This window comes from Biomphalaria glabrata, chromosome 7 (genome assembly GCF_947242115.1).
Source record: "Biomphalaria glabrata chromosome 7, xgBioGlab47.1, whole genome shotgun sequence".
NCBI classification, from domain to species: Eukaryota; Metazoa; Mollusca; class Gastropoda; family Planorbidae; genus Biomphalaria; species Biomphalaria glabrata.
This window is the reverse complement of record NC_074717.1, coordinates 36,295,442-36,367,530: the sequence shown is the minus strand read 5'-3', so window position 1 is coordinate 36,367,530 and position 72,089 is coordinate 36,295,442. Positions and strand designations below refer to the sequence as shown.

At 36.5% G+C, this 72,089-nt stretch overlaps 6 protein-coding genes across 11 annotated transcripts in view; 3 read left to right on the top strand and 3 right to left on the bottom strand.

The window, feature by feature from the left end:
- Positions 1–6,079, bottom strand: part of LOC106057940 (phospholipase A2, minor isoenzyme-like) — a 44,581-nt gene extending 38,502 nt beyond the window's left edge. Inside the window, exon 1 of one of the 2 annotated variants that reach the window (XM_056035656.1) lies at positions 5,828–6,079. In XM_056035656.1, the coding sequence (XP_055891631.1) occupies positions 5,828–5,919 (92 nt within the window). In that variant the 5' untranslated portion in view covers positions 5,920–6,079. The remainder of the gene's footprint in view (positions 1–5,827) is intronic. The other variant, XM_056035655.1, reaches the window with a different exon arrangement.
- The window catches only part of LOC129927280 (uncharacterized), a 19,992-nt gene extending 8,171 nt beyond the window's left edge, over positions 1–11,821 (bottom strand). Inside the window, exons 1-2 of one of the 4 annotated variants that reach the window (XM_056035653.1) lie at positions 11,741–11,820; positions 10,755–11,032 (exon numbers count right to left, since the gene is read on the bottom strand). Coding sequence is in view for 1 of the 4 variants with exons in the window: in XM_056035651.1 (XP_055891626.1) it covers positions 6,056–6,058 (3 nt within the window). In the remaining 3 variants the exon portion in view is untranslated. Of the gene's footprint in view, positions 1–6,055; positions 6,151–6,477; positions 6,578–10,754; positions 11,033–11,740 lie in introns of those variants that run through there. The other 3 variants (XM_056035652.1, XM_056035654.1, XM_056035651.1) reach the window with 3 other exon arrangements.
- A 17,796-nt stretch (positions 11,822–29,617) lies between these two features.
- On the top strand, positions 29,618–38,507 carry LOC129927395 (uncharacterized). 2 transcript variants are annotated; one of them, XM_056036291.1, is made up of 2 exons: positions 29,618–29,848; positions 35,534–38,507. In XM_056036291.1, exon 2 carries the CDS (start codon positions 35,544–35,546, stop codon positions 36,474–36,476), a length of 933 nt encoding a protein of 310 aa, XP_055892266.1. In that variant the 5' UTR covers positions 29,618–29,848; positions 35,534–35,543; the 3' UTR covers positions 36,477–38,507. The 2 variants fall into 2 exon arrangements, with proteins under 2 accessions (XP_055892266.1, XP_055892265.1); XM_056036290.1 differs by lacking the exon at positions 29,618–29,848 and adding an exon at positions 31,809–31,961.
- Positions 38,508–41,643: 3,136 nt separating this feature from the next.
- On the top strand, positions 41,644–46,320 carry LOC106070175 (uncharacterized). The gene is made up of 2 exons (XM_056036218.1): positions 41,644–41,777; positions 43,156–46,320. The coding sequence occupies exon 2, from the start codon at positions 43,165–43,167 to the stop codon at positions 44,047–44,049; it is 885 nt and encodes a 294-aa protein (XP_055892193.1). The 5' UTR covers positions 41,644–41,777; positions 43,156–43,164; the 3' UTR covers positions 44,050–46,320.
- A 1,600-nt stretch (positions 46,321–47,920) lies between these two features.
- Positions 47,921–59,360, bottom strand: LOC106070173 (pancreatic triacylglycerol lipase-like). Its single transcript, XM_056036216.1, has 12 exons — positions 59,245–59,360; positions 59,050–59,158; positions 58,668–58,836; positions 56,472–56,618; positions 55,842–55,950; positions 54,901–55,017; positions 54,491–54,607; positions 54,131–54,246; positions 51,197–51,326; positions 50,179–50,299; positions 49,524–49,724; positions 47,921–48,091 (listed from the first exon to the last, which is right to left on the bottom strand). The coding sequence occupies exons 1-12, from the start codon at positions 59,330–59,332 to the stop codon at positions 48,022–48,024; spliced, it is 1,494 nt and encodes a 497-aa protein (XP_055892191.1). The 5' UTR covers positions 59,333–59,360; the 3' UTR covers positions 47,921–48,021.
- A 5,269-nt stretch (positions 59,361–64,629) lies between these two features.
- Positions 64,630–68,038, top strand: LOC106070174 (uncharacterized). Its single transcript, XM_013230016.2, has 2 exons — positions 64,630–64,778; positions 66,954–68,038. The coding sequence occupies exon 2, from the start codon at positions 66,960–66,962 to the stop codon at positions 67,884–67,886; it is 927 nt and encodes a 308-aa protein (XP_013085470.2). The 5' UTR covers positions 64,630–64,778; positions 66,954–66,959; the 3' UTR covers positions 67,887–68,038.
- Positions 68,039–72,089: the final 4,051 nt, after the last annotated feature.

The window sequence follows — 72,089 nt, the reverse complement described above, 5'->3', positions numbered from 1 at the left end:
GGGTGAAATTAGTATGTCCAGAGACAATATGGTATGAGGGAGGTCAATTATATATATATATTTGGGTTCTTGGGTTCAACAATTGTCAGTAACCTAGACTTAGACATCGAGCTGACAAAAAGGATAGGAAAAGCTACCACAGCTTTGGCAAAACTCTCCAAGCGCGTCTGGGAAAATGGTAAATTGACCACAGCGACCAAAATCCTAGTCTACAACGCCTGTGTTGTGAGCACTCTCCTTTATGGCAGTGAAAGCTGGTCAACATACATGTACCAAGAGCACAGATTGAATAGTTTCCACTTGCGCTGCCTGAGACGCATAATGGGCATCTCTTGGAGGGACCATGTCTCCAATCAGGAAGTTTTGAGATTGGCCAATATGAACAGCATGTATGCTCTCCTGACACAAAGAAGATTACGCTGGCTCGGACATGTCACCCGCATGCCAGATGGTAGAATCCCGAAAGATATCTTATATGCTGAGCTTGTGGAAGGAGTCAGACCCAAGGGCCGCCCAAGACTAACATATAGAGATGTCTGCAAGCGAGACATGAGAGCCTCAGGCATCAGTGAAAGTATGTGGGAAAACATAGCCAAAGACCGGAGTGCATGGAGACAGACTGTGCGTGCTGGGACAACCCTTGCTGAGAACAAAAGAATTGAAGCGGCTTTAATCAAGAGGGAAAAAAAGAAAGTCTGCCGTTCTAGAATTGGCTTGATTAGCCACACCAGATTCTGCTCCGTCTCAAGATTAAGCCAAAACCAGTGACTCACTTGGGCGCATCCATTGCCTTTCGAGACAAAAGGAGCCATATATATATATATATATATATATATATATATATATATATATATATATATATATATATATATATATATATATATATATATATATATATATATATATATATATATATATATATATATAAAGACTTATAAAAATTCTTGCTGTAAACTACTCCTATGTTTAATACACCCAGTCAATTAACGAAATATTAAACTAAATTAAAAACAGAAAATTTAACATGGACTAAATGCATAAGATGTACAGGCGAAAAGCCCGTGAAGAATTTAAAAAAAAATGCAGTTGTTTAAAAAAGGTATAAAAACAAAAAAGAAAATTACACCTTTCACACTAAGCGGTCTATAAGGAGGATGGTGAAAAGGTATTCTTTTTCTGTTAACGAGTTTGTCTTGAGGCCAGCTCAACGAGCAAACACTTTATCTTTCCCCCAATAAATGTCAGGTTGGGTAGACTCAGTGTGTGTGTGTGTGTGGGGGGGGGGGGAAGGTCTTCAAAATCTCGAAATTTCAACCCGAGACTCACCGGTTAGGAAGCCATTAAAATTTACAACTCAATCCGAACACCCCTTACAATAACTCAATCCGAACACCCCTTACAATAACTCAATCCGAATACCCCTTACAATTACTCAATCCGAACACCCCTTACAATAACTCAATCCGAATACCCCTTACAATAACTCAATCCGAACACCCCTTACAATAACTCAATCCGAATACCCCTTACAATTACTCAATCCGAACAGCCCCTACATAGCTCAATCCGAACACCCCTTACAATAACTCAATCCGAATACCCCTTACAATTACTCAATCCGAACAGCCCCTACATAGCTCAATCCGAACACCCCTTACAATAACTCAATCCGAACACCCCTTACAATAACTCAATCCGAACACCCCTTACAATAACTCAATCAGAATACCCCTTACAATAACTCAATCCGAACAGCCCCTTAAAATTACTCAATCCGAACAGCCCCTACATAGCTCAATCCGAACAGCCCTTACAATAACTCAATCCGAACAGCCCCTAAATAGCTCAATCCGAACAGCCCTTACAATAACTCACAAAAACTACACTAGGAACATGCAAACACACTCAGAGGCTCGATGTGATCTGCAGTCCATGGCTGAACTCGTTGAGAAACAAGATGAGCGGACAGATCACGTCTATAAATGCAATTACACTTACTGACATCGGCTAATTTAAGGGAGTAGGTGCGTCCCAAGATCGTGTCCTGTCCGAGGGCGTTACAGCGCTTTCATATCATTCAAATATTTCTTATTGTACTCTTAATAATTATAGCTTTTATATAGCGCTACTTTCAAGCTTACAGCATGCATAGAGCGATACGGTCCATTCAGGGCCGGTCTTAGGCCACTGCAGTGGGCCCCGCACTTTCGATGCGAATTCTAGGTGTAAATTATTAAACTATTTTAACTTATCATGAAAGGGTTCCTGGAATTCTCCTGAAATGATAAAATATAAAAAAATGAAAATGAAAATCTCCTGAAATTATTAAAATCTTCTGAAAACTCATGCAAATCTTAAAACAAAGTTCTCATTTCAGGGTGTCATTCAATATGGAAAACGCCAATCCTACTCGCGATTAAAAGAAATCGGCTTTCATTCTATAAATATGCAATAATAATAAGTTCAAATGCTTAATTTACTTCAATAGTCACTGGCATACAAATATAGTTCTAAATGTATCTCGACTTCTTAGGGAAAAAAACAACAAAAGCAATATTTTGCTAGTCGATAGTAAATCTAAAAGACAGATCTGAATGTTTATCGGCTTTTTGTTGGACAACTACTATCTTCAAAGGTAGCCATGACAAGCCAAGTACAAGCGTACTTAGCCTTTCAACCACTCTCACAACAAATACAACCAATTTTTTGTTTATCTTTTACTGAACCTCGATCCTGGAAACGCCGGGGATTTTGAAAGACGTTTTAAATAACTAAACCAGTACAAATACCAGTATTATTATCAATAATAATGCCAATAATTATATAAAATAAAACGATAATAAGGGGTGGTACTTCTTCAGATCTGTTACATTATCAGAAAATTCATCAATGGATAGTGTTAAGATTTAAAGAATTTCATTCCAAATTTCGATTCTGGCAGTAAAAACACTATTAGTTCTGATTTCTAAAAAAAAAAAAATAATTATACAACAATAATAATAGTGATACCAATGTCAAACAAATGTTTAATAACAAACAAGAAAAATCCAGAATTTTTATGGACATTGCAGTGCCAGTATCTGATATCTTTAAAAGATATGAAAATGATAATAAAACAAAATTGGTAAACCTACTCTCCAAGATGAAGACAAAGGAAGTCTGACAAAATTACAACAGACCCTACAGAGAACTGTGCTATCAGCTGAAAATGTATTGACCTAATACCTGGCAGATATCTCTTAGGGCCTAGGGCTTCTCAAACTTTTCAGCTCGGCGACCCCTTTTTACAATTCCTCACTTATTCGCGACCCCCAACAGTAAATTATTTTCGTTTTTAAGTAAGCCTATGATGTTACAAAATTGCAATTGGAGGACTATTGTAACTATCTGATTTGCATTGTCAAAGCTTAATGTTTAATCACAGTACAGTATGACATTATATTCTTTTAATATATATTTCTCCCTATTATATAATTACAAATAAATGAAATAATTTCTTTATGACGTGAATCTATTAACGTTAGTATTTCATATTCACATTTCACACATGTGACAATTTCTGTATTGAACTTTGATAACTAGCAAGCTGTTTCGAGAAATAAAAATATTATTGCAAATGGAAAAAGAAGGTAATGCAAATTATTAGAAATCTGACGGCTAAAGCTTGATCCAGATTTGTGCAGGCTTAATTAAAGAGAAATGTTTCACTGTTCAACCATTTCTGTCTACCAAAAATCTTTAACTTTCTCAATGGATTTCTGGCAAGTGCAAATGTGATGCTGAGTAAATTTGGAAAGTAGGAGGAAATGTTGTCTACAGACATGTATATATGTTCTTTCACAGAATTTATCATTTGATCTGTGTGTCCGGTTCAAAGTCATTTCCCTCCTAGAGAGCAGATAAGGTTGGAAGCATGTCAATTTTATTTTCGTTACAAAAGACATAACTCATGGGGCAGGCAGAGGAAGCAGTGGTGTATGTCTTACGGCCTCTTTGAATGCCCCTCCCTAATCCACCTTAGGCAGACCCTACTTCCACTACAGCCCAACATAACCAACACCCTGTATGGCAGTGCTGAACAACTGAAGAAAACAGCACACTTTTTTTCCTTGGCACAGTCTGCAAAAGAGCTCACAGCTCAGCAGCAATAAAGCTGGCTAGAAGAAGAAGAATTTCTTACGGAGAGTGTACAAGAGCTGCGGGGAGACACACGAAGTGTCGCTTGAACTGCATGGGGGAGCTATGAGGAACTACGTTCAACAAGAGTTTTTACCAGAGCACTACGGGAGGCCCATGCTTACCTGCCCTGCTACCATTTGAAGTTCATTCATGTTGTCCAATGCGGTTTAAATTTCTAAACAAAATTTACGTATTAAAATTCAAAATTTGTGGATGCTATATTTAACCTATTTTAAAACGTACAATGTTTAATTCATATATTAAGGATGTTCACGTTTTATATTATTTGTAAATTGAATTTTAAATGTATCATTGATCACTGTATATTATTTCTCAATAACCTTGATTGTTCAACAGTCTCAAATGGTCTGGATGTGGATGCGTTAACCTATTAGTCTTGTCTGTTGTTTTAAGTGAATCTGAATAAACCATAAAAAAAAATATTTGACGTATCCTCGTTTAGCACGTAGATAGATCTTGTGGGTTTTAAAATGTCTGTTGATTGTACATCATACAAATACATAAAAATGCTTATATTGACCAGGAAAAAAAATATTTACTAATTCAATAAAGTATGCACACATTATCTATAAATCTGCAATTTTTAAACTTATATTAATATATCTACCGGACATCTAACAAGTTCAAAATCAATTCTGATCAAGTTGTCTTCAACATCTATCATCGAATAATAATATATTTAGTTAATTCCAACGGAAAATCCTTTTATCTGACAAGCCTTACATGTTACAATGAAAAAAAAATCCAAATTTTTGATAAGACATAGCGAGCCCTGACAAATTGTCAATCGACCCCCAAGGAGGTCGCGACCCATAGGCTGAGAACCCCTGTTTTAGGCCATACGAAGATTCACTAAGTTGTCAGATGGCGGCTTTTGCTACGGAGTTGCCACATAATTTAAAAAAATTCGCAGTTTCTTTCTTTTCAATAAACTTCGCTCCTGGCAGTCCCAAAGGTTGTATATTACTGTCACTATGATTTCATTATCATTAGGATAGACTTAAAATCTAGGGGGGCACTACAATCTGACCGTGTACGTGCAAAAAAAATACTACGCCGTAAAGACTGTAGGAGCTCATCTGTTTTCATTTAGTCTAGCACTGTTATCTCTCGAGGTGCACAACAATATACACACACACGGACACACACATATACGTACATACAGAATAATAATAAGGCTTGTTTTCGAATACGAAGATCAGTGAGGATTGCAGTATTTCCCATAGCTGCGCAGCCCCAGCTGTGACCTACACATTTTGCCACATCCAGGGCAAGCATAACTATTGTCCGCAGGTGGTCGATTTAGATTTTCTTTTCGCCGTCTTCGTCCGTCATCGGCAGCGGATTTTCTTTTGGTCTCAAATGTGTATCCCGCGGCCTTTGTGAGTGACATCCAGCTGTCACGTTCTGAGGCCGCAAGTAACCAGGTGCTCTCTTCTATGTCAGCTAAGTACATACATACTACATACCATATATATATATATATAGGGTTTCTTAAGGTTGTTAATGCTAGAGGTGGTATCGAAGATATTGCTATTATTTTTATTATTATTATAAACAGGTATAATAATATAATAATACAATTATTAAGAGTTTGGTTTAGGATAGTGTAATAGGGACGACCAACCTTTTCAGAATAAGCTCCAATGAATAAACGAAAGGACTGTAACTTAACACAAGTACAACAATGGTAAGAGAAGTTTCTAAACAAGAATACATCTACTGCAGAACATAGAATACTTAATCAAATATCCCATTCACAAATTTAATTCCTTACTAGGCCTACAAGCAAAAAAATTATACAAAGTTTTTGAAGAAAAAACTATTAGATTTCTAGCTTCTAGCGTTTACTAACCATTGTGCGCGGCACAGCCACACAACCAACAAGCGGGTCAATGACAAAGGGTGATAACCACTTTTAGTTTCATTTTGTGTTTTTCTTCTTCCAGGAATAGCGTTCGTGTTTAAAAAATATATTATTTTCCATTAGACGAAAACTTTGCAATACGGATATATTAATTGAATATTGAAAAACACACTTTTTTTTTTAAAATTTACAAACGTATCTCCTGCTTGGTGGTTGAAGAAATATAAGCATAGTTTCAAGGACCTTAATTCTCTTATTATTATTGAATATAATTAGTGTTCTTAGTTTACAGAGTAATACAACAGTGGGACTACAACATAAAAATCCTCTACCTTCTTTTTCTTTTAGAAATGTTATTTTAATCACAAAAGAGTGAAAAACAAAATTATAAACTGGAACTAAATACTTACCGAGAATTTATGGTGGAAAATAACAAAAAAAAAAAAAAAAAATTATTCGGTGTCCTCTATATGTGTGTCTCGGAGCTTGTGCATGTGTGTGACGTGAGACGTGCAATTTCAGTGTAAAGTTTGCTAGGGACCTGACCCTCGACCTAGACCTAACATTTTACTTGAAGCATGCGTGCATAAATTACTTTTATGACCATATTGCAATGTTCGTAACATTTACTTTTGACGGGGCTAACTAGTACCTGATGTTCCTGATGTAACTGTTGTTAATGAAAAGTTTGAAAAAAAGACTTATATTGAACGCCAACTCATGTGTGATTTTCTACTGGAATATATACCTTCTCGCCCTTACATAATAAACTCCTCCTTCGTGGTCGAAGAGGATCACCAATCTCATATATTCTATATTTGACTACATTTATGAGTGTATTTTAATTTTTACACGTCAATATCTGGTATCATAAAAATAGTTGCATGTTTTTTCTATAGCTTTGTTTTGATTTCGCCCCTGCGTATTGCAATTCGTTTCATAACCATGGCCACCGCTTCACATATATTTCGAGGAGTCAACAAGTCTTTCAATTTAGTCGAAATACTTGCATCAGGTAACTGTTTATTTCTATCAGTTGCATATTTCTGAAAAAACGTCATCGACGAAACTGTTGCTCTCGAACTATGCAAGATGGCCGTAAGGTTTGTTTGCGAGCATTGGGATAACTATGGTGACTCCCTGTCCGTTGTTCTTACTCACGGAAGCACAGTCATACATTCTGCTCGACAATACGCTGCCTACACAAATACTTTCGGCGTTTATGCTGGCGAGCAGTCGTTTGCCGAAATCCACACCATTTGGAAACTGTGTCTTTCAGGAAGTGTTCATCCGTCACTAAATAGTGGCGTATGCTACGCCGCGGGTCGACTAGTTTCCTACAAACTCGAAGATGGCTATAAAGTGGAATCTCTGCTTTGAAAAGTCCATTACTTTCAAGGCATGTGTAGCGTCTGTTGCATCTTTTCCCAACACTTAATATATTTCATAGCCCATTCTTAAATCTAGTTTATTCTGAACTCCAGGGTGAGCCTTGGGGTGAGGCGAGTGGGGAAAACGCCATAGGTCACTCGCCTTAGGGGGACCCCGCGATAGAAAGAGTTCTTTGTCACCGTCGGCCAATCGTACACATATTCCCCGCGTACTGTTAAGGCTACCTCTGTAAACATGAACTGAAACATGGAAGGAAATGGAAAGAACTGTCAATGGCTTAAATTTCTTAGTCACCCAACCATAGCAAAGATTATTATCACAAATATTTTGAACTTTTTTCCCCCCACAACAGTGCCAGCCAGAATGTTTGAAGCACAGCTTAGCCAGATGTACGTTTTTCGGTAGATACTCCCCAAGTTATTTTGACTAAAATACATGTAACAAAGTGTCACGGATGAATGTCTGTGTGTGTATATATTGTTACAAATGACCAGTGACAGGAAGAGGTTAACGTGTGACCCCGACGAGATAACACAGCAGCGGGTGTTCCCTGGAATGTACATATATAAACAGAGACAGGATGTGACGTGTCCTTACATGTTATTCCAAAAAGTACTAGCAATGTCCAGTGACAGATAGAGGTCACAACTTGTGACCCCGGCAAGATGACACTGCAGCCAATGTTTTCTGGAATCTACATGTATAAACAAAGACAGGATGTGACGTTTCCTCACGTGTTATTCCAGAGGATACTAGCCGTGTTTGTGCAACTTTGGACAAGCGATTAGGGACTCTATATAAGCCAGAGAGTTAATGTGAAAGTCAGTCGTATGGAGTCGTGAGTGAGCCGTTACAGTCGATACAGACGTGTGCGGCTCTGTGGAAGAGAAATGTGTACGACTCGATGCAAGTTAACTAGGGTAGAGTTAACTGGAGTGGACTACTGTCGTTAAAGTCTATACAGCGAACTACAGTGGACTTGAGCCGTTACAGTCGATACAGTCGATGTAAGACGTGTGCGGCTCTGATTCGGTAGACTTGAGTACGACTTGGTTCAGCTTTGGGAGACCTGGAGCGACACTGGGAATTTGTCGGTCTGTTCTGTGGAATACGGCTCGAGGAAAGTTGAGAAAAGATGAATTGCAACGAAGTGAAGAGATGAATTGCAACGAAGTATAGCTAACTGTAAACTGACAGATATTGTACAGTCTTCTACGCTACATGTTACAGTAACGAATTGTTAGAGTTAATAGTCATTAAAGTTATATGAAACTGAAAGTTTAGTCGTCAAGTTCTTTGCTGTGTTTTTATTTGTGTGCCAACTAATACATCTAACCAGAAAATTCAGAAATACGTAACAATATAATCTATTTTTACATATATATGTCAGTTTGAATGTATGCGCTATTGACCGGAAGTGTGTGAGTTTTCAGAGAAAAAGAGAGACCAGCGTGTGATATGTGTCATGAAGTATAATAAAGTTTCTGTGTTTTTATCGAGTTGTTACGTGTTTGATTTAATTACAGTTGAACCCAGGGACACCTAGACATGGAGAGAAACTAAGGTAGTTTCTAGAGAGCTATTCAAATATAGAGATACTAGTCGACCGGCGGCGTAGCATACGCCGCTATTTTCAGTGGCGGCCTTAGGGCACTGCAACCTATGCGACCGCAGTGGGTCCCGCACTTTCGTAGTACCCGCGCTAATTCTAGGTGTATAAATTATTAAATTTTGGAAATAGAATTTTTATGATAAACTGTATGACTTTGCAACACACAAGGCTCGTGTAGTAATTCTATGCGTAGTAAAGAATGAATAAAATGCAAAGAAGAATATATTTTCTAATACAAACTCTTGATTTTCACTTATTATCCGTATCCCTACCCAAACTGGGCCCCGCTAAATCCGTTTCGCATTAAGCCCCACAATGGTTAAGTCCTGCCCTGCTATTTAGTGACGGGTGAATACAGAGTAGATTACTTGTTCTCTTTCCATGACTTCTTGGTCACAATGGTTAAGTCCGGCCCTGCAATTTATTGACGAGGGAATACTACTTATTCTCCCCCCCCCCCTCTCTTTTTTTTTTCGCCTCTAAAATTACATGGGGTAAGTCTAACCCGTCCGACATGCTGAAATAAAAGAGTGATCTTTCCTTTACTTAGTGTTAAAACTCTTGAGCCATGAAGAGAATTTTATATTTATAGATAGTAGAAGTAGAAAGCTGTAACACAAAGATAGGATTGAGTAAAACAAGATCACAAAGAGAGTTTGTGTTACGCAAAGTAAAACTCGACGGATCCACCCATGGGTCCGCAATACAGTTCAACAGATAAGCTTAGACATTTTCTGCGCGAATATCAGGAAGTAATGAGCTACAAGCTAACAATAATTACAATCTTAATTCCCTCCAAAACAACCAAAGCACAAGTTGTTTCTGCTTGTTGACTGTTTGGTTTCGTCCAAACTGAACGTTGACTTTCTACGTAAACAAAGAGATTTATGGCTACATTGAGAGTGTACCCCATTTGAAAGTAGTGGAGTGTCAATATAGCTGGTAATGGTCCATTTTGTAATGATTGGCGAAACTTGTTTTCAAAATGGTGTATTTTTATGAAATTAAAAAAGGCTTGCATAGTTAATAAAAAATAAAATAAAAGATTAAACTGTTTACTTTAAGACGACAACAAAAACAACAACAACCGTTGCACCTAAACTTAGGAAGTCAAACAATATGATGGAATCAGAGTTCAATAACTTTTATATCGAAACGTTACAAGCGGAGAGACATCACTTCGAGGCGACACACAGAATCAGCCAAGTTATCACAACTCAATCGATATCTAACCCTAACCCTAACTCTAACAAATTTCATCGATTATGGGTAGTATTTTATGTTACCTTTTATCTTCTAGATATTGTCGGGAGTTTCTCGGGTTTATAATTTAATCATGTTATTATTATGTTTAATCTAATAATCCTATGTCCAGTCTTTACTTTTACTTGTAGTTTGTCACATCAAGCGCAGACACAGTGATCTTATTTATATGTGACTCGTGAGGATTTTATTATTCAATGGTTTGATAAACTCCAAGGCGAAGTTTATGTTGTATCTCCCGATCACACATTCAAAGGTACAGAACCAGAATAGAATAGAATAATAAGAATAGACTAGTCGATTTAATTGAAAATAGTTTGAGGTACAAGTTATACAAGAATATCTGTTGAATGAAATAAAATAGTGTGATGAAACAAATGTATTAATTGGTAGAACTAATTTCTATCATTGATTGCTTACGACTGAATGATTGAGTGTGTTCCTATCGTCTTTTCTACTTATTTGAGTAGCTGCTGGCACCTTTGTGTTGTCGTCTGCGTATTATAGCGGTCACTCAGAAGGATAAGTCACTCGATGTCTATATGGCGTCAGCTCGGGATGTCTTCACGCTATCGTGCAATCTGGTACAAGAGTTATGCCGCTGTTTGTTTAGCAGTAGAGAAACTTGGTGATGCAGTCTACGTTGATGATATTTACCAACAATCAGGTTGATGAGATGATGGATGATCAGGAACCTCCTAAAAAAGTTTTGAGTACGCCTTGCGATCATTCAGAGGCAGGCATTGGCATCAATCCAAATAAGAGATTTAATTTCATTAGGCATAAAAGTTTAGGGTACACATAATTCAATGATAGGAAACAGCGAGGAAGGTACAGCAATAAATGTAATAACATACAATCTAGGATGATGCCAGTCACAATTAATCATCTGAATGTGATTGCGTTGATAGGCAAAAGTTATAGTAAAATGGGGAATGATAATGTATTAAGGATAAAGGGAAAATAAAATACTAGTGATAAAGTTACCATGATTAAGGCTTGATAGATTAATCAAACCAATATGCAACTAAGGAACCATAAATTCACACATGTGTATGAGGCATATAAATAAATAATAAGCTAACTAATCTCACATGCTCTCTTTGAGCTTAGAGCACGGTGAATCAAGTTCTTAGATTCCGCAAAGTTAATGTTTACAATAATTACTAAGATTCAGAAATGGCTAAACTATAACCCAAACAAAATATAACAAGGGAGTAGATAATTAGCATTTCAAATAAAGACATGCATAGTTATATTAATAAAATAATATATAAAGATATGGTATCGGTTTAAAATGATACGATTCTCGGGTATAATAAAGTAATAATGTTATAGCGGGGAAGATGGTTGTGTATACATACATATTCCTATAAAACTAAAATAAGTAAAGTATTTACACTCACCGTTTGTCCTATAGGAAACCTCACGAGTTTTGCCCCCTAGAGAGGGGACTGCTTGTTTATGAATTCTATCGGGCCTTAAATAGTTCGAATGTTTTGGGTTCTCTCTTTTATAGATCTGACTTAGTTAATTAATCTGTTTTGGTCGACAGGTGGGCAAGAAAGTTCATTTCAGAAAATTAGTTTTCACACATTTATTTACATACCGGAAGATGTCATCCGTCAGGGGAGATTTCGTGTTTATAATTGCCCCCCTATCGTATGAACACGGAAGTAGCAGGTCCAGAACTTTTAAGGGGAGGGGGGAGGCGATTTTTCCCCCCTTTGCATTATAAATGCCCAAATGCATTCTCCTGATGTCTACAGTTCACTAAAATTATGTCATGTTTTTTACAAAAATAAAAACAAAACAAAAACATAAACAAAACTCATTTTAGTAGATGTACTCTAAACGGCCTAGGGTCTTAAAAAATGTTTACACTTTTCAAAAATGTATTTAACATTAAACATTAAACTCATAACTACAAATAAAGTTATTTTACATTTTTAACAAATGAAAAAAAGTATTGAAATTATTCCGTTCCCTTAACTTATTATGCAATAAGTCATATGCACCGTTGTAGCCGATGGCTTAATGAGGGGAGATAAATCATAAAAGATTTAAATTTGGGTTACGTTGGGTGGACAAGAAAAAAATAGACAATCAAAAATAACTTTTTCTTTCGACCGCTAGGTAAACTGAAATAAACTTTTGTACGCAAGCGTTTGTATTGGCACAGCCTGTCTTCGATACTATATATCCTTTGTGTATCTTATGAACTCCAGTTGTTTCTTTACCAGCCCATTTAAAAAAACAAGGTTACAAAGACAGAGACACAAACTCAAAATGTGTCCCCGAAGTGGTCCACCCTGGCAGGTTTCAATATTTTCAGAAAGAACATCATAATGAAATTCTATCAAAGAAAAATGACAGAGAAGAATGGAGAAAGAAGGTTGATAGATGTTGTGTGGTGCCCCATCCGTCCAGCAGACCAAACGATAGGTGAAAGTGAATGTTAAGTTCGATGTGAACCTGGCCTAACTAATGTCTTATAATGAATATCTAATTATTTTATAAAGGGTCAATCTCTTATTCGAATCCTCAAGAAAAGAACAGTGTCGTAAAAAAATAAATTCCTTTAGTTTAGTGTGTAACTGTTACACTGTAAGTCTGCAGTTCAACGATTATATGGAAAACTACTTATTAATTGTTGTTTTGGATTATGTCCAACTTATATGCAAACTAAACAGATCTTTTCTCTTTAGAGAAAGCTAAACATTTTGTGTGTGTGTGTAAATGTAGTAGTTAGTATGACAGAACTTAACTTAGAAATACATTTGTAAAAACAATTTTTTTTTGACAAAAAATCTAAAATCATTTGTATATATGTGTTACAAATTTGGTAAATTATAATCTCCTCTACTAAAGAGCCTCCCGTGTTTAATACTATTAATAGTGAATAGTTGTAAAAGTGGCGTATTTTTAATGAAAAAACTGCTTGCATGAGTAATTAAAAAAATTAGATTTTTCGCTTTCAGAAAAGAAAAAAATAGCCGTTGCATCAGAACTTTGAATGGACTAAAATATTGTGATGTCGGTATTTCACTATCTTTTCTAGTTTACGAGATCTAAACGGGACGTACGGAGGGACGGACGGACATTCCACACAAAACTAATAGCGTCTTTTCACCTTTCGGGGGCCGTTAAAAATTGCTATCAGGGGTTGACACTGCAAGTTTGACCTCTGACCTGGTCTTTCTCATAGGTTTTTTCCTGCGACGACTATGTAATGGCGTCTTCCTATAAACATTTTCATAGCTCATATATACATGTAAATATCTTTAAAAAAATATTAAATATTGAAATTTGAATCATTTATTATGTTAAATATTTATTGCTAAGCACAATATATGCTGTTAACGTCAAGACAATTCTAAGAATTGACTCGTTTAGTTTGACTTCTCATTAATAGTCATTTTATGATTCTGACATAGTTGCAATTACTATATTACACATGTCACACTGATCATATACCAGACTATCGATTTCTAGGGATACATGACAATACTTGAAATGAATTGGCTTAATGAGTGAAGTGAGACCTCAACCATGGATTTGTTATTAGTTTGGGCTATGGCGTAGATCTGTAGACTACCAAGCTAAAGGTTTAGTCTCAGTGACCCAGTAAATTGTTTTTAATGTTAATACTCATGAACATGTGTTTTTAGGTTGTTTTTTTTTTTTTTGCCAGAAGCATTCAGAAAGTGAATAAAGTGCCCATTTGTTACTCTGCTTAGAATGTCAATGAGAACTTATTCAATGTAAAGAGTTTAGTGGTAAGAACTTTGTTTCCTTAAAAAAGATTTTTTAAAATATTATGCTTGTTTAGGATTGGGTTTACCTCTGTGGTTTTATGATTTGGTACTACTGTTTTTAGGATCAAGTGTACCTCTTTTTACAATTCTCATATAAACTCGATCTGCAACATTCTTGTATGTTCGAATTTTGGCAATCGAATTTTCGACCTTTTTTAGTCATCCAATTGTTATAAATGTGTGCATACAAACTCATGATTAATAAGAACACATTAAACAATAAAAAATCAAGCAGCTAATCAATCAATTAGTCGCAATTAATTAATTGTGTTCTTATATAGAATATATAGAAACAAAAACCCTCCTTGCTAAGGGGAGATAAACCTAGTGTAAAGAATAGGAATTCTTAGCAGAGGGCAGATAAGCCTAGAGCTATAGTAAAATGGAACAATTAAATGAAACTAGACAGGGTTCAAGCACAGGGGCATCCTGGCGGTATGACAGTCCAAAGCACAAACCAAACAAGGCAGCCATCCAGCAAGTTAGCCATCTAGCAAGGCAGCCATCCAGCAAGGCAGCTATCAATCAAGGAATCCACCCAACAAGGTAGCCACCCAGCAAGGCAGCCATCCAGCAAGGCAGCCATCCAGCAAGGCCGCAACCCAGCAAGGCAGCCACCCTGCAAGGCAGCCATCCAGCAAGGCAGCCATCCAGCAAGGCCGCAACCCAGCAAGGCAGCCACCCTGCAAGGCATCCATCCAGCAAGGCATCCATCCAGCAAGGCAGCCACCTAACAAGGCAGCCATCCAACAAGGCAGCCATCCAGCAAGACAGCCATCTAACAAGGCAGCCATCCAACAAGGCAGCCATCCAGCAAGGCAGCCATCCAGCAAGGCCGCCACCCAGCAAGGCATCCATCCAGCAAGGCAGCCACCTAACAAGGCATCCATCCAACAAGGCAGCCATCCAGCAAAGCAGTCATCCAGCAAGGCAGTCATCCAGCAAGGCAGCCACCTAACAAGGCAGCCATCCAGCAAGGCAGCCACCTAACAAGGCAGCCATCCAGCAAGGCAGCCATCCAGCAAGGCAGCCATCCAGCAAGGTAGTAATCCAGTCTTTGTGAAAATATGTAGATCTATATTATGTCCTCCAGCACAGAACAATATTAACATCAAATTAACTGAAGTAATTTTTTCAGTTTAAATTTATTTTAAAAATACCTTAACGGCCTGCCAACGTTTAGAATCATTTCATTGCGGCCCGAGGACCAAAATTTATCAGAAACTTAGTTTAAACTTTAAACTATTCTTTTTTTTTTTTACTATTCATTTTTTTTTCACAGATCGTTGGTTATTCAAGGTCTTAAAAAGGTATTGAAATGTACAGAGAAGGAGCGTATAAAATGGTAAACGCGAGAGAGGAAGTAGTGGCTTCTATTTAGTGAAGGCGCAGCCAGGCATGACAGGAGAATGACATGATTACACTAAAGCTACTGCTTTTTTGCAAGACAGCAAGTAGAAACTAGTGCACAGGTCAAGTTATGAAGCTTTACAAAAAAAAGTTCAATATCGAATCTGCCATCTATGTAGCCAATAAACATAAAGGTCATCTGTTTCTGCGGTTAACGTTTTACAAGGGTGTCATGTGGCCAGCACAACGAGCAACCGCACTTACTTTCCCAACGTATGTCAGGAACCAATGGAAGACTAGGATTTTGAGCTTTGGGAGCGCACCCAACTTATGAAACTCATTCACCAATCGTAAACAAACATTTTGCCTCTTGGTTCTCTATCTCCTCTATACAAATTACGCAATCCATAAAGGCTGTCACGTGATACGTAATTTTCATTGTTTTATCAATATTATCACCTGGCTAAATGCTGTTCGACCCCTCGATTCTGGAGTCAAATGCTTTACCAATTAGCCACCTCGCCCCTTAATCTAAATAGGATTACAATAGAAACTTCAAGAAGATGACAGCTTTGAAATGTATAAAATGTAACAATTTTTGTGGAATTAAAAAGAAATAGTGACAGATTGAAAAAAAAAATTGCAAGCAAATTTTCGTTTACATTTCAAGCTGAAAACAATCGTTCGTACATTATATCAAAGACAAAAATTCCAAAGCTGCAACTCAGAACAACGCCGCACGTAGAGTCCTAAGAAAAACAAGACGAGATTCTGCTTCTACGCCCCTGCACACACTCCATTGGCTTCCCGTGAAAGCGAGAATCGACTACAAGGTGGCTACACTTTGTCACCAGTTTATCTACAACAACAAAAAATGCCTTTGTACCTTAGCGAACTGATCACTCCATACGTCCTTCAGAGAGCCCTGCTCTCAATGGACTCAACGCTTCTAGTGGTTCCACGTTTCTCCCTCAAAAGCTTATGTCTGAGGGATTTTTTTGTTAGTGCACTGACTAAAGGTTTGAAACTCTCTCCCCATTTATCTCAGATTTATCTCAGAAGAACATTAACACTTATATGTTTAAAAATTTTATTAGCTTAGTTTGTCATTTAGCTCTCGTGTTTATGTTTGTAATGTTATCACAGCGCCTTGAGACTACATGTTGTTTGTTAACAGCGCTTTATAAATAAAATTATGATTATTATTGTACTGCAATGTACAAGACGAGCTATTGGGCCCCATGATCACCTGCTGATCACAGTCAATAAACGCAAACTTAAACTGTATGGCCATCTCACTTCTTCAGGCTAGCAATGACCTTCCTGCAAGGAACAGTACCGAAGAAAAGAAGAAGAGGCAGACAGTATCTGAAAGACATCAAAGGATGGACGGGCATGTCATTGAAAGAGATTCTAGTCAAGTCGAAAGACACGGAGGAATGGAGGAAGACAGTAGACAGATCACGTGTGGTGCCGACAGATTAAGGGATAGGTAAAAGTAAAGGTAAAGAAGACCAGCGAGTCAGTTGGTATTCACCTGGAAAACATGAACGTTTTATTAGCGGTCCCCGAAAGGGGAAAAGACGCTATTAATTTTGTGTGAAATGTTTGTCCGTCTGTCCGTCCGTCCCATTTAGATCTCGTAAACTAGAAAAGATAGTAAAAATCCGACATCATAATATTTTAGTCCTTTCAAAGTTATGCAACTGCTACTTTTTTCTTTTCTAAAAGCGAAATATCTAATTTTTTAAATTACTTATACTAAGCAGTTTTTTCATAAAAATACACCACTTTTACAACAATTCACTATTAATAGTAACACACACGAGAGACTCGTTTGTAGGAGAAAGATACAACAATCATATTTCCAACATATTTATGCAAATGGTTGTAGACTTTTTGTTAAAAAGTATATTGTTTTTACATTTGTATTGCTAGTATGCATATAAGTTGGACATAATTTAAAACAACAATTAATACGAAGGTTTTCATATTATCGCTTGAACTGCAGTAGTATGAGGCAGCCATAGAACACCTAACGAAAGGAATTTTTTTAATGGAAATTTGTTTTCTTTTTTTTTTTTTTTTGATGCTTTGAATAAGAGACAGACGCTTTACAAAACAATTAGATCAAATAGATAATCATTATAAGACATCACTAAGCCAGGTTCACTTTTAACTTAACATTCACTTTCACCTATCCCTTGGTCTGCTGGACCGATGGGGCACCACACAAGATCTGTCAACCTTCTTTTTCCATTCTTATTTGTCATTTGTCTTTGATATAATTTAATTCTGATATTCTTTCTGAAAATATTGATACCTGCCTGGGTCGACCACTTCGGGGGCCGAGTTTGTGTTTCCACATAAATTGTGTTTGTAACCTTGTTTTCATTATAAATAATTTTCATTAAAAAAATTCTGACAGCTAAACCGGAATATGTACGGCTATACATGTTATTTCATTATTAATGCTAAACCAGAAGACAACTAGAGTTTAAAAATAATATTTAAACGTTTTTTTTTTCAAAAGTTTAATCATTTTATTTCACAAATTTTAATCTAAATGGGAGTTAACTTTAAAATAAACTCTATTACATAAAAAATACTGTGTTACTTCCTTTGAAAGAAAAAATTGTTTTCGATAGACTCTATACTCTATATTCTATATCAACTCTGTCTGTCTGTGTGGTAAAAAGTTGTAACATTCTTCGCACAATTATACATTGTACCTGACAAGACATGAATCAATAAAAAAAAATTAGTTAATTAATTGTTGGTAATTAATTATTTTGTTTGATATCGACATAAGGGGAACTAATACAACTGAATGAGAGATGTGGAGGTAATAAATATATACAGATTTAAATCCCTTATTACATTCTCACGCAACATATATTCACTTCCCACTCTCGGGGATCCAGTTGACATTTTGCATAAATATCTATAGACAATGAAAATACACAAATCAATCAAAAAAAATTAACAAATCAGTTAATCAATTAATAGTCAACAAATAACTTTGTTTTACATTGCAGAAATTTCGTCAATTTTTTTCTTTATTTTTTGCTAGACAACAGAAACATCAATTTGAAAAAATTATTAAACAAACGTTGTATAACTATACAATCTTCTTTTTCATAAGCCAATCGCTAGCAGAGTGGTCAGTATGTTGGCTTCGAGTTCATAGGAGTGAGTATGGTAAAAATTCACCCAGGCAGGGCCGGTCCCAGGGGCGTAACTAGGGATTTGGGGGCCCGGGGGGATTGACCTCTTTGGGGGCCCCTTGCATTTTGACATTCTACATATGACATGAGATCATGTACGCAAAAATATATAAGCTCCAAATCAAATTGGTTCAGTAAATCAGTAAACTTAACAAAAAGTAATCATCAAGACTCTTTTAATGAATAATACCGTTGTTTATTAGTTAAATAATGCACAAGTGACAAATTTCAATTGATATCGCTTCACGTCGTGCAATCTGTGCAGCAAAGAAATCTATAACATCATCTACATCGATACTTTGAGCACACGTAATTCCCATATGAAGCCTGTTTCCTCAATATGTCTATTGGTGATTGTATTACTGGTTTGTTGATGAAATGTGCTCGTGCATCAATGACATCATTGAAAAGGCGATTTTCCATTTATTTCATCATACAAACAGGAAAAATAGCACAGTTTGTCATAAGCGTGTCTTCATCTAACAGGTGTCTTGGTTGAAGAAGAAACCCAAAGGTATCAATTTTCTTTCCAGCCTTTGGAATCTGCCCTTCATCTCCATATGAAATCTGTCCATTTTGGGGTGCCAATAAATAAAAAGTGGCATAGCGAGCTTTCATTTGATAAAAATTTATTGCAAAGACGAAAGTAGGCCTATTTTCTAATTCAAAAAAAAAATAAATTATTTTCACATTATGCTTATCCCTACCCAGACTAGGCCCCGCGCGATCCGTTTCGCATAGGGCCCCGCAAATGCTAGGGCCGGCCCTGCTAGTAGATATCACTCTTAAGAACTTTAAAAGGAAGGGTGTGATAATAACTTCAAAAGGAAGAATGTGCTAATAGTATATGATATTACGTCATTGTTTTTGTTTATGTTTTGTGCGAAATCAAAAGGATTAGATGGAAATAAAAAGAGAGTTTCCATTGGATTGAGGAAAGATGAATAGAGGGGTAATAACTCGAGTGTGAAGTTTAATTCTGAAATTATAGACGCCACACCCGAATAATGGACTATTATAGCATTATTAAGAATAACTTTTAGATCTGTTATACTAGATTCTGTAAATTTTGCTTCAATGTTAATTAGTGTAGCCATAAAATACTCGTCATTTAGATCTATTATTAGTAAAGGTAACAAGATACCTGGAATTTGCTGTATATCAATAATATCATGCAGTTTTATTCGTGGCAACAAGGTTTAAAATGGAAGACTAACTTTTAAAAAAACTTTGATCTCTGTGGGAAAAAATATTTTTAAAATGTCAACAAAGTCAACGTACTGATAGACCTAGATCTAGGTTTAGTCTTTGTGATAAATTTAATCCATAAATGTTGAAAAAAAAAAGACACCCGTTTACACTATTTGTCAATCAAATATATTAATTTATGTATTTACAAATAAATTTCGGACACCCACTTTTAAAATTCTCCCCCCCCCACCCCCCATCCCTTAGTTACACCACTGGCCGGTCCTACAGATTGCGGGGCCCTATGCGAAACGGATTGCGCGGGGCCTAGTCTGGGTAGGGATAAGGATAAGTGAAAATTAAGATTTGGTATGAGGAACTAAATTTGTCTTTGCATTTTTTCCATACTTTAATAAGTAAAAAATCAATGTCAAATTGATTGCCATTTACAATAGATGGTAGTTTCCCAACAAAAAGCCAATAAACTTTCAGATCTGCTTTTTAGATTTACTATCGGCTAGTAAATTATCGATTTTGTTAAAGAGGTTGAGATAGATATAGATCTACATTTATATGTCAGTGACTATTGAAGTAAACTAGTCGACCGGCGGCGTAGCATACGCCGCTTTTTTGCAGGACCATTACCTTAGGCCACTGCAACCTATGCGACAGCAGTGGGCCCCGCAATTTTATAGGACCCGCGCTAATTTTAGGTGTATAAATTATTAAATTAAACCATTTTATAACTTATAACAGATTTCCCACTGCCTCCTATCGATTTAACAGGAGGTCCTGGAAATCTCCTGAAATTGCAAAATATACGAAAAAGTCCAGGAAATATCCGGAAATTATTAAAATATTTTGAAAACTCATACAAATCTCCTGTAATATATAGACGAAAATTGTTATTTTGGGATGTCATTCAATATGGAAAACGCCAATCCTACGCGCGATTAAAAAAACGGCATTATGCAATACCAGCAATTGTGGAATCTAGTGAAAGAAGCTTCTCGCACCTCAAACTATTGAAGAATTACATGAGATCAACAATTCTCGTAGATAAATTGAAACATTTGGTAATTCTTGCTATTGAGCGTGATCTTTGTAGGAAATAGATTTGACTTCGCTACACACAAGGCTCGTAAAGTAATTCTGTGCGTAGTAAAGAATGAATAAAATGCAAAGACGAATTTATTTTCTAATACAAACTCTTAATTTTCAACTATTATCCGTATCCCTACCCAAACTTGGCCCCGCGAAATCCGTTTCGCATAGGGCTCTACAATGCTTAAGTCCGGCTATTTAGTGGCGGATGAATACTACTTCCTCCCTCCCCCCCCCACCCGCCCCTTTTTTTTTTCGCCTCCGTCCGACTTGCAAAAATAAAAGAGTGATCTTTCCATGATGTCCAAACTCTTGAGCGTGCTCTGTGTCGCCTCGATAGTTACTACAGAGTAGGTTACTCCCCCTCCCCTTTTTTTTTTAACGTGAGATAGAAATTAATAAAAAAAAGTGAAATTTCTTGGTTACAACTGTCCTGCCCTGCTATTTTGTGACTATGTCTTCCCCCCCCCCTCTTGTTTTCTCGTGGACTATCCACAGAAATAAGAGAGTGATCTTTCCATTACTTCTTCTCGTTTAAACTGTTGAGGGAAGAAGAGAATTATATATATAGATTAAGTATTTGAACCTCTTGTTTTGGTTAAAATTAGCCTTATTATTACATTTTTATTAAATGAAAGCTGACAAAGCCGTTTTTTTTTTAAATCGCGAGTAGGATTGACGTTTTCCATATTGAATGACACCCCGTGTGGGCGTGAACAAAAAAAAATAAAAGGTGTGAATATAAAAGTAATCTAACGCTCACTTGTATCGTGTATCACAAAGTTACGCTTGTGTTAGAAGTCGTTCGTTATTTCCAATCAAAGCTAGATGTAAAGACGTAAAGCTATAACTAACTTCTCAAAAAGAGATTTGGTTTTTAACGGTTTCTTTTGTGTTTGTATCCTGGTCATAGCCCCATAACAACATAACCAAAGTTTGTTTTTCTACAATCATCTGAGAATAGACGCGTCCAACGACCAGCTCTAATCACATGCTTAATGTGCATTCTTGCGAAATAGGACAGCCCAACCACATATGAAATACTGGTAAACAAAATTGTGAAATATCTTTTAGCGCTTTTATTTTGGGCTTTCATTTACCTACGTCAAAACACCCTGATGACGTTGCGGGCATATTTTCTTGCGCAATCTTCTGAAGGTTCACTTGCCGTTTGGCCACTCGCCGAGTTGATCTACAGACTTTACATTCTGTGGTGGGTAAGCTGAGACAAGCGTGACGGGGTTACCTAGATTGAAGGCTACACAGAAACTATTGCGAAACGCACTCGCAAAACCTAATGCTATTGTAAGACTACTTCTGTTATACTAAAAGCTTCGGTCATGTATCTAGTCGTAAAACTGCTTTTGTTATTTCAAAACTGTATTGCCAAGTTACTATAGGATGGCAACCTGGTCGTGTTGTATGCGCACTGGACTGTCATATCGATGGACCTGGTATCAAAGCTTGCCCGACGCCCTGCTGGAGATTTCGGCCTAGGATGTAATAATTTTCTTTTTTTTAAGAAACGTTCGAAACATTAAAAAAAAATGAAAATTAAAAAATACGTTAAAAAAATAAAATGCCCCCGTTATACAATTTAAAATAAAATTAAAAAAAAATTATGAAAAAAAAAATATTTGTATAGGCTGGGTATCGAATTCTTTCTTTGGCTTCTTCAGCTCAATGTACAAACGAAGTTATACATTCAGTCAGGGCTACATTATGTAAATGTGTAATTATTTATTGGTAATTGGTACAAAAACTGTTGTCCGCCAGCGGTCTATTTAAGTTTTCATATCGTCTTCGGCGCATGTCTTCGATAAGAGCTTTCCTTTGGGTCTCAGGTTGTGTGTTCAACGGCTTTTGTGAGAGCTCTCCAAATTTTAGGGGGCCGTCTGCCACCACCTACTTTCCTCTATACCAGGGGTCGGCAACCTTTTGAGTCGGAAGAGCCAAAAAATAGAATTTACACAATTTTAAAGTTTTAAAGAGCCACAACATTTAAGCACAATAAGCACTCACACAACAACAACTATACTTTTTATTCCTTTATAATTAGTGTTTTTGCAACAAATTAGATAATATATATATATATATATATATATATATATATATATATATACATATATATATATATATATATATATATATATATATAAATGGCATTATTAGATAATTATTTATAAATTTAAAAAAAACAACTAAAGCAGTTAAACATTTACTTACAATACTAACTTGTACTTCAATAAACAAAATTTAGTAAACAAAGTCAATGGGAGCGATGGCTTTGGTTTTAGAAAGTTTGGATACATTTCGGTCATAACGAGTTTTTTAGTTTCAAACACGACTATTCAACTCATCAACTCTCGGCATTCCTTTTAAAGCTGTCCACTTTTGTTGTGTTACGTACAAAAATGTCTGGAACTCCAATTCTTCCAACTTGATTTTCAAGTCTGTACATTTTTTATCCCACAAAACTTTACTTTTTAAATCGATCAATTACATTTCTAGAGATCCAGTATCAATTCTAAATGAATCAATGTGGATTTCGTTACTATTTGAGTTGAGATCGTGTACCAGGAATGCCCTAATAGTTTTGTTGGTTTTGAACTGCTCAAATCTGTCAAGAAATTCATCTAAGATTTTTTTTATAACTGTGCTGAAGTAATTCGTGTCAAAAGTTGCACTGATTTTATCGTGATACTACTTTAGACATTGAAAATGAAGTAACTAGCCGCTCTAAATATCTTCTGCAAAAAGATTTTTTTTTCTTCAAACCAAAACAATTCTTCCACCAAAACATCAGCTGGATTTTTACTTTCCTTGCAGTTTTAGATTCAGCTCATTTAATTTCTTTGATATATCCACCATAAAGTAGAATCCTAGCAACCATTTATCGTTCTCTAATTTAGGGAGATTAATGCCTTTGTCATTTAGAAATGTATTTATTTCATTCAAGCACAAAGAAAAACGTTTCAACCTATGGAAAGCCCTCGCACTTTATTGGAAAGAATGAAGTCGGAATACTGAGTCTACATTTCCTTTAAGAATTCATTTAACTGATGATGGTGCTTTTGACAAGATGCTGTTAACAATCTTGATTACCAAATTTATGAACTCAACTATTTCGGCCAAAATGTTTGGACACAGCGCTTAGTGATGTATTATTCAGTGAAACGTAAGAATTTTGTGGTGTATTTTGCTCCGAAGAATCGTTGTTGCCCCTTTATTTTTTCCTATCATACTTCCGGCTCTATCTGTTACTTTTGAAAAGATTTTATTTAAATCTAGCTTAATGTATGCAAGGTATTTTTGCACGGCATGCGCTACATCATCTCCTTTAGTTTGCCATGAGAGCAGTAGCAATCCTAGAAGCTCTTCTCTTGGGCCTTTTAGAAGACATATCTGACAAAATGGGCAACTTGTGCCGTGTCTTTTATGTCGTAAGACTCATGTATAGCAAGTGATAAGAAAGAAGAATGTTGAATTTTCCCACCTGCAAATATGTTACATTTGAAGACAATTGAGCTATTCTATCTTGTACTGTTTTAGTGGGTAGTGGCAAACCTTTCGATTTTTTTTTCAAGATATCTGGTTCGTTATTGAAATCACGATACAGTTCTTCAGATGCACGTAGGAAGCAGTCTTTGACATACTCATTATCTGTATATGGTTTGCCTTTTTGTGCAATTTCTAGTGGTACCGCAAAGCTCGCCATATTAGCATTACTTGTACATTGCTTCTATCTTTGAGAAGATAATCGCTTCTAACTCATTGACTTAAAACAACAAACTATACGTCTCACCCAAAGCGAGTGGTGAAGATACCAATTCGTCTGGCGTAGAAAGCGAATTAAAACCTACATAGGAAAATCCGACGGACTGTCGAAGGTGACGAAGGTGGAAGCTTGTGTGGTGAAAAGCGAGTACAAGTGGTTGAGAGATAGAATCAGTGCCTAATCTTCGTTAAACGATTCATAACTTAACAAAAAATATTTTCGATAAAATAAATAATATTTGCGCATAGAACTAAAGAGCCGCAGCTTCACATCCAAAGAGCCGCATGTGGCTCGCGAGCCGCAGGTTGCCGACCCCGGCTCTATACCAGTGAGGGCGAAAGGGCGCATGAGTTTATTTTTTATGGCGCTTACGGGCAACTCTGTTACGCCGTCCTCTTTTAAGGTCGCCAAAGAAGATCGCTTTTGGCATGCTGTCGTCTCCCTTGCGGGAGAAGTGTCCGAGCCAGAGTATCTGTCACATAGTAATTAGTACTTCTAAGTGTCCGAGCCAGATTATCTGTCACATAGTAATTGGTGCTTCTATACCGTCCACACCGGCCTCCAGCAGAAAGTAGTTATTTGTAATGTAGTTTTGTTTGAGTATGAGAGTTAAGGAGCGAAGGCACTTTTGGTGGAAGGTTCTAGTATTAAAACTTGTATTTTTAAATAAAGAAAGTAGTACTTGTAAATGTTATGTTATTTTCATACTTTTGAAAAAAAACAAACTATTTAATAAACATATTGTAGTAAAAAAAAAATCAAATTTTTTTAGTTTTGTAGTCCAGCCGACCCTTTTGATGGTGAGGCCTTGAACTATGGCCTTTCATGTCAAAAGTCTGGCATTTATGCACTCACAGTTCGCACCGCCCTAAATTAGGATATACATATATATACAGATACACACATTTTAGCGTCTACTATAAGAAGTAATCTTACACCAAATATTTATATTTAAATTTAAAGTCACATCATTTTAATTATTATAATAAGTAACTTCTAGTGACGCAGTGTTCTCATTGCGAGTCTACCAAACAAAACTTGATACCATCGGAATCTAGGTAACGATTTTAAGGTGGGCCCGATAAGCCTAGACCACGTGCTCCAAAAAACACCTAAAAATGTTGACACCTAAGAAGGTTACAGTGTCCCGCGGGCAAGAGATTATCAATAGTGTGGTAGGTGACCTACTCTGAAAGATATGTTGCAGAACTGACTTTAATTATTAAAGAATACTACTTCTCTCTCTCTCTCTCTATCTAGTACAAGGTGACCGAGCCTCGCTCTATTACACAAGGGAGACGAGAGAGTTGATACCTTCCTGAGCTCGTTCCGGAATCGTTGGTGTGTGTCTATTTATTGATTTCAAAATTCGCTTTAAGTACGAGAGAGGCAACTCCGTTTTGACTTCATTTATAGAAGCACCTTATGGTCTATCAGAACGGTAAAGCCAAAATTAATTTTACGATAATGAAATATTTTTAAACCTATATGACAGTCAACCTAACCTAACGTCATGTTAAGAGTTTAAAAGACACGTGGAATTCCTGATGTAGAAAACAGGAAGTAGAATGAACACATTTGACTTTGAGTTCAGTCAAGTTAGTAAAGTCAAGTGGTATACTTTGGACCGGGTGGTCAAGTCAAGTGTTATTCTCTGTACGAGGCAGTCCAGTATATTTTGGTCCGGGATGGACAGTAGCGACTTAGAAAAGTCGAGCAGTATTTACAGTTAGAAAGTAACTTGTGGCCAGTTGTTGCCAGTGCTCCTTTTGAGATATGTATTATAATTAAGGATTATTCTGTACAGTGTTACCCGCTGAGATGCGGACGTGATTTGTAATCTAGAGACTCTAACATGGTACCCCGTCAAAATAGCGCGGACAAACTAGCGCCGACAAAATAGCGCGAACAAAATAGCGCGGACAAAATAGCGCGAACAAAATAGCGCGGACAAAATAGCGCCGACAAAATAGCGCGAACAAAATAGCGCCGACAAAATAGCGCAGAAAAAAATATATTTTAGTCATTTTGAAAGAAATAATTTAGATATCGTAAAATAGCAATGGAATTGAGATGCTACAGAAGGATCCTAGGCATCACATCCAAAGACCGCATCACAAACCAAGAAATCAGAGATCGGAGCCCATGACGACCTGCTAACTATTGTAAAAAGACGAAAGCTTAAAACCTTTGGCCACATTACAAGATCTACGGGGCTCGCAAAGACCTTCCTTCAGGGAACAGTGCCAGGAAAAGAAGAAGAGGCAGACAGAAAAAGCGATGGGAGGACAACATTAAAGAATGGACGGGCCTGCCATTGAGAGAGGTTCTAAACAAGGCAAAAAAAAAGGGAGGAATGGAGAAAGACGGTCGACAAATCTTGCCTGGTGCCCCAACGGTCCAACAGACTAAGGGATAGGTAAAGGTAAAGGGTAAAGATATTAATAGAGCCTAGAGCCAATATTTTTGTTTTGTTTTAAAGGTATAATAATTTTTCAGTCCTTTTGCAGGAAGCACTTTAGATATCTTAAAACATAAATAAGCAAAAATAAAAAAAAAGGTAAAATGAATAATTTCAAAATATAGCATTTATTTACATTATAAAAGTGTACTTAGAAAACACGCAAAGATACTTGTCAAATACACACACACACATACACACAAACTTTCACAAAGTTAAATTGTAGGAAATGTCACGTAGAAATTCCATCACTGACTTGTTTCTGTACAATGGCAATATAGCTTCAAGTCGTCTGTTAAGTTGGAGGTACTTTGTCTTGCTTGCAGCTTTACTTCGTTCTCCAGCATTGTACCTCAGAATCTTGTTCTCAGTGTTCTCCTGTTCTCTGAGAAAGTGAGAGAGTAACTTGTACACATTAGTACACATGTCAATAGACTGTTGAAATGTATGGTGCCATCCCTCCACTAAATTGTTTGTTCGTGGTAGATTGTCCTGCACACGATCTCTAACATTCAATTATGCCAGGGGTGGGCAAATTACGTCCCGCGGGTCACATGCGGCCCGTCGGAGTGTTTTATGCGGCCCGCCGACACCTACAAAAATCATGTGTGCCCACAGAATATACATATAAAAATGCAAATATATTTAAAATAATATCTTTATATATTATTGAAACTGTATTATAATAAAACGTTTAAAGTAAACGAAGATTATGCTTATTGGCTAAACATCAATATACTCAATAGATGTCCAATCTCTGATCAGTATGAAGAACTGTGTTAAGTGTTGGATACGCTTGGGAAAAAAAAAGGAAATGTAACAACTGGCTGAGAAATTTTTTTTTTTTTTTTTTTTATTAAACCATAAACTCTAAACAGGAAAGTTTGCACAAAACTGCATAAAGTGTCCTCGTATTGAGAATGAAAAAACACCTATACTTAATAAAGTAAGAAATGTTTACCACGGTTAGTTTCAAATTAGCAACAATATAGCATGTACAAGGCTAATGAGAGTATTTAATCATTAAAGAAGAAATTGTTATGTTACTCGAAGGACATTGACTGTGACTTTGTTACCAATATTTCTAACGAAGAGTGAAAGACAGATTTCTTATTCTCCACAATATATGTCGCAATGCATTTCTACAAGCAAGCTAAAGAAAACAAGTTTTGTCATTTTCCTTTGCTGAAAGATGAAACTATTTCTAGTGAAATGATTAAAAGTACAACACTTACTAAGATGCCTTAATTATGCAAGTTATAAAAGCAAATTTTAAGACGTCATGAGCCAGTTTTCAATACCTTCAGTTCACCACTTAGTGAAGAAGCTGATTCAGCTCCAGAGGACAAACCTCCAAACAAAGAGACGTTTCAGTCAGTACTTCCACAGGAGTCTTATGGGTGCCAGAAACTGTTCATACTATTTATGTACACATACATCTGTTCTTCTAATTTTACATGTTGGAAGGTTAACTGAGATTTCCAGATCAGGCAGTTCTCCGAATAGTTTTGTTCTATAGGAGGGCTTTGTGGCCTGCGTCTTTTTCGGGTCTCTTTATTTAGTATGCACTATTAAAGGACATGATCAGCATTCTCTGTTGATGCTCCACAAGGGCAAGTTTCGCTCGTTCCAACATTTAACTTCGGAAAATATATTGTCTCATTCACTGAACAAGCATTTTTTTGTGTGGAAACTAAACAAGTTTAATCACTGGTCGACGTTGACTGACTGTAATTTGACAGTAGCCACAAGCGTAACAGCTAGTAAGCTAGTTCTACACTTCGGAGCATTATGCACGAGTGTAAATGTAAAATACTGTACATTAAGTACAACTGTATATTTGTGATATAAAAGACAACAACAATTTGTTATAAAATCGTAAAATTGGCTTCAAAAATTAAATGCTAACTCTTGTTGTAATTCCTCAAGTGGTGTGGAAACAAAAAAAAGAAACGTGAAAATAATAAAGCGTAAATTTAAAAGGCATTCTACACAGTTAGCAAACATATCTTTCTAAGTTGTGTGTGTATATATATATATATATATATATATATATATATATATATATATGCGGCCCGCCATTCCCATTTTTTTTTTAATGCGGCCCTCGATACAAAAAGGTTGCCCACCCCTGCATTATGCTATCAGAAATCTTGGATTCACTCTGCGGTCTCGTCTCTCGCGACCAATATAGTTGTCCTCTCAATAGTCATACAAATTCCTTACGCCCTGTTTTGAAAGATGCCGCAGATTTCTGATTATAGTATAACACACTTTCGTATTTCCTATCCTATTTTGTTGGGTCACCACATTTCAAGATCCTATTTTTATATTGGATACTTTTAATACCGCTGTTATGCGGATAGGGTTGTTTATTATATCTTGACTCGTAGCACTAACAAGGCGTGCAGTATTATTAATATTGTAGTAAAATAAACTCTATATTTGTCTGCTGAAACGGACTTAAGTCAGTTTATAGTATTTGTCTTGTCACGTGTCAAGAGTACTTCAGGAAGCAAGAGCCCAGCTTTACACGACATTCGCATTCTTCAACATCACATTTAACTTCGTTTACATGATCGTGTCACGTGAGTAAACTTTTGAGACATATGTTACTTATCTTATTTGATATGATACAGACGTTACTTCAAAAAAGAAGATCTTTACTTCCTACGCGTCATGCAATATATCTATATCTATATCTATATATATACACACAATGACATACATACATACCAGTATATGAGAATACAACTCATTTTGAAATACACTTGCACATTCAAACTCTTCATTGGTTTACGAGTTATTGACGTTACATTTTTTTCAATCAAAACATAATTATATAAACAAACTAGCATTACCCATTTTTTTTCCTGGCTAAATACTATTTGTTTGGTCATGAACCCCTTTACTTTTTATTACAATTTAATCGCATAGTAAACGCTCCTCAATGCATTGCATTAGCTTCAATATAAAAATGTTTTGAATTGGATCTACTCTTAAATTCATATATCACTTCCCCCTATCACGGCCTAAAAATAGTATAATTTACACTCTTCTGCTTGTTAGTACACCATGGGACTACTTGTTAGACTATATGACACTATTTGCTGCACTTTCTTATTACATCCTAAAATCGTGACGCTCTCATTATATTTTGCCGCACCTCCCCCCCCCCCATCCGATAAAGCTGCCCACATTTCAATAACCCCCTCTTTGGCCTGTGAAATCTAGTATCTGTTATGTTAAATTGGAATGGCACTCTTTAAAACGCCCTTACAAATACACTCACTTCTGGTCTGTGAAATCTAGTATCACTTCCCCCCCCCCTTTTACCTTCCCATAAAAAAACATGAATTTTAGTAAATATGTGCTTCAGATAGGATCGGCTGGTTTTATAATGCCCCCCCCTCCTAAACATATACTTTTGGCTGGTAAATTCGATTCTCACTCATTTCCCTTAACCTTACGCCTTAGAAAATAGTCCTACTTATAATCTCTAAGAATTTTTCTACGTTTCAGCTCTTTCTCGAAATATTTGAAAGGCTCCATGATACTTTTTGGCCGGAATCCTTTTTTAAATTATAGCATCCTGCGCATTGAACGTTCACCTAATATTTTAGACAAGCCCCCCCCCCCACCCCCCGCCCCCCGCAATTCACGCTGTTAACATAAAATTGGCCCATGAATTACATTACGTCACGTTGACTTAGAACCTCCCACACACACACAGGTACGTCTGTACTTCTGGCTTGACAATTCTAGTATCATTCCCACGACCCCCCACCCCCACCCAAACCCCCAAAACACTCTTAAACAAACTACATACAATAGTTGACTTTTTGTGGATACTTAATTCAATATTAAAATATTTCATAAGATATTTGCCTATTTTTGGGCGAAAACCTTTCTTTCAAATCACTCTTCCGTCGTAATGCTCTCTCGGCTGGGGGCTCTATAGCCTTTTTTTTTTTCTTAAACCCTTCAACGGAGAATAGAGTAACACTTACATCTCGCTTTGTTTCGAGAACTTTTTTGTCCCAGTTTTGACCGACACACACACACACACACAGAGGATTGTTTGTACACATTGACTACAACAACAAAGTTACTCACTTGTTTAGCCACCCCTCCACGTCTGCCACTTATATTTAAGAGTGTGTGTCTGTTTTCATGTGCAGCTATTAATATATGTGTATACTTGTTTGTGTATATGTGTGTACGTATGTATTTTTATGCGTGAGAGAGAGAGAGAAAGAGAGAGAGAGAAAGAGAGAGAGAGAGAAAGAAAAAGAGAGAGAGAGAGAGAAAGAAAAAGAGAGAGAGAGAGAGAGAGAGAGAGAAAGAGAGAGAGAAAGAGAAAGAAAGAAATAGAACGTGACGATAAATGTAACAACCAAAGCATTGTACTGTCAGTGACATCAGACTACTAAATGATCGGGTGCATCAAGGTAACACTGTGTCTGTGTCGTTCAACTCCCCCCACCCCCTCCTCTTTTAACAGGGCTCCCACCTGACGAAAAATAAATCTATTCAGTATACACACACGTAGATTCATGAATTTTTCGTCATAAAAAATTGGATTTCACAATATCTCCCCAGTTCACGGAACACTTATTTTGGTCCTGAGACTAAGTATAAATGAACCTCTCACTTATTTTATAGCCCTGGAGACACTGCTCGCTAAATAAAGAAGAAATAGTAAGTAATATAAATCTACTGTGGCAATCTAATTATATCAATAGGCGTTCGTAATCTATGTATTTTATACAAACATATTTAGTTTGATACTTGAAGCACTCGAAGTCGTAACTACATTTTAATAATGAAAATATAATGTATGAACTTCAAGAAAAATAAATATAGATAATGTTCAATATTAACTTTATACACATTTTTTCTCTCTATTATATAGTGCACCTAAATAAATATTTTAAAGAAAATATAATGTGTTTTCTTTTATTCTGCTTCAGACACTGTGGCATTTAGAACATTCTCAAAATGAAACCAATAATTTCGTGGAATATACATTTTTATTAGCGGCCCCCAAAAGTGAACTAGCCCTTAATGTTTTGTGTGGTCTTTATTGATTAAAGAGTTCAATAAATGAATGTTCAGGACAAATGTGCGCCATGTCTTCTAGGTCTAGATGTAAAGGTCTAGCATTGGAAGTATTCAATCATTAAAAAAACAAACAAAACAAAAAAACAATAAGGTTCTTGAAAGATTATCTAAGCTTTATTTATATTTTTACGTAGGCTACATTTCATCTAAATATCTATAATCTAGATATAGAAGTAGACTAGACTAGATCTTAAGCGTTCTAATTCAGAGGCCTAGTGTTAGATGTGGATGCTCATAAAATGAACATACCAATAGATAATCGAACACATATACATGGCCAAATCAGAAACATCGTACGTTGGAGCAGCTGATGGTTTGAACCAAATATTTAAATTATTTTAAAAAATTATTTTATTACATTTTAAGTTTTATAATAGTGGTATAGGATTAAAAAATGTATTTTTATTAAGTGTGTGTTCTTTAAATTCAACATTCACAAGTTTTTAAGATCAAAATAATCGCTCTAAAAGAGGTGCTGTCTTTTTTATTAATTTTTTTTTTAGTTTTTCTTGTTTAACTCGTCATTACGTCATTTGTATTTGTGCCGACCTCTGGCTCTAAAGACACGAAAGTTGCAGACAGCTTGAATCACACGATTAAATGGTTTAAAAGCGGTCTTGTGTAATGAAAGACACAGGCTACGTGTAAGATGTGTCAGAAGATTTTGTTCTACATATTATTATTGACATATAGACAAAAGGCTTTTGTCATTAATAGATAGATGCATTACACACAAATAAAAAAAAACATATGCATATAAAAAGAAGATTGCAAAGCAAGTTTGTGTAGAATAACAAACTCAGAATCGACCCCCAGAAGTGGTCAACTCATGGATTTAAAACATCAGGTTTCAATATTTTCATTGTGAATACCAGAAGTTATGAACTACAAACAATCAATAATGACATCCCCCAACTCCGTCCATACAAAAATAAGTGACAGGTTCTTGTCTACAGTGTTTCCGATATTATTATATTGTTAGGTCGACTGATGACATGATACCGCAGGGTACGGAGATATATGAATGTTATTATTATTATTCGATTATTACAATGTTACATTGTTAATGTTCATATGTATTCATTCAAATGATTGTTAAGATGATATGATGCTATGCCTATCTAATACTATTAAATTGATGGTATTGTAAAGGGCACAATCTCCATTCGAAGCCTCAAGGAAGAAGCATTGCCACTTGCTTTGTCCAAATTGAACTCGACTGAACGCTGTTTATTAAATGTTGTATTTAAGTACATTGGGCTTACATAATACCAAATGCATTCTTTCTATTTAAAAACTAAAGTAAACATTTTCTTGAAGATTTTTGTAGCTTGTAGAACATAATTTTTTTTTAATGATATTATTTTAGAAAAAAAACAAATTCATTTCCATATATGTTTTAAAAATCAGAGAAAACAGAATTCCCTATTACTTTATGTTTATTTTTTTTTACTATTGATAATAAATAGTTGTATATTTTGTATATTATGGAAAAATTGCTTGTATGTTTAATTTTTAAAAATCAAATAGTTAGCTTTAAGAAAATAAAAAGGTAGCCGTTACGATATCAGGTTTTCAATAACTTTGTGATCTAAACGGGGCGAGCGAACAAGAAGGAACATACAGCTAATAGCGGCCATTCTTCTTTCGAGGGCCGCTTAAATTGTTCGGTTAAGTTTGCTTAGGTATGAGAATGAGTGTGTAGGAAAAGGGAGATAAACAATACAAAGATTGGATTTTGAAAGATTTCTGCATTAGCCTCCCTTTGTTTCCTCAGAACGGATATATGTGTACGAATGTATGTATACTGTCTGTCTATCTATCTATCTATCTATCTATCTATCTATCTATCTCTATCTAGATCTATATTTCTTTAGGACGTTTCAGAGAGTGGTATCTGAAAGAAAAAAAACAAAAAAAAAATAAATTTATAATTTCGAATTTAATCTCACAAACTTCTTAGTGCCAAGCGATAGTAACTATCAATAATTTAATGTTTGCATCTTTACATTTTTTGTTTGTTTTAGTTGATTTTCTAGCAGTGACATGTTTAGCCCGGCTTTTCATATCCTATTAACTTTGTTTTCCTTTAAAGAACGATATCAGTAGGTCGTGTGGTATACTTTAGACTGCCATCACAATAGTCCCAAGTTCGAATCCTCTCTGTAAGAGGTTTGGGATAGGACGTAATAACCAAAACATATTTTACGTCCAAAACATATTTCATATTCAAAAACATATCTTATGTCCGAAAAAAGTATCTCATGTAAAACATATTTTACGTCCAAAACATATTTCATATTCAAAAACATATCTTATGTCGGAAAAAAGTATCTCATGTAAAACATATTTCATGTCAAAACATATCTCATGTCCTAAAAAACATATTTTATGCCAAATACATATCTCATGTAAAACATATTTCATGTCATATCCCTTTTCCTAAAAACAAATTTCATGTCAAAAACATATCTCATGTCCTAAAAACATATTTCATGCCAAATACATATCTCATATCCTGAAACATATTTCATACCAAATACATATTTCATGTAAACATATTTCATGTCCAAAAAACATATCTTATGTCCTAAAACATATTTTATGTCAAAAAACATATCTCATGTGAAACATATTTAATGTCAAAAAACATATCTCATGTGAAACATATTTAATGTCAAAAAACATATCTCATGTCCTAAAAACATATTTCATGCCAAATACATATCTCATGTCCAAAACATGTTTTATGTTCAAAACATATAATGTCCAAAACATTATGTTCAAAACATATAATGTCCAAAACATATCTCATGTCCAAAAACATATTTCATGTCCAAAACATATTTCTGTTTCCAAAACATATTTCATGCCGAAAAAGCATATATCATGCACATAAACATATTTCATTCCAAAACATATCTCATGTCTAAAAAAAATAATATTTACTTCACTTCCAAAACATATTTCATGGCAAAACATATTCCATGTAAATTAAAAAAAAACATTTGACGTCCAAAACATATTTCATGTAAAAAACGTATAAAAGAAAGAAAGAAATCTATATTTTGAACTCCATTCTTATTTCTCTTGTTTTACAGAGGCTTGTATGAGTAATGTAATCATTTTATTTCTTAATTATTCCACAGTAGCCAAAAGATGAATTCAATAACCGGATTTGTGATAGCTGTTACTGTCAGTTACTTGACCACGGTGAATGCCGGAACATCTGACCTGGGTCCTGTTGTAGCCACTTACACACCAGCATGCCAGTTGGTAGTTGCTTATAACTCCTCAGAAGTCTTAAACTTAACTGTATCTTGCAATTATATAAGTATATATGCTGGGTATTTTGACAGAGTGAAGCTTGGTTTCTGCACAGAAAATGAATACAACAACCTAACAGTGACGGTGTGTGGGGGTAACGTCACGGACACTAAAGTCAGTCCGGCTAGGACTAATTTCTATGCCGCCGTGAACAATGTATCCCACAGCTGTCAGTCCAACATTTACACCTGCATTAAGTCATCCGTGATTTCCATGGCAGTGAGGCAGCAGGAGCAGTTCTGTTCCCTCATGAGCCTTAACGTCGGCGGCACAACTTCTGAGCAATGCTTGACTACAGGAGACCACAACTGTACCCAGGACGAGTTCAACCAGCTGAAGACAGCTGCATGCAGTGTCAACAGCACAACTGTGGATCAGAACTTTACCACGGCCTTACTGAGCACGACCTCAAAATGTCAGTCTATGATCTCTTATTGTGCTGGAAATAGCAAGGACGCCTGGTACTATGTGTTTGTTCTTCAGTACTGCCAGGCTTTAAAGGTCGATAACGCCGAGGCCTGCTTTAAATTTGACGGAGCCTGCACTAATGCAGAGTTTGATATGCTGAAGCTTGAAGCTTGCGGCCCGGAGACGACGACAATGTCAGTCAGCAGCCCAACCACCACCCTATCCACACCTCCAATTGGTGCTACGAATCTCACCCTAACCACACCTCCAAATATTGCTACGAACATTTCTGGGACTCTGATGGTTATTGTGCTGAGCTGGGCGACAGCTTTCTCCAGCACACTGCCAGAGTTGTAATGACACTGTGACATTTTTGTTATTTACTCGAGTATTTTTTTATGACATGTTCCTTCACTGTGTGCCCTATAGTTTGTTACTCAAGAAATTAAAAAAAAAAATATCTATCATTTAGACTTCATTGGTCAATGGACATCCAAAATAACTGAAAAGCTAAAGACGTCTTCTGACAAATGCACCAGACGTTTTCATATTTCTTTTCAATATTCGAATACATGACGAAAATTAATGTGTAATTCACAAGTTGAAAGACAAATTTCCGTAAGGCCAGAGTGTTCCAAAATTATACGATAACTAAATTTTAAGTTGCTTCAATTTGATTGAAAGAATATATAAGCTTTACTAATTTTTTTTTACGTAAATCTAATATGATAGCATCCCTATTTTAGATCGAGAATGAGATATAGATCTAGACTAAATCCTAAGAGCTCTACATGTGTAGAAGTATTAGATTTAGATGGCCATTTAATAATAATAATAAATCACCAAATTATGAATTCTCGCTGGCTGACTTGGTGAATAGATAGACAAACTTCCAGGCATCTGACGGTCTCAAAATCACGCGCTCGATCCACGTTTTAAACCAAATATCATTTTTAATTACTTTTTTTTTGTTTTATATTTTAATAGTATTACAAGTTCTAAATTGAAGTTATTGTCTTTTTTTTTAAATATATTTATAAATGTTTTTCTTGTTTAATACTAACATGTGTTATTGCGTGAGTGTAACTAACAAATTGATATATTCTTCTTTATAATTTAGCCCTGGTCTTAACAAATGAAAAAGCTGGACTGGAAAGGAGTGGGAACCTTTTGTGATACCAAAATAAATCAAATTTTAGATTGGCTCATCTCTATTATCTTCAACTATATATAGTTGGAGAGTTGTCGAGGGTAGATGTAGCTTGTTGATTGTTACAATGTCCGATATTCTGTTTCTTTATTTTAATAAAACGCATGGGAGCCTTATGTTGGTTTATTCACTTGCATTCTTACTCTGTGTCCCTAATCATTGTATATCTTACTGGTAAAACTCTGACAACTATAAAAAATCACAAGCACCTTGTATATTGTACATCGGAATACTATTGTAATTTACTGATATTTAACATGCCTCTTATGAGAGAGTGTTTTCGGACACTAATGAGAGATTCTCTTATATTTGTAAAACATTTCAAATAAGGTAAATGAATTCTATAGGAGGTGCTGTGGCTGAGCGGTAAAGCGCTTGGCTTCTGAACCGGCGGTCCCGGGGTCGGATCCTGGTGAAGACTGGGATTTTTTATTTCGAGATCTTTGGGCACCTCTGAGTCCGCCCTGACATTAGATGGGGAAAAGTAAAGTCGGTTGGTCGTTGTTCTGGCCACATCATATAAGTTCCTCATAGAACATAGGGCCTCGACAAAAACACGCCACTCTCCACGGTCTCTTGCTAGTTTTTTGATGGCTTCCCAGCTCTTTCCTGTCCTCTCGGCTTCATCTAGTACACTGCGTCGCCAGGTTCTTTTTGGTCTTCCTCTGCGTCTTGTTCCTTGGGGTTTCCACTCTAAGACCTGCCTAGCTCTGTTGCTGGTATCTTTTCTAAGGGTGTGACCAATCCATCTCCACTTCCTCTCTAAGATCTGCACTTCTATATTTTTCTGTCCACTCATCTCCCACAGTTTGGTGTTTTCTACTTTGTCATACAAGTGGGGTTTTTTTAGGATATTTCTCAGGAATCTGTTGATTAATGTCTGTACTTTTTTTTTGTTGTCGCTTCAGTTGTTCTCCATGTTTCAGAACCATACAGTAGGACAGCCTTGACATTAGAGTTAAAGATGGCCACATGACACCCTCTTAAACCGTAGGCCACAGAATCAGATGACCTTTACATCTGCCCTATAGACCACAAGGTCTGAAAAGGGAACTTTACAATTTTTTTTACTAAATGAATTCTATGCTCTAGCTTTTGGCTTATCAATGAGGATAGTAAGATTAGTAAGAAACAGTCCCACTGTAGAAAATTGAAATAAAAATGTATTTAAATACATGTTCACTATTGTTTGTTTGATTACTTTGAAATGATGCTTCTCTTGTTGCCTACTAATGCATACGGATAATGGACTAGGGAAGATACTGTGTGATGATGTTACCTTGGAGAATCTAGGTTTACGTTCTGGCTGTCCACTTTAAAGATGTTGAGCAATAACACTACTCCTACACTACTCCTACACTACTGCTACCCAAACGATTTGTTCAACTATTTTTTTTTTTACATCATGTTTTGAATCGCTAACATACTTTTGTAACAACTAAATACAGCCATCTGGCTTATGTAGTGGTCAATGCGGACGGATTACGATTTAGTGAGGTATTTAGCAGTCCATGTATGTATCATTGTTTCCATATTTTAATGTATAACGTCTTTTTCTTATTACGTTTAGATTTCATGAAATAAAATAGCTTTCGATTTGATACTAAAATTAAAAAGTTTTCCTTTTCGATTTTGCGATTTACAGGCCAGATGATGTAAAGGGCACGTGTTTCTATTGCAAAGGGTAAACCAAGGTCTCATTTGGCCAGCACAAAGACCAACCGATTTTTCTTTCCCCACCTATGGTCAGGAGTTTGGTTGGCTCAAGGGCGTCCTAAATTCAAAATCCCCCTTTTCACCAAGATCGGTAGTCGAGATTCGAACCCCGGGCCCTTCGGTTCAGAAGCCAAGCTCTTAACCACTTACCCACTAGTCCTCCGATTTCTTAATATTTCACTTTAAAAAACGAAACTTGCCATTTTATCTGCATTGTTTACCAAACTACGGTCTCGTAGAGGTCGCCTCAGAGTTGATGTAACAACACAGTCTCTTTATTTTCGTTTAAATTCAATATTCTTCTTCATGCTACAACAATTTGTTCTTACATTTATTTTGATTGTTAGTTTAACATCTGGAAACTAGGTTTAAATATATACACTTGGGAGACAAAAAGTACTATGTTAGCTTCTACTTTCTCACTACAGTCAGTCTTGAAACTTATCTGTTACGGCTCAGTGCTTTGGTCTGACCTCGCTCTTAATAATAAGCGTCGCATACATTTCATGTCAAGAACTGTAGAAGTCAGTGACTTTATGTATGTGTTAAGAAATGGTTACTTAAACATGAAAGGCTTGGCTGAGTGGTAAAGTGTTTGGCTTCCGAATTGAGCGTCTTGAGTTCGAATCCCGTCTTTGTGATTTTTAAAACCCTCCTGTGTCAACCTGACCCTAGTGTGTTCCTGACACGTGGGGGACGTTTAGTGTTCTCATTAATTAAGCATTGCTATTTGGCAAAGAATCGATTTTTACAAAAAGATGATACATGTGGATGTCGCGTGCTTTCTCGCAGGAAAACTATAGATAATTTTATCAAAATCATTATTCTCCACTTGGTCTTGTTCAATAGACGAAATTGCCATATTAGTAAATCGTAAATTCGTATTTTAGATCGTCAATTATTCTTAATCAAAGTAAATTTGGAAAAACTTCGCTTGCTTGCCACACTTACCACAATAGTAAAAAAAAAATAAATGTGAATCAAGTGGGCAATATTTGGGGGGTTTTATTCGGGGGATGGCTGCCTGGTCGTGCGGTTTGCGCGCTGGACTGTCGTTCGGATTTATCGACGTTCAAGGGTTCAAACCCTGCCCGCTCCCATCCCCCGTCGTCCTGCGGGAGGTTTGGACTAGGAAGTAAACTATCTTCAACTCTGAAGGAACATCCGAAACATGAAAACATTTTACAAACAAACATTTTATGCTCAACAGATTCTTGTTTTGAAAGTTCGGAGACTCTTTGCCCATTTTACAAGATGGCTTGAGTTCGAATCCCGATTGTAGCGGAGTTTTTTTTTTGCTGAGCGGTTGGAAAACCTTCTTCCAGATACCCCTCCGCCACTGGTCCACAAAAGAGATTAGACCATTACTAATTAGTAATTAAAAAACAACAACACCATTATAAACTTGTCCATAACCAGCGCATTGAAAATGAAATAACATTATGTAAGTTGCCTTCAGAGATTGAAACAAATCTGATAAATTTTGATTCCAGCTGGTCTACAGTTTACATTTAATTTAATTTTAAGAAAGAATATAGGACACAACAAATGACCAAAACAAATAATTGTGTTTTTTTTATGTAATTATAATGTGTAGTTTTACTGAGAAAGTTTGTCCTCTGATGCCCCGACCACTCAAGCCCCGTGCGGCCCGCAGCACCAGCACATTGCTAGCTAAGCAACTGGTAGTATGTGTGGTGTTTTTGTGCGTGTGTGTTGTAGGCCCTATGTCTAGTGTATATGTGTGTGTGTTGTATGTGTTGTGTGTGTGTTTGTTTTATCTGTGGTGTCTGTGTTTGGGTGTTGGAAGAAATTATACATATTATTTTAACATAAAGTATAACAACTTAATTCTATACTAATTAATTAGCTCCTCCTACGTGTCACGTTCTCAGTCATAAAGAAGTCGATGAATTGGCGAGAGTCCAATCTTCACATTGAATTAAACGAATACATTCAAGCATGGGCAAGTTTGTTGTATTCTCTGAGATCACATTGTGAAGTATTATATCTCTTCAGTTTAACGACATTTCATGTCATTTGTATGACGACATTTCATGTCATTGTATGACGACATTTCTGTACCAATAAGACAGTAATCAAACGTTTATTTTGTCTTACATCTGTTGTTTAAAGTTCTAATGTAAATATCTTTTCTTTCTTCAATTGTTAGGACAACGAGCTAGTACTACTGACCTAGTTTAATGTCTCATAGTTTATTATTATAATCTACTGTGTCACGCGACCCTGTTTCCAAAAACGACACTTGATACCCCAGGAGTCTTGGTGGTGACTTTAAGGGGAATTCTTTAATGTGACCAATTCTGAAATTCTACTCAAAAGTTCTGCTAATAGTTTGTTGCAATCTTCCATGAGTATTCTCGTGTGTGTGTGTGTGTTTGTGTGTGTGTGAGTCAGAGAATAAAAGAGGGATAGGGAGATAATATAAGTTTTATAAAAAAAAAAAAAAAAGCGTAGTCTCTGACAATGTACATTCCACCACCTCCCCCTGTAGCCCACCCTGCCCCTGCAGACATACACGCATGAAGTTATTTAAAAAAGAAGGCTTTAGCGCTGTAATCAGATCTCCCATGGTCACGCATCACAACTTTTGGTTCCGACTCCAACTATAAATATGACCCCAGTGTTAAAAGGTCTGGAGACAGTGCAAGTAAACGAACGTTTAGAAAACTATTTATTTCTTGAGTTGAATTGGTCTTTAAGAAACCATCGTAAGTAACAATTACATTTATATTTATTGACATCTACAAATTTAATTTGATTCATAACTAGTCTAGAGTTAATTATAGTAATTAAACTATAAAATATTACTTTAAAAAAAACGAATATAGACAATATTAATGCCATGGCTTCTGTGAGTCTAATTATATTTATATATTTTCAATGCTTATTTTTATTTTTAAGAATTACATTATTGAATGACAATTAGATTTAAAGCGAGCGATGCAAAGTCAGGATTTAAAAATACAAGTACTTATATGTAAAAGTGGAGGCGCGGTGGCTGAGTGGTGAAGTGCATGGCTTCTGAACTGGGTCCCCGGGCTGGCTCGAATCTGGGGAAGACTGGGGGTTTTACTTTCGGGATCCTTGTGTGCCCATGAGTCCATCCAGCTCTAAAGGATACCTGATATTCGTTGGATGTCAAGATGTCAGCAGTAAAAGCGGTTGATTGTTGTGCTGGCCACAGGACACACTCGTAAACTGTGGACCACAGAAACAGATGACTTTTGCATCGTCTGCCCCTTAGATCGCCAGGTCTGAAACGGGAAATTTACTTATACGGTATGTAACAGTCTTGAACTCAATACCTTGCAAGAATTCTTTCAGCCTCATTTTATTTTTATTAAGGGGAGGAGTGATTTTCAAACCTCCTTCCTGAAGTTTAGTGACTATAGTTTTGCTTAAGTTTTATTTTTATTGTAACCTCACCCCCCCCCCCTTGAAATTGTGTCATTGTAGTTTAGTTTCGATTTATGTTTGCGGGCTTTTGCTTGAATTCATGTTAATTTAATTTTTTAATGGAGCCCAAGGTGAGGTCATTGTGTCAGTCATGTTACTGGAGAGGTTGTATAGCCCACCTTTATAGGTTGGTATCCTCGTCTGACTAGAGACAATAGATGCATTGTTATGGCACGTTTACGAATGAGTTATTTGTTTTGTAATGAAAGAAAGAGTTGACTAAGAGACAATGACGCGACTAGTAAAAACAAGAAAAAGATTCTATGAAGATTAGCGAATAGCAGACCACTTTAGAGAGAGACATCCTTTTATGAGGGTAGAGATTTAGCTTGACGACATTCGACGGTTCCTTTTGTTATTATTAAACGTATTCGACATTCACCCTCAGCGTCGACTAACTTCTATTGTTGGCCTTTCGCCTGTTGTTGGATTTCGTCATTTCAGTGTTACCTCCGTTTGACTTAGCTGCATTGGACACAGCGCGGTAACGCCTAACAACGTCCACCTCACATAGATGTAATAGTTTGCGGGATAATCAAATCATTATTTAAAACAGAATCATTATGATATTTGTTTTTGGAGATTATTTTTTCACATAATGTAAAAACTTTTATTCTAACTATTTCACAGTTGTAAAACATGAATAGATTCATTAGATTTGTAATAGCTGTCAGCTACTTGACCACGGTGAATGCCGAAACATCTGACCTGGGTCCTGTTGTAGCCACTTACACACCAGCATGCCAGTTGGTAGTTGATTATAACTCCTCCGAAGTCCTAAACTTAACTGTATCATGCAATTATATAAGTATATATGCTGGGTATTTATACAGTGTGAAGCTTGGTTTCTGTACGGAAAATGAGTACAACAACTTAACAGTGACGGTGTGTGGTGGTAACGTCACGGACACTGAAGTCAGTCCGGCTAGGACTAATTTCTATGCCGCCGTGAACAATGTATCCCACAGCTGTCAGTCCAACATTTACACCTGCATTAAGTCATCCGTCATCCCCATTGTAATGAGGCAGCAGGAGCAGTTCTGTTCCCTTATGAGCCTTAACGTCAACGGCACAACTTCTGAGCTATGCTTGACTACAGGAGACTACAACTGTACCCAGGACGAGTTTAACCAGCTGAAGACTGCTGCATGTAGTGTCAACAGCACAACTGTGGATCAGAACTTCTCCAGGGCATTACTGAACACGACCTCAAAATGTCAGTCCATGATCTCCCATTGCGCTGGAACTAGCACAGAAGCTTGGATAGATGTGCTTGTTCAAAAGTACTGCGACTCTTTAAAGATCAACAGCGACGCTGGATCAGCCGAAGAATGCTTTAAACAAGACGGTGCCTGCACTAGTGCGGAGTTTGATATGCTGAAGCTTGCAGCGTGTGGCCAGGAGACGACAACGTCAACGGTCATCAGCCCAACCTCACCTCGAAATACTGCCACCAACATTTCTGTGGCTTCGATTATTTTTGTTCTCAGCTTGTCCGCAGCCTTCTGCGGAGGATTCTTTTAGGTGTGATTATTATCGCACATGTTATATATATATATATTTAAATTATATGTTTTTAGTGTGCCCAATAGTTTATTATTCGGGAAAAAATCAACTAACTTGTATGGTTGATTGGTTATTAGATCTTCATAAATATGTGATGAAACGTTAGAAGCCTTTAGGAAAATACACTAAATGGTTTTGTGTTCTCAGAGTGTTTGTAAGTAACAATGTTTGTTTATTAAAGTGTTTACTTAATTTAAAAAAAAATTATCATCATCATCTTTCCTTTGAGTTCCTCGTGGAACATAAGGCCTCAGCAAAAACACTCACTCTCCACGGTCTCTTGCTAGTTTTTTGATGGCTTCCCAGCTCTTTCCTGTCCTCTCGGCTTCATCTAGTATACTGCGTCGTCAAGTTCTTTTTGGTCTTCCTCAATGTCTTGTTTCCTGGGGGTTCATTCTAAGGCCTGTCTAGCTCTGTTGTTGGTATCTTTTCTAAGGGTATGACCAATCCATCTCCACTTCCTCTCTAAGATCTGCACCTCTATTTTTTTCTGTCCACTCATCTCCCACAGTTTGGTGTTTTCTACTTTGTCATACCAGTGTATTTTTAGGATATTTCTCAGAGATCTGTTGATTTTTTGTCTGTATTTTTTTTTGTTGTAGTTGCTTCAGTTGTTCTCCATTTTTCTGAACCGTAGGACCGCCTTGATTCTTTTTTTAGTCTTGTTAGAGACGTGGGGAGATTTCCAGGTTGGTTTCAGGTATGTAAATGTCTGATTTATACGACGTTTAATGTCTTCACCTGTTACACCTGTTACACCGACTACACGTCTAAGGTATATAAAATTATCTTCTTGGTCTATGGTCTGAGAATCCAGTTCTATGTCTCCAGTTTTTTTTTTTGTTTTAAAGATTTTCTCATTCGAATTCATTGAAGGTGTACTCGTTTTAATTATATGATTACGATTATATTTAATGTATAAGGAAATCAGAAAACAGTAATGGAAGTTACAGATATATGAAAAAATTAAGAATCGACATCCTAATGTATTGAGGAGTGCCTCATTAAGGCAAGGATCTAAATTGTAGTCTTGATAGGGTTTCCGGTGTACAGAATACAGAACTATTAAGCGAACCTTTTTAATCAACCATAGGATACATTTGGTGCTATTTTTCATCAGCACATAAGAAGCAAATGTCTAAGTTGGTACACGTGTAGTCCATTATAATGTTTAATTTAGTTGTGGCGTCCTTGACATTGTTCATTTTGTCAATTTAGTTCATAATCTCTCCAGGTCTTCTCTTTTCATTTCCTTATTTTTTTTTTTACTAGGCTCTATTTTATCGACATCATTCACATTTGTTTAGTTTGAGTTCGCTTCTTTCTTTTTTAGCGACATCACATTGGTTTAGTTTGAGTTCGCTTCTTTCTTTTTTAGCGACATCACATTGGTTTAGTTTGAGTTCGCTTCTTTCTTTTTTAGCGACATCACATTGGTTTAGTTTGAGTTCGCTTCTTTCTTTTTCTTTCCTAACGTTTTTTATTGCTTCAATGTTTAGAGAACAAACACAGGCTCTGAACGAGAAAATATAAAAAATAAAATACTTTAAAAAAAACAAAGCTTCTATTAAGCATAAGCTGTATCAATTCGTCTGTATTAGTCATGTGATTCAAATTGTAATGAATATAGACAAATAATAAAAAAGCATTTATATATATAAAAAAAAAAAAGGAACGACATGACTTACGAACTCGAGCCGATGTGCTAACCACTCTGCTAGCCAGGTACTTATGACTAGAGAAGAGTATATAGTCTTATATTGTTAATTACAATTTAGAGCGGCGACCTATAAAAAGGGAATAATTCAGCTTTTACCACCACTTCAACTTCAGTCAAGTAAAATTTCTTTCCTTATTTCGAGATATCAAATAAAATAATTAATTACCAAAAGTTAATTAACTAATTGGCTATTTTTTTTTTAGATTGATTCTTGTGTTGTTAAATAAATGGAATAATTTTAGCTTAATTAGAGATTTGGGTGTTTGAGAAATAACATACACAAACTTTTTATCAGTCAGACAGACAGAGTTGATTTAAGCTTTGTAAAATTGTTTTAAATTCATTTGTAATTTTGGACGAATTTTTTTCTTGTTTTTTTTTTCTTTATTTACCAAGAAATTGAGTTAGATAAAAATGACTTGTTACTATTTTAAGAAACCCAACATCTTCGAGTTTCTTCAATGGTGGAGTTTATGTTTTTATTATTGATTAAAATAGCGAATGTTGTTCATGTCTTGTTGACTTGTTACATTTTGTCGATTGAAACATCGTTAAGAGTGTGCGTGTCTGTGTGTTGGATTATAATAAATCAAACCCTAACCCTAAAGACATAAAACTAAAATGTTATTTAACCTTGGCTAGGCCAATATTAGAATATGCATCCTCTGTTTGGTACCCCTCAACTAAAGAAAATATTAAGAAACTGGAACAGACACAAAATAGAGCAGTGAGATTCATAACAAACGAATATTCCCATTTGACTAGAGTAACATTTAGTAAAATCACTAAATTTAGAAAGCCTTCAGGACAGAAGACTCAAAAGTATAGTAGCAATTATACATAAAACACTGAAAAATAATCTTCAAATACAAACACAAAATCTAATAAAATACTCAGAAAGACACAAAGATAAAGGCACATTTCTCGTTCCATATGTTATGACAAATTTGTACAAATACTCCTTCTTCCCTAGTGCTATTAGAGCATGGAATGGGTTGCCTGAACCAGCCATGAAAACAAGTAACTTGGCAGAATTTAAATCGTTGGTTAACATGCATGACTAAATGCATGACGCGTAGGACGTAATCATTTTCTTTTTTTAAGTAACGTCTGTATTATAAAAGATAAGATAGCTGATGTTTTCAACTCTGCTGAGATCTGATTAAACAAATAACGATATGACTTAATTGATTTGGCCCTTTTGAATTCCACTGGAGCTGAAGTCAGCAACAGTACTTCGCCAATGGACTTCGTTCTGATGCAGCTCCCCTCTGATGGGTTCATGTCTATCCTGCCGTCTAACAAACAGCAAAGCAGCGCTAAAATAAGGACGCGAGAGGAGATTGGGATCTATTGTGGAGCCAGTATCAAATGTCAAATAGGCTCAATGCTATAAGCTTTCCTCTCTTCTTTCGAGTAGATGTCATGTGTAGATGTCACGTGGAGCTGAAGTGCTTAGTGTAGGATCTGGTGAAGTTTGCTGTTTGTCTGTACTTTTTTATTTTGTTTTTATTTTACCCCCCCCCTTTTCCCGAAGTCTGTGTTTGTGGTGTTAGATACAAAGGCATTCTTACTTAGTGATCCAAAACAGAGTCAAATCTTATTAACCATACATTTACTAAGTGGTATGATACCAAATATCTGATATCACATTTTTAGTTTATAATTAGAAAAAAACAAAATGCTAAGTACCTTAAATATACTTTAGATCAGACTTCACGCCGTTGAAACATTTGGAGTCAGCAGCAGTAAAAAAATAAACAACAAACACAAACTAAGCAACGGATTAATAACATGTCTCTTCTATTGTCTGAAACTGGTCCGAGATTGTTTTATATTTGTAAAATCTCTCCTATAAATGAATTCAGTGCTCCAGCTATTTAGCTTATAGTAAAAAAAAATCATTTTTATTGTAAAACAAACTAAAAATGTATTAAAGACATGTGCACAAGTATTGTTCTCTTGTTGTTATTTCATTTTCTTTTAAATTTTGCATCAGTTTTATTGGTTACTTATAAAAATGTGAATGGACCAGAGATTTCAATTGGAAGATGATAAACTGAAGGATCTACCGTCTAGTCCTGGTCAGACACAATGTAGGCATTGAGTAATAACAATGACACTTTTGTTAAATTCAATTTTTTTTTATATTTCCCACTAAAGACACCTGGTCTAGATATTCTAGCTTCGACTACAATGTTTTGAAATCACTAACATAACTTATTCACAACTAGAGACTTGTCACTTTCAACACTGACCCCACCTGCACATAGGCGTGTCCTGAAACAATAAACAAAGACACAAAGATAAAGGCACATTCCTCGTCCCATATGCTAGGACAAATTTGTACAAATACTCCTTCTTCCCTAGTGCTATTAGAGCATGGAATGGGTTGCCTGAGCTAGCCAGGAAAACCAGTGACTTGGCAGAATTTAAGTCATTGGTTAATATGCATGACTAAATGCATGATGCGTAGGACGTAATCATCTTCTTTTTTGAAGTAACGTCTGTATTATATAAGATAAACACAGCTATTTGATGTGCACTGTATTAATGCCACATATATATTTACTATAAACTATACAGACATTTTATATCAAGGCTGACAAAGCTTTAGTGAAAGTCAAAGTGCATGCATCGTATGAAGAGATAGGGCAGATTCGTCATTACTGTAAAATTTTATGTATTATAATTTTATAGTTTACTCTAAACTTTTAGGTTGTTACAACTATTATTTTTCAGGTTAAATGAATGTATACATCTACTCGCGTACAAACACAATTCAAATAATAGACTTATAGAAGACTGTGCGCAAAATGTTCCTGAACGTCTTTAAATTAATGTAACTCTTAAATGAATGCATGCGGGAATACCCGCTGAAATACGTGGGTTCAATTTCTTGAATGTTAAGTCCTCTAGGCCAAGTTTAATTTTGAAAATTATTATATTTTTAACAAATTCGTAATGGTCCAAAATAGAGTCATCACAGTATGACCAATACGCTAGTTTTTTTTTCCCAAAGATACACATAAACTTTCAGTAGAACTGTCAAGATTCATGTCCACCTAGGTTGTTTTTTTTTAACCAATGAACAATTCGCTAGCTGATAAGGGATTGTAAAACAAAAATGTATTAACTAGCTAGGTTTTGTTAAGAATATGAGAACTGGTAGCTTCAGTGTTTAAAAAAACAACTTTACTTTCTTATATCTTTAGAGTAATTTATGAAACAGCGGAGCTGTAAGCAGAGTTAGCTACTTGTCCATAGTACAGCAACTATAAAACTGCATCTCAGTAGCCAACAAAATAAAAATCTGGTCAGAAGTAATAATAATAATGAGAATGTCTTCCATTCCAAAGATTAGGAATGAGTGCAATGTTTCATATAACTACGCAAACCCAGTTTGACCTGCATATTTTTCCACAACTGATGCTGACAAAGCCGTTGTCTACAGAGGGTCTATTTAGGTTTTCATTACTTTTTTTGCACCTGTCCTCTACAATAGCTTTTATCTGGGCCTCAAATGTGTGTCCCGCGACTTTTGTGAGAGTTCTCCAACTGCCTCTTTCTGAGGACATCTGCTGCCATTCTGCTTCTGGTGAAATGGCGTTAGAAGAAGCAAAATAATAACTAGGATATCTCTAAACGTGTCCTTCTGTTGGTCAAGTACTTACCTGGAATTTACGTGTCCATCTGTTGGTCAAGTACTTACCTGGAGTTTGATTCTTTGTTGTCTATATCAACTTCTGCGATGTAAATTTTAGGGTTCCGTAGTCCGAGTACGTCCCACTGGGATGGGTTCAAGATGGGGGCTACATGAGTAAATGAGATGGTCACTGAGTGGAGGACCCCGACGTCCTTGTCTGTGCCGACTTTAAATGTATGCGTCGTACCAACACGTAGCTCCATTGGACTGTAACAATGAAACATTTTGAGTAAAAAAAAAACAATAATCATCAATCAGAAGCAGGGGCGGACTTGGTGTCGAAATCGGCCCGGGCATTTCTATTTCATCCGGCCCATAAATTGTATATGTTATGATGGACATCCAATTCTAGGTCTACCTATCCTCAGAATCATTATGTTAAGTTTGATCATGTATCGATAGCTGTACACATGCATGCAGTGCATACGTCACTCACAGGAAAACTAGAAAACATTTAACAATTTAATACGTGTCTTAGTAACATCCATGCGGCCATTATTATATAAAATAAAGACGTGATTTCAAAAAAAGATGGTAACTGTCTTCCTACCGGCATTAGCCCGAATGCCCATATAACCGTCCGCCCCTGATCAAAATGGAACAATATGTATTGAATATTAATTGTAAATATTTCTTTAACAAGCCATGGATCGATACTTACTCTTTATTCAACTGGATCTTTTCGGTGTTGCCTTTATCTCCCGTGAAGATAGCAAACAGTTTACCTCGCTCAGTCTGACCTGTTCCAGAGGAGAGTTTCACAGCGACATCTAGGTGATACTCTGTAGACACGAACAAGAGATCAAATAGTTTTTTTTAACTCTAAATATTTTATTGTCAATATCACAAGAACATAATGACTTTACTTTGAAGTCATTAAATAAGGCGCGGTGGCTGAGTGGTAAAGCGATTGGCCTCCGATCCGAGGGTTCTGAGTTCGAATCCTGATGAAGACTGGGATTTTAAATTTCCGGATCTTTAGGGCGCCTCTGAGTCCACCCAGCTCTATTGGTTACCTGGCATTAGTTCCGGAAGAGTAAAGGCGGTTGGTCGTTGTTCTGGCCACGTGACATCCTCGTTAACATTAAGCCACAGAAACAGATGCCCCATAGATCGCAAGGTCTGAAAAGGGTAATTTACTTTTTTTTTTATTTACTATAGAACATTACAGATTTCTAATATCCACTGTTAGTCTACGTCAGTGATGCCTAACCTAATTTGACCTGCTGGCCATTTTAATTTCCTGTCGCGGGCCACATGAAGGAACAGGTACGAACACGAAATGAAATTGACCTGAAACTATTTGATTAGAATAGAAACCTGCGGTTCTAGTACTTCATTAATGGTATATTTGAAGTTAATCTTCTTTTAAGAAAAGCTTCTTTTGTCTACTTAAAACGTGAGCAATATTCTATCTAGCTTCACCACTGACTCATTTTCTTGTCTCTTTTTGGTGACTATTCCCATCTATCTTCCAATCTCTAGCTGTAGTTGAGCGAATCAAGAATGGCGTTATATATATATTTTTTTATCCGTTTATATATTGTTTGTTTTTAAAACAGACACACTTTCTTCTTAGCTTTCGTTCCTTTAATGTTTATGGCCGGATTATGGGAAAGAAAAAAAACAACACAACATCTACGTCTTAGCCCACAACATTCTGTTGAGTCGCAACTTACGACAGAAAGGTTTACGTGTGGATGTAGTCAAGTAAATCTTTCTTGTCTGTCCTCTGGGCGGGACATGTCTGTCAGCATGAAAACCCATGTACGCACAGCCAGCAGCTCCACAGGAGTTACATCGTCCGCTCTGCTCGTAGAGAAGGTAAGGATGCAATCAACGTGACTACGTGACGTGGATAGAGATGGAGTAAAGGTGTGCAGTGGACGACAGACATTGCGTGTATTAAGTGGACTTTCTCTTAGTGAACTAGTCTAGGGAGAGAAGAGAGAGAGAAAAGAGAGAGAAGAGAGAGAGAAAAGAGAGAGAAGAGAGAGAGAAAAGAGAGAGAAGAGAGAGAGAAAAGAGAGAGAGAAGAGAGAGAGAAAAGAGAGAGAAAGAGATAGAAAAGACATAGAAGAGAGAGAAAAAAAGAGAGAGAAGAGAGAGAAAAAAAGAGAAAAGAGAGAGAAAAGAGAGAGAGAAAAGAGAGAGAAAAGAGAGAGAAAAGAGAAAGAAGAGAGAGAAAAGAGAGAGAAGGGAGAGTGAAGGGAGAGAGAAGAGAGAGAAAAGAGAGAGAAAAAGAGAGAAAAGAGAGAGAAGAGAGAGAGAAAAGAGAGAGGAGAAAAGATAGAGAAGAGAAAGAGAAAAGAGAAAGAAGAGAGAGAGAGAAAAAAGAGAGAAGAGAGAGAGAAGAAAGAGAGAAGAGAAAGAAGAGAAAGAGAAAAGAGAGAGAAGAGAGAGAGAAGAAAGAGAGAAGAGAGACAGAGAAGAGATAGAGAGAAAAGAGAGAGAAAGAGAGAGAGAGAAAGAAGAGATAGAGAGAAAAGAGAGAGAAAGAAGAGAAAAAAGAGAGAGATGACGGAGGAAAAGAGGGAGGGAAAAGTGGAGGGAAAAGTGGCGGGAATGAGTGGAGTATTAGAGTGGCATGGACTTCAGATCGATGAGAGTTTGGAAAGTTTTAGTTGAAGTTAACTTCATATCATGGGCGTAGCCAGGGGGGGTTCTTGGGGTTCAAACCCCCCCCCCCCCGAAATGAAATCCCCCCCCTGCGGACGGAATTAAGTGACTGATTTTTGCTTTCATTTTGTTTATTTTAGGTGAGATTTTAATACTAAATCATCACTTACCACAGCACAGCCGAGGCAGTTTTGAGTTAAAAACCCTCTACCAGGGGGTTTTGAGATTAAATCCCCCTACCAGGGGGTTTTGAGATTTTAAAAACTCCTATCAGGGGGTTTTGAGATTTTAAAAACCCCTATCAAGGGGTTTTGAGATACAAATCCCTCTACCAGGGGGCTTTGAGTTACCCCCTACAGGGTTTTGAATTTTAAACCCCCTACCAGTGGTTTTTGCAGTTAAATCCCCCTCTTCTATAAAACAAAAAAAATACAAACAACAATCCCAAATTCCAACAGCACAGTTGAGAAAAATTTTGATTTTAAAACCCCATCCAAAATTTACGACAACCCCATCTTCAATATCAAAAAAGCAAATTACACACTCAAAATTCTATGAGCGTAGCCAAAGGGGTTTTGAATTTAACCCCCCTTCCCCTTCCAGTTGGGGTTTGAAGCTAAAAAGTACCTCTTCAATATAAAAAAAAAGCAAATTACACACTATAAAATCTATGAGCGTAGCCAAAGGGGTTTTGAGTTTAAATCCCTCTCCTCCAGATGGCTTTTTCTTTAAAGTTTAAAACCCCTCCAGATGGTTTTGAGTTTAAAATTCCCCTACAGAGCGTTTAGAGTTGAAAACCTCTCTCTTCAATATTATTTTAAAGCAAACTACAGTCACCAAATTCTATGATCGTAGCTAAATGGGGTTTTGAATTAAAAACAAAACAAACAAAAAACCAGAGATTTTTAGTTTAAAACCCCTCAACAGATGATTTGACGAAAAAACTTTCCTTTTCGATATAAAATCTAAAGCGAAATACAGGCATGTAATTCCGAGAGCGTAGTCAAGAAAGGTTACAAATTTCTACCAGTGGCTTGGGTTCCATTAATTAAGTGTGAATAGTCTTCTGCAGAAATTGAAAATCATTAAATGTGTCTCAACAAAGATGGCTAAGACAGATTTTAGGAGTCAGTCATAGAGATCGGGTCTAAATCAAAGAAATCATATGCCGAACTGGGAGTCGAATCCTTAGTAAGGTTGTGACAGAGCGTCGCATGAGGTTTTGCGGGACATGTTTTCCGTCAAAATGAATTACGCAAAATAAGAGTTGCGGAAACAGCTTGCCGGAAAATGCACCGAACGGCGCGAGAGGGTCTAAGTCAGTAAGAATAGCACATTAGGTTTTTGAAATAAAACTTTTTAATAGCAAGATAATGCACTGTAGATACCTCAGAATATGCATTTTGTTAACTTTCAATACCAGAAATAGTGCTCGGCGGCGGGGCTTCGCCCCGCTCTGGGGGAGCGCTCCGAACTCCCCCAGACCCCCTTGCTAGCAAGGGCGGGGAGTCTACAATAAACAATAAAAGTCTTCCGAAAGGGTCAGAATGTAATAAAGATTAATTATGTACACACACACACACACACACACACACACATATATATATATATATATATATAATTTTTTTTCGCAAAGGGGGGGGGGAGATCGGGGGGGGGGGAACACCCCCCCCTCAAAACCCTCCCCGAAAAAAAATCCTGGCTACGCCCATGCTTCATATGATTATATAGTTGGTGACCCCTTCGGACAAAATGATCGGTGAAGGAATAATCTTCTGTTCCTGGTCAAGTACAACTATCTATGGGTCATAGAACACAAGGACCTTTGTTCGATTCTTTTGGACACTGAAAAACTGGGCATCTTTTCTTCCTCCACACTAAACACATAAGAGATGGAGTGAAGTTTAAACATACTAGAGACTTTCTTATCTGATTAGTCTTCTAGTTCATGTAACAGATACTGTTTTTTTCAATCAGACTAAATGTATATTTACAGTGAAGTCCTCTTCAGAGTTACATGCATAGCCCATAAATGGGCACCGTGTATTGATACTCTCTGTGAAGAAGTGGATTGCCCTAAAGTGATTACAGGCAACAACTTCAGAAGTCCCTGACGACAGAGAAAAATTTATACAATTATAGTGTGCAGTCTACATAGAAAATATAAGTTATTCATAAGTATACAAGTAGAAATTGTTACTCTCTTAAAGAATTAAACTTTTGTGAAATAAATCCTTATTGGGTTTCAGACTTTCTCTTCTCTCCGCCCCACTTCCCCTGCTCTAATGAGGCTAGTGTGTCGAGAACCACTGATCCAAATCATTCCGTTTCAAGCACAGAAACTAATGCAGTACCTTGGATCAATCCCCAGTCAGATATTTGAGTGAAAGGATTCCGCGTACACCCTGGCTGATCACGTCCTAAATTAGGAAAGAAGTCCAGGTCTGCTATTGGCTGTTTTAATCCCAGACCTGAAACGAAATTAGTAATTTAAGCATAAATGCAATACCATTCCAAAGTTATAAATGTCGGGTACCTTTACTTGACTCAGTGACAGCAACAGCAAATGTGACACTGTAAACGCAACTGGAGAAACCAGAGAGGACAGGCAGAAATGGAAGACATTGCTGATATGATATTCCGTCCATCCTTCAATCCCGAATATCAAATAACATTTTCAAAAATATCTCTCCACACCTTGCGGCCCCTACTCTTGCAGAGTGATAGCCCTTCTTTCGCCTGCGCGTTGGGGTATTGGACTTACCGAATTGTATTAATGATTCACTGTCAGTGTGTATCGCGTCCACGAAGACTGCATCCGTTGGGTCAAGTCGTACGGTGTGGTCAGTGTTTTCAAAGTAAGGTCCAGCAGGGTCCAAACCTGATGATATTAATTCAGTTGAATAAGGGTACAAAAACATCAATATTCTAATTATATAATTATAAACTGTAGTATAAAACTTTAAACATAATCTTCAAAGCATACCAAATACAGATGACTTGAGACGATTTAGAAGCATGCCAAACATAGATATCAATTAGAGTTTCTCATTCAGACCTTGCAATCTAAAGGGCAGATGATGTTGAGGTCATCTGTTTCTTTGGCCAACCTTTAACGAACAGAGTGTCATGTGGCCAGCACAACGACACACTGCCTATACTTTCCCCAACTTTAGTTTGGTACCCATTAGAAATGGGTCGACTCAGGGGTATCCTAAAAATCCTGAAACTCAAAATCCCAGTCTTTAACGAAATTCTAAGCCAGGACCCCAGCTTCGGAAGCCAAGCGCTTAACCACTCAGCCACTGCAGCCCCAACCCAGGTTAAATTACTTGGGACGATAAAGAAATACGCCAAATATAGACCACTAAAGAAGGTATAGAAACATCCTAGGGAAAGATGATTAGTTTCGAGAAAGATACATGAGAAGTAATTTCTGATTTAAGAGTTAATTAATCCAGTAAATGTGTGCACTATTTTTTTTTTGTTGGCCAATATGGCAGAACAGTCCAATGCAGCCTTCTTGCAGATACATCACTGGCGGTAGGACCTTCCGATTGTCGACACGACGGTCCAGAGTTCAAAACCTGCCATGCTAAAGGAGTTATTATATCAGATAATGTCCTCTTGGTCATTAGTAAACTCTCTACTGTGTTGTTTGCAGGTGTACGTGAAAGTGTTTGAATTAGAGAGTTCAAATCTTACCAGTAATTCTTCCAAGACCAGGAACTCTCTCCCCAGCATAGCCACTGATGTGTGACCCCAGGCTGTGTCCAATGAGATGAAAGTCTGCTGCGGTAACACCTTTAGTTTTCTGATCAAATTAAATGTCAGATAAATCATAGTATTTAAATACAGAACGCAGGCAACCTTAGTGGCCTGTGTAAGTCTTACAGAAGTGGATGGGAGATTATGTACATGGCAATCCTTCTTTATCAATCTTTAAATAGTGTAATGAATTGATTTCGATACAAGGAGATCAGAGAATGGTGAGTATTCAGTAAACACTACATCGAATTAATGCTAAAAAGTTACAATGTGAAGATTTATTGCTGATGTTTAGCTGAGAGCCACAAACCGCTTATCTACCTACCAAGGGGGCTAGAGTTCAAAACCACATGCGAGTTGTGTTTCTTGCGCGTCTCAAGGAGGCAAGGAAACTTTCTCCCAGATATTCACATGATGGCCTACTAGTTAATTATTCCAGTAGTTCGTGGAACACCTATTCAGTCCTAGCGGAACACTTGGGTTCCGCGGAGCACATTTTGGGAAACCCTAATCTAGGTAATAAAACAAACTGTAGAAATAAAATTTTAGAAATTGTATAAACCTAACTATTAACTGCTTGATCAGTTCTGCTATCTGGGCTCCGACTACTCGAGTGTTGGCAGTGGCCTGGGTGTAAGGGGGCAAGTTGCCCTTTGACCAGTCCACTAGGATAACGTTGTAGTCTCCTTGTTTTAGTAGTTCATCTTTTAAATTCTGTAGTAATAAAAGAACAACAACAATAACAAAGCGAATAATAAAAAAAAATACATCTAAATAGTTTCATTATGATAAGGTATTATGACTATGCTATTTTAATGATAAGATAATATAGCATAATTTAATTGAAGCAGTATAGGAAGTTTGTTTCTATCAATGATATATAAGAAAAAAATTAAAATAACAGAAAAATCTTCACACATTTGAAACAGTTCTATAAAATAACAATGCAAACAACAAAACTTAAATGCAAATGTTCTTATGTAAAACTGGCCGGATATGACCCGCGGCCTACGGGCCTTAGTATAAGTATCACAGATCCACTTCATTGAATTTATATCTAAGTTAAACATGGAGAATGTTCCATTCACACTTTTTGTATTTAGCCACGAAAATAAAAGTAGAGTATGAAAATGGGTTTACCCTGCTTAGCCGACATACTCATATCCAATATAAATTACTGTGAAAACGGGTTTACCCGATTTATTAAAACCTTTCGTTATTCAATAGAGATACAGTTAGGTATTTTGTCTATTTTTAGGGCTCTCCGGTTGTGGAAGAGACATTAAACATACATTACGGTCTCCGCCAAGATCTAAGGATTGGTCAAACGGTTTGGATTTTTATTTGGGACATACATACATTCGCCTTCCTTTCTTCTTTATATATTAGCTAAGAAATGTCTGGAAAATAACCAAGAGGCGCAATAAATAAATTTCGCAGTTTAGGTTGTGGCAGTGAAATTCTGGACTGTTATAGTTTGAACATAGGTAAAAATAGTTCTTGAGCATGTAGACCTTGTAGATCTAGATAGGCATTCAATTACACCACTGTTAAATCAAAGCCAACCAACACAATCATAATAAAAAGTTACTCAACCAAGGGGCATCTGGAAGTACAGGCCAAGATATTTATAGAGAAACGACACACGCCAATCAAACAATGTTTTACAAAATATTTATTCTCGAAAAATAGATAACTTTAAATTTTTCCAAGTCAAAACAGAAAACATCTGTACATCATCTGCCCTTTAGATCTGCCCTATAGATCTGCCCAATAGATCTGCCCTAAAGATCTGTCCTAAAGATCTGTCCTAAAGATCTGCCCTAAAGATCTGCCCTAAAGATCTGCCCTATTGATCTGCCCTATAGATCTGCCCTATAGATCTGCCCTATAGATCGCAAGGTCTATTTAGTTTTTTCCCTCTTCCCTTCAATTGTCGAAGATGTCCTTCAAGAAAGTCCGAACTTCTTCCATCATGGACTCGGACAGACTCTATAACCTCAGCAATCCAGTGTGACCAACGTTTGTGCGGCGGGTAACTAACAGCAGAATACTATGTTCCCGTGGCAAAGACTACAATAAGGCTTCGCAGTTAAAGCATTAGCTAAGCATTAAAAAAAACCTGGCTAGATGGAGAAGAAGGATAGAGGCTTCTAGGTCTTCCAATCCGTCAAATGAAGTAGGAAAACTATACCCGGGTACGCTATTCTGCCTCAACGTGGCCCTCAGGTGGAAACGATAGAGGAAGTGATTAGGCTAAACGAATAGCAAAATAAAACTCCTGTGGGAGTGTCCAAGGAGAGAGTTTTCCTATTGCATGGTGCGGAGTTGAAAGAGAGCTTCCACGTCCCTGTCGATAATCCGTGCGCCGTTCCTCAAGGGACCGTTACACTAATGGCGAGTCCTGCACGGTTAGCTTGGTACAACATAGGAAAATGGCGGGGGTTCCCGGTGTGCTCGGTCTTCAGCCATGCATTCTCCATTCGCCCGGAGTGCCAGATATATCGGAAAAAACAATGTTTTACATAGACATTGACTTGGACCACTTGAAGAGAGAACGGTTGGTTCAAGCAGGCTTACACGCCTAGAGTTCGAAGAGCCATCGGCTTAACTCTTTTGACAATCACACGAAGCACAATAACAACAGATGTTGGCTTTTAAATTCATTTATGATTCTATATTTTGTTTTAAAAATCTTGGAGCTCAAAGAATCTGACATTATTAGTTCAATATTGGTTGACAACAATATAAAAGAAACCTTACTTTTTGCCAGGAAGAAATATCTGGGTTATCCAAAAAACCGTGGGTCAAAATTTTGGTTTTAGTTTTGGTCTTGAAATGAGAGAAAGTTGTGGATGCATTACTGGTGTGGATAGCTGGCAGATCCTGAGGCACAGTTTTGTACTCACGCGTGTAGAGCTTAAAGAGGGTTCTAGAAGGAAAGACAATATATAGAAAAAAATATCTATCTATCTATCTATCTATCTATCTATCTATCTATTTGTCTGTCTGTCTGTCTGTCTATCTATCTATCTATCTATCTATCTATCTATCTATCTATCTATCTATCTATCTATCTATCTATCTATCTATCTATCTATCTATCTATCTATCTATCTATCTATCTATCTATTTGTCTTTTTACCTGATTTGTTGTGGAGATTGTGGATTCAGCACTATCGGACGTTTTAAACTGACTCCAAAAGGTCCTTCAGTTGCGAAGCAGCCAAGAGAACCGTAACAAACAGAGCCTCCTGGAAATAAGAGAAAATAAAAATGTTACAGGCATGAATATGCAAGAGATAATACAATCTGACTTCAGACTGAACCCATAGTTTACGTTTCTCTCTAGTCTCGTCTGCTGCGATAGATTTCGTCTCTATTGTTGTCAACACAAGAGATAGAATAACAGCCGCCCATGGAGACATCTTCGCCAAGTTGTCTGGAAACAAGTTGTACGCTACTGAACAAGGAACCAGGGCAAAGAACTGAAATGCAGGTCTAAGTATTAATTAATTCAGGATAATTAGAGTATATTAATTGCATACAATTTTTCGAAAAAAAAAAAAGAATTAATTATAATAATTTTAAAATGAAAAAGAAATGGAGAAAAAAAGAATTATAATACATTGAAAAATATAAAATGTTTTGTTAAAAGTTACAATAACAAATATAATTTGAAACGTACGGCATAATTAAGATTTTGTTTTATACTTTTATTAATATTTATATTACCGTAGTTTAAAAATAGCCTGTTTGAAGGCTAGCTGAAGTCTAAATGAGATGAAGTAATGTGTGTATCAGCAGTGTTTCAATGGACAAGTTATATCCCCGAGACCTAAGTATTTTCACCATTTAATTTTAAAAAAAAACTACAACCAAACATTGTCACTGTAATGTCAAAAAAAAAAAAAAAAAAGAGATCATATTTTCAAATTTACCAATAAAGATAAAATGTCTGTAGTCTTGTTCAACCTTTTCTGACAGACATTTTCTAACGTCGTTTTTATCTTTGACAATCTTATCTCGCGGTTGTCCTTGGAGTTAAAAGATAGCCAGACTGGATGACCGACATTGTTAGTCAACTCACTGGTCACGACGAAGATACAGTACAATCACACTTACTGCCCTTCACACAAAAATCTTTGTGCACTACGTCACATTACTCAACCCCCACCCCCCTTTTATTTCTTCTTATGTTTTACCAAAACATAATGTAAAAGTTTAAATTTATAAATAACTTCTGAGATTGCAACAACAGCAAGGAAGCCTTTGTAATAGAAATTAGAAAAGTGCTATAGTAGCGTTTCTCAAACTTTGGTGCGGACTTTCTATAAAGCCGGCGGAACGTCCTAGCAAAGGAGGGATGTGTGAAGTCGGTCAATTTATTTTTCACTGGCAAAACAAAAATATTTTTGATAATAATTATTGATCAATGCTTGAGTATTAACCAAGAAACATGACATTAAAATAAAATATAATTTCAATATTTCAAAATAAGAGGCGTCATTTCATCTTATAGAAAGGAACGAATAAATGTTTTTGCAAGAGGCGTCTGCAGCAATATCTACTCAAAACACTTAGAAGAAGACATTTTTAAAAGGTCTCCACTAACGTGATTCTTTGCGAATTTCTGGTGTCAGAATGGTCGAAAATCTCATGACATCGTTATATTGACGACTTTTGTGTGACAGAAAAAAAAAAGGTCCGCGATAAGACGTCTTATTTAATACAAAGATGATCTCACGACAATAACACCTCTTACAGACGTACGTGCGCTATATTACCTGGAATGCTCCTCGCATACTTATATTGGCCAGTGCTGCCTACTATTTAATTAGACTTAATTATACATCAGACTTTTTTTTTACACGGGTGAATGGAGCGTTCTGATTTCAAGAAAGCATTTCAATATCGACCTTCACCCACTGCCTTTTTTTTATTTTTATTTCTTTTTACTTGCGCTCTTTTTTACTATGATAACAAATGTGTTGTAGACGTCAGGAGAAAGAAGTTTTGAAGCTTGGAACGCAGGAAATGAATTGACGCTGGTGTTCAGACCCTGACCCTCTGGGTGAGCTTACAGCGCTCTCCCTTACAACCTTGCTGGACAGAGGGGGAGTCTGCTCCATCTATAGCCTATTCCAGTAAGAATTTTGTCTAGTCTAAACAAATTATTAAGTATCTTTTCTTTTTACTCCTGAAAATTGTTATGATTATATCTATATTCACGTTTCCTTTCTTTATTACATGTCTAAAGTCCTTCCCGAAATCTAACAGGGCTGGTTTGGGGGGGGGGGGGGGGCGTGAGCGAATTTTTGTTTTTCATTTAGGATTCACCACAGGTAAAAGTTTGAGGCTGTGCTTTAATAATTAAAAAAAACGCACCCCCCCCCCCCCCTAAAAAAAACAATAAAAAAAGAAAAAACTTTATTTTTCTTCGACCTAAAATTTGACGGTTACATATCTAAAGTACTCTGACCATGAGATGTCTATGAGAGACAACAGATAAAGGTTAGCTAGGTCAGACAAGAATTGATGCAATCGGCAGGATGGTTGATTACATTTTAAAATGTATGACAAACAAAGTTATTAAGTACAAGAGGCTCTGAGTGTGATCAGACACCAGACACTCAAGATACAATACAAATGGAAGGCTGGAGAAATAAACGATTGAAGAAGTTAAAGCATCTACAAATCGTAAGCAACATATTCGGTCATTAATACTGAAATGTTGTGTACAAGAAGAATTAGGTAGTAAAATTACACATATGTGTATGATATGTTATAGGCTATCATGGCTTTAGAAACATAGCAATTCCTGATATCTACGTGGATAGTTTGGAACTTACGACAGAGGATGTCTAGGCCAATTAAATGGAATATTAAAACTTGTTAAATAAATTGATGTCAGATTATAAATGAGTGTAGCACAGGACACCAAACTATAACATGAGATTTGTTATCGTCCATACTTAATGTGTATCATAACATGCCTTTTATTTTGTATCAATTACAATTATTTGACTGTTTAGAGTTACAAGGTCTACTGACGAATACAGGGTAGATAACTCTTTTGCTACTCTTTTTATTGGTTACCTTCCTTTCACGTGATTATCTTTTTTTTCTCTCGGCTATTGGAAAACGAGACGGGCACTAATGCAAGATTGTAAGAGAATGCACAGACCTAGAGATAGCTTAAATACATTGTTAACTATCAACTTGGTCAAAAAAAAATTATATTAATTTTCCGAAGAGGATATCTTCAGCATTAGTATTACCTGTCGAGTTCGATTCAATTCAATGTCACTAATTTACTTACTTATAGGACAATTAATCTTGTTTGTATCATTCCATTTCTCTCACTTATGCGCCCTTCTCTTGGTTACGGATTGTCTGTGTGTGGGTTTCTGGTGTAATCATGATCAAAGAAGTACAGGTTTTATATCAACTCGCTAGATTCTGACGTAACCAATAGGAAGTCTGTCGTAAGTTGAGGTGATACTTAAGGGAAGTAACAGTGGAAGGGAAGAAGGACAAGCGAGAGACGAGTCACAGAGAGAGATGTGTGTGTCATGTTTTCTTAAAGTGAGTTGAATTTCGTTTGATCACTCTTGAAGAGATTTACAAAGCTTTTATCAACTCAATCAATAAATTAACTAATTTTGTTTCATATAGGACAAGGGAGATAAATTCTTTCAGTATTGGACGAAAATGACATTAATTGTGCGGTTCTTTTTTATTTCGATTGTTTTTAAGTTATATTTCTACATATAACTACTTACAGCTACAGTGAAGTTGAAAGCTGTGTATAAATGTTGTAATACAGTGAAGTATACAGACATCCATGTAGTGTTATTAAAAGCTACGTTCATTTTTGTTGACAAAAAAGTTTGTTGTAGTTTTATTCTACCTGTTTGATTCCTATTGTAAAACATCTACAATGATATGTCTACTAGCTCTTGGTAGCTATAAACAATTCCCCCCACTATGCAAATAAAGGATGTATTAAATAACCCCGTCTCCAAAAACACATACACAGACACGCTCCGGTGATTTCCCATCCTTATAGTGACCTAGTTGTGTCTCTTGATATTTAGCCTAAGCTCTCCAGAGAAAGCAGATCAATAGAGGCACAATCATAGTGATACCTGCCAGGTAGTGGCGTCACTACTGCCGTGGCAGACACAGCTGTGCAACGGGACTTCAGTTTGTGACAATCTATTACCAAGATGTAGCCCTTGTAATAAATGAGGACTGCGATGTAATGACACAATCATAGTGCTACCTGCCAGGTAGGGGCGTCACTACTGCCGTGGCAGACACAGCTGTGCAACGGGACTTCAGTTTGTGACACCCTATTTCAAAGATGTAGTCCTTGTAATAAATGAGGACTGCGATGTAATGACACAATCATAGTGATACCTGCCAGGTAGGGGCGTCACTACTGCCGTGGCAGACACAGCTGTGCTACGGGACTTCAGTTTGTGACAAAGATGTAGTCCTTGTAATAAATGAGGACTGCGATGTAATGACACAATCATCCAAGTTTCATGACAGTTTTTAACATCCTTAATAAAAGGGCAGGGATTCAATATTAATTGTTGTTAATTAAGTTTTTTTTTATTAAACACTGAAGCTATTGTCGATTTTTTAGAGGCATAGTTTAAAAATGACGTTTATGAAACAATCTTAACTTCAGTTCTAAAACTTTGCTTTCTATTCTAAAACACACGAGAGCTCAAGAATTAGAGTTGAGTCTGTCTGTACTATAACCGCTTGGTGACTGACTGGCTTTTCTTTCGAGCCTAAGTTGTCGGGTTCGATTCTTTGTGGACTGGAATTTTAAATTTCGGAAATTTTACCCAATGGGTACCTGACATCAGTAAGAGAAATAAAGAGAGGTGGTCGATGTCTTGACCTTTATATCGTCTGCCCTATAGATCGCAAGGTGTGAAAGGGAAACAACTGTCTGTACTTTTCTGTATTACAAGCGCATACCTCCAGCAACTGGAAATATTTTGTTTTTTCTATTTTCTCAAAGTTAAAGATAATTTTAAAAAGATTATCACACGCTGAATTATTTTTTTTCACAAAACTTATATTACCTAACCCCCTCTGGCTGTATGGGTGGATTCTTTAACACTTTGATCCCCCATTTTCCATTCTCAGATCAAGTTGAAATTTCGAAAAATTATTCATTTTTGATGACAACCCATGAATTAAAATCAATCAAAGAATTAACCAATTAGTTAATCAATTAGTAGACATTAATTATTTGTGTTTGTATTGAAAAAGGAGAGGTAAACTTGCAATGTTAAGAAATATGGCAGCGATAGAAAGGTGTTCTCCCTTCACTCAATTTAAAATTTGTTTTTTTTTAAGTATCATTGTTTTTTTTTTAAGGTTGACCCTCAACAAACATCTATGAGACTGCCGCTTTCGTAAGTGTGTGTTTATGAGATTATTCTCTCACAAGAGTTACATCTTTAAAATAAAAGCTTCACCAGAGAATTATGAAACGATTCGTTATGAAATTATTCGTTCTGAGATGATTCATTACGAAATGATTGGATTTAAATTACAAGAATGTAGCCAGGGGAATAATTGAATTGTGATCTTGATGGTATTTCATACAATGTTTTATTTAAATTAAAGTTGGTTGAAATGTAGTCACGCGTTCTCACCAGATGTATAAATTGTGTCATGTGATTCAATCATGTAATAGGATGTTAATCAGGGGCTGATTACACAAAATTTAAATGTTTCTCTGCCCTCATTAAGTTAACATTTCAAACGCCAGGTCATTGAGATACTGTCGAATATTTTCCAAGCCATTTTGGTCTGCTGTTATTGCTAGAAACACTTGCAAAGGTAATGATTCAAATCATTCGTCTCATTAAAACAATTAAACAAATCAAAGCCTATATTGGGCAAATTTGCATACATTTATTTTAAATCAATCATGTGATTAATTTTTAATAGATCTAGACTTACATTAATAAACGTGGTATTAAAAACAGTTTATTATTTTATTAATTGTTTTTACTTAGCGCAACTTTCATTTCTCATGTTCACAGTCTGCTCAGTACGCTATCATCTCTCTTTTGTGGATCAGTTTTGTTTAAAGGTTTCCATTTCGCCTTTTCAAAAGATATGAAATATAAAAATTGCTCAGTCTGAATTCGAACTCGAGGTCTCGAGCCTCCATGCTAGCTACTAAGCTATCCAAGTACTTATGAAAATAGAAATAGACTTATCTCTCCTTAGCCAAGTATATTTTCTATATAAATAACAAAACTATCTAATTACGACTAATTGATTAACTAATTTATTATTCTTTATTTTGTTGTCGACAGTGAATAATTGTGCAAAGTTTCCGCTTGATCTGAGAACGGGAAGTGGTAGAAAATAACGTGTACAAGTTTCCACCCAGACAGACAGAGAGACAAGGGAGTTAATTAACGTGTACAAGTTTCCACCCAGACAGACAGAGAGACAGGGAGTTAATTAACGTGTACAAGTTTCCACCCAGACAGACAGAGAGACAAGGGAGTTAATTAACGTGTACAAGTTTCCACCCAGACAGACAGAGAGACAGGGAGTTAATTAACGTGTACAAGTTTCCACCCAGACAGACAGAGAGACAAGGGAGTTAATATAAGCTTTGAAAAAAAAAAACAGTTGTTTCTTCTTTTAATCTTTCAGTACAATAAGTCCTGAAGTATTCCATTGAACTAAATACATTTTCATTGATCACCAATGTATTCGCTTACTTTGGAAGTTTCTTGATCAGAATCTTTTAAGGCGCACCATCATCATTATTTCCCTGTTAACTTTTGTCGTAGGGGGCGCTGTGACAGATTGAGTAACCTATTCCCTCCACTTTTCCCGGTCAGCATCTGTTTTTAGCAACAGGGCAGGTTCATTCTATTAAAATAATAATTAAATTATTGCCCAATCACAAAAAAAATATTACTTACAATACGCTTCGTAAATTATATTAGAATAATACTTGGAAAAAAAAAAGCTAAAACATATTAGTTGTTCCGGGTCATTTGAAACCTGTTTTATAAAAGAGGGAAATAACTTACACATTGGAATATTTTGTTAGATTACGTTATCACTTTAAAAAACAGGATAGGTGGTTATCAATTAGGAATTCGGTTCTTCTAACGAACAGTTAGAGCTTGTTTGAGAACAAGCAAGTTGGAGATTTTCAAACATGGCTGAAAAGCCTATAAATAGCTTTTTGGTGTATCTGGTGTACAGAAATAAAGGACGTGGTGATATGTTTTAAAAAAAAAACGTGATACAGTATGTGCACATTTCGGCACTGCAGAATCAAGTTTTTAAACTCTTCAGTCTGTATGTTTGTAACTTTAAATTAGTAGGAAATTTTGAAGTTCAATTTAGTTTCCTTGACACTGTTTCTGAAAATCTCTGGAAAATTTAATGTCAACTAACTGCCGATATTTTGTTTAAAAAAAAAAGATTTTTGTACATTTCTAACCTTAGGTTTACTTGAAGATTGTTTTTCATATTTTTTTGTATGTGATAAGGCAAGTATTTATTAAGAGGTGTATAGTTTAACAGAGGCGTTACAATGGTTGGTGTCACCCGATGAGGTTGACGATTGGTCTCAGTCCACATTACTTTTAGAAAAATGATGTAATTGTTGACAAAGTAGTGGTGAAGCTACAGCTGTTTAAAGTAATTCTCTAGATTTATTCACAAAAACTTTTCTCAAATCAAATTTGTGTGGTATATCAATAGAAATTTAATCTATATTAAAGTAGCCATACAATGTGTCTGAAGAAGGAAAAAAAAAATCGTGGGTGATCAATTTTTGATAATCTAGTTTGTAAATATTTTGTTTAGCAAAGTTCCATTTCACCATTGTCTCACCCTCCGCGACCCTCACACTCCCCACCCCCTTTCATTGAAGCCACTGCATTTTGAGCCATTTTTAAAGTATATGTCTTTCTGTATTTATCTAAAAAGTCAATGAAAGCTAACACTTCTCTCTTGTATTTCCATTTGTTTCAGACGAGAATGAATTACGTTCTTGGACTGTCTATAGGTATTGTTCTTGGCTTAAACACTGCATCCGCCTATCTTGTTCCACTCAATAATACCTCATATGCCACGGCTTGTAAAGAAACAGATAAGACCTGTGATCGTAGCAACCTTTCCAACAAGACATCAGCGTGTCAGCTTCTCAAAGAGAACGCAACCTACCTCTGCTACGTGAAGCAAGGTTTCTGTAAAGAGAACGATTTCCAAAACCTAATGGCGACTGAGTGTAATGTAAGCAGCACAACGATCAACAGCAGTGACGCCAAGAACAGTTTTTACAACGCTTTGGCCAATGTCTCTCAAAACTGTCAGACTCGTGTGGTCAACAGTACCTACTCTTCAATGATTTTCACGGTTCTCAAGTCAGAGGAGCAGTTCTGCTTACTTATAAATACTAGTCTCAACACAATTTCCTGGGAATCGTATGTCAAGAACACATCAACAAACTGCAGTGCGAGCGATTTCCAAACTCTGAAAAACGCAGCGTGTGCCAACAACTTGACCAGTGTTGATCAGAGATTCTCCCGGGCGATACTGAGTTCGAGCATGTCATGCCGGAGCCAGCTATCTCAGTGTACTGAATCGAACGGAACAGCGAAGAGCTTCACGAGAGACGAGTACTACTGCCAGTTCCTGAGGCTCAACGTATCCAGCTGGAGCACAGAAACATGCTTAAGAAAAAATTGCACTGTGGATGAGTTCAAAAGACTGATAGTTGCTGCATGCGGTGAAGGAACCACAACACCCCCAACGCCAAAACCTCTAATCCAAGGCACTGTAACAACTGAAGGGGTTTTAACAACTACGAGCGACGCAAGAACTCTCGCTCCATCAAATGTCGAATTCTTTTTTCTGAGTATATTGTTTGCAGCGTTGTCCAAATTCGACGTCACAAGTCTCTAAATGTGAACATACGTCGTTAGTGAACGGCCAACACTTAGTTCATTTAAATTGTAATAGTGAATGCTTTCTTTATGATTTTTAATGTGAGAATTCCAAATTTTTTAACAAATGTTTATTTTAAAAATAATAAAAACATGTCATGGAGTATAATATTAATGAAAAGGGAAATTGCAGAGAGAGAGAGAGAGAGAGAGAGAGAGAGAGAGAGAGAGAGAGAGAGAGAGAAAGGAGTGGGGAGAGGGGTAAAGAGTGAGAGAGAGTGAAATGAAAAATTGAAAATGAGGTCGAGATGAACGGAGACCATTCATTATAGACTGACCTGCAACATCACAACCTGTCGGCAGTGGAGACCAATAGCTCGTTGCCACGTCACAGGTTTGTATGACGTTACAACGAGCTATTGGTTGGGTCTAGGATAAAAGAGTTGGAGAGGAAGACAGGGGAAAAAAAGAAAGAGAAAAAGGTGAGAGTGTGTGAGTGCATGATGTAGACACGCAGACGTGACTTAGCCAAACATTGAAATAAAATAAAACCCATCAATTCACCTTTTCATTTTAGAGCAGGAAGAAAAAAAAAACATCGATGTTTTGTTTTGTATTAGGCTTGCAACAGAGCAAAGAGTTTTTTAATAAATGACACAAACCTTTGATTCCAAATTTATGAGAAACTCATTAATTCAACAAAAAAATAGAAGAGGATTTAGAATGAAATGTTGCGAATAACATCCTGAATAGCTGGTGATATCTTTTTAAGACTGTCTTCCTAATAGTGGCTTTACAAATTACAGATTACAGATTACAAATAATCTTATCCACAGTGAATGAAAAACTTTTTAAGGCAAATATTATATTAACCTTTTAGCTCAGTAATTATTGGGACATAAAATATAAAGAAATTTGGATTCCTTCTTTTCTTGGTATTTGTCCTAAGCGTTGACTCTTGGAACTCTAGCTCCACGGACTCCCACCTGCCTGTCTGAACACATTTCGGTCTGGCTAACAGATTCAAGCATTTTTACATCCATATTACTGACGATTCGTATCCTAAGTCCCTCAGGTTAAAACGAAGACCTAAGGTCGAGCACACCGGGGAAACTCCCCCATATTCCTTATCTGTACATTATCAGTTGTTCAGGTGTCCGCCATAAAAACAGTCCCCTAAGAAACGGTGAGTGGGTAGTGACATGTTTGTTGGGGCTTTCTTCCATACCCACCAGTCAACTGGACTCGGTTCTAAGGCATCCCAACAAGGGGTTCCGTTTGGCTTTCCTATTGGCCGAATCGTCTCCTCCAACGACCGTTTCCATCCAAGTGCTGAGAATTCTTGCCTGGAAATGGAATTGAGACACAGTTCTGTTAAGTTCCCTCCCTCTCCCCTCCCACACACACAGGTCCACTGACAGATAAACAAAAGCTGTTAGCTAGGTACTATGAAAAGAAGACAAATGAGTTTGTACTTTTACAAGTCAACACTCCGTCTGGCAAAAAGGAAGAACACCCCAATACTGCGAGGAGACGAAAGCTGAGCTGGTTTGGTCATATTGTAAGACATACTGTCTAAAGACCTCAGTTACATGAGGCATTAAATGATTAGTGCTTCACAACCAGGTCCACACACTCACTGTTTATGGTTATTTAACTATGAATCTTTATTACTTAATTGTATTGTATAATAATACTATTTTGGTATTACATAACATAAATTTGTTAAAATACTTATAGCGTACATTTAATAATAAAATAATAATAATAATGATAACTATTAAAAAAAACAAATTATACATTCACATAAGGGAAACTATTACAAACAACTTTATTCGTGGTACATAATCAGATAGTTCTTCAATATCCACACATCACAAATTGTCAACATCCACACATCACAATGTCCTCTATCGGATCTACTTGAGGATCAGTACAATCCTTATTTCAAAGCTAATATCAACTCTGTCTGCCTGATACAATGTTTGTTACACGTTATCTCTCCCACTTTCTAGTCCTGGATCAAGTTATAACTTCTGCACATTTATTATTTATTCCTGAAAATATATGGAACACAGTGGCTGAGTGGTGAGTGGTTAAGCGGTTGGATTCTGAGCCTGGGGACCTGGGTTCGAATCTCGGTGAATACCGGGATTTTTAATTTCGGAATTTTTAGGGCGCACCTTAGTCCACCCAACTCTAATGGGTACCTGACATTAGTTGGGGAAAGTAAAGGCAACCGGTCGTTGCACTGGCTAACCTGATAGTTAATTGTTGACCAAAGAAACAGAAGACTTAACATCATCTGCCCTATAGATCACATGGTCTGAATAAAGGAGAACTTTATTTATTTATGTTATTGTACTTACAAAAAATATATGAATCAATAAAAAATGAACCACCACATTAACTGATTAATGGTAATCGAATGGCATAGTCTGCTATTAATTGCGGGAATAAAATCTTAAGGTATTGGTGTAAATGACTTTAAGCTGTACAGGTCTTCTGAGATAAGCTTTTTAAAAATAATTTGTATAATTTGCTAGTTTTCATTTACATTACTAACCAACCAAACTGCACTAACCCAGAAAAAAACTTTTTGCCGATGATTGCAATGTAGAAATTCTTTAATTCTTTCTAAAAAAAATAATAACCACATTTGTGACTAATACATTCTGTCTTCTCCCATTTCGTAGGAAGTACAGCTTTAGTTCAGTCAAACTCTCCTAGTCTAAATATGTCAGCGTCACTCCTGACCTCCACCCCTTCACAAGACACTTTCAAAACAGCCAGAATCAGGTCACACTCCAAGTAAACTAGGTCATGACTGTGACGTACCTGCTGGAAGAAGACAAATAGTTTCAGTAGGAAAAAAAAACAAAAACCCGGATCTCATGCGAAAGATCTGATTGGTTAGATCTGGTTGGGAATAGCGCAGACCAAGAAGTGTTAAAGGTGAATGAAAAAATACAATAAAAAAAAAATAAATAGGTAGTGTGTGTGTGTGCGTGTGTGTGTGTTTACATATGGACGGATGAGTATTGGAAAGATTCAGCCTTCGGTTAAAAGTAACTTTGACCTAAAAGCATATGCCACATATCTATATCCACATTACGTATTAGGACTCCAAAAAGGTTTGGGTGGGGGAGGGGGGAGGAGTCAAACAAGGAACCTCATTTACATCGAAATATTCTATTGTATATATCTACTATCTAGTTGTGTGTTTTAATTTTCTACTTCATTTCTTGGCCAGCTCTTTTAGAAGTGCCCGAAATTGAATCTACTGGCCTCTGTCTACGTCACGGTCTTCCAGTGTAGTCGCATTAAAAAAAACAACAAAGCTTTTTTTTTTAAGGGGCATAATTCCATATTTACACCCACATAACACATAATATAAAAACTGTACAATTTATTTCACTTTTTTCGATCAAACAAAATTAGTGATATTGCGACAGTCATAATGTGGAAGTCGTAATGTGGCAGTCATAATGTGGCAGTCATAATGTGGCAGTCATAATGTGGTAGTCATAATGTGGCAGTCATAATGTGGTAGTCATAATGTGGCAGTCATAATGTGGTAGTCATAATGCGACACTCATTATATGACAGTCATAATATGACAGTAATGACATCACAGCCTAGATGTGACAATCGTTCAATGCTGTCAATTACTCTAAAGCATGAAAGACCATAATGATAACTTGCTGGATATGACCCGTGGTCTGCTGGCCTAAGTTTGGGTATTACTGATCGAGTGGATTGGCTTTAGATCTGTGTCAGATATGGCGATTGTTCCCTTCAGTATTTTAAAAAAATATTTTGCCACAAGAATGAGGGTAGAATTTTTGGTTCACACAACATATTCATATCTAATATGAATTACTATGAAAACGGGTTTACCCGATTTGTTGAAAGGGCTTCGTTCATACATACATACATACATACATGCATACATACATACATACATACATACATGCATACATACATATATACATACATGCATACATACATACATACATGGATACATATATACATTAATAATAATATTTACTCCCTTTTTGAAAATGTGCTAACCATAATAACATGATGTGAATACCATCTTTTTCTATGACTGACGGCTAACGAGTGCGTCATGTGGCCAGCACAACGACATACCTTCTTAATCCCCCCACCCCCACCAACTAATGTCCAATACACATTAGACCGATTTTTAGAGTATATG

What these genes read in the sequence shown, in the direction of transcription:
- LOC106070173 (XM_056036216.1), bottom strand. Translation starts at nt 59,332, where the DNA reads ATGTCTCCATGGGCGGCTGTTATTCTATCTCTTGTGTTGACAACAATA. An exon ending in ATATTTCTTCCTGGCAAAAA is followed by an intron (nt 56,619 to 58,667) that starts GTAAGGTTTCTT and finishes TTATTACTACAG; the next exon opens with AATTTAAAAGATGAACTACT. An exon ending in CACACGTAAACCTTTCTGTC is followed by an intron (nt 50,300 to 51,196) that starts GTAAGTTGCGAC and finishes TCGTGTCTACAG; the next exon opens with AGTATCACCTAGATGTCGCT.
- LOC129927395 (XM_056036291.1), top strand. Translation starts at nt 35,544, where the DNA reads ATGAATTCAATAACCGGATTTGTGATAGCTGTTACTGTCAGTTACTTG.
- LOC106070175 (XM_056036218.1), top strand. Translation starts at nt 43,165, where the DNA reads ATGAATAGATTCATTAGATTTGTAATAGCTGTCAGCTACTTGACCACG.
- LOC106070174 (XM_013230016.2), top strand. Translation starts at nt 66,960, where the DNA reads ATGAATTACGTTCTTGGACTGTCTATAGGTATTGTTCTTGGCTTAAAC.